Here is a 55,728-nt window from a genome sequence, read left to right as displayed (position 1 = left end):
AGAAGGATCTCTCTTATTTTTTAAAAGTCAATGATTCCAAACAAGAACAGTGTAAAGGATTGAGTATAAAATAATTCGGTAAAACAAATGTATTGAATTATAATTGTAGAAGAGAAAATTATAATGCATTTTTAATTTTTTTTGTTTTTTGAAAGGATTACAAATGTAATTATATAAAAGACTTGGAAAAAAAAAAAGAAAAAGAAAAAGAAAAAGAAAAAGAAAAAGAAAAAAAAGATCACTGGAGCTGGAAAAAACGCTGCTTAGCCGGAGACCAAAGAGAAGAGAGAGAAAAAAAAACGAGAGCGGATTCATCACTCAAACACTTCCTTAGAAATCATCGATTATTTCCCCAATTCAATTGCTAAAAATGATTGTTTCTCTTCATCAATTTCTGGATTTTAGCTAATTTTTTTCGGAATTTATCATTGAATTTTCGATTTTGGGTGGTGTGGTGGTGGATTTCGGGGAGGGTTTTAGGAAGAATTTTAAAACCCTAGATTCCCGAAGAAAATTCAATTGAAGATGGAAAATGGTGGATTGGCTGATAAATTTGGCGGATTGAATATTGATAACGCTAAAGAAAGCAGCCTTTTTCAAGTTATGAAAGCTGTTGAAGCTGCTGAAACTACAATTCGTCATCAGGTTCATATTCTTCTTTCTCTCTTGTTGTTGTTGTAAGATTTCGAAACATGGCAATTGATTTTGTATCCCTTAAACTGTTTTAGAAGTTGCTCAATTTGTTATGTTTTATTTGAAGATTTGTGGGTGGTGGGAAATGATTGAAAGAAGGGTGAATTTAATGGAATCGTAATCGGAGTACTCGATTTTGGTGTTATTATTGATGGATATTATATGTTGAAGTGTAATTTTAGGCTATCAAACAATTTAAGGAAGCTTGTTAGTTTGATGTTTTTGTTGAGAAAATTATGATCACTGATGATGGGTGTGGTTTAAGTGTCGAGGTTGCATTTGGTATGGTTAGTGGAAACAAAAATGGAATGGAATCAAATGAGATAGGGAAAAGGTAATGATAATCATTACTTTTATGGATTGTTTGGTATTTCAATGGAATGGGATCAAATGAGAAAGGGAGGAGAAAATTTGAGAAGGGTAACGTGAATTGTAACCGTTGGATTGCGAAGGGTAAAAAGATGGCGGAATCAATTGTGCTCATATAAAGGAAACTATTACCTTACCCCTAAACCAAACAATCTATGATGGGTGTACTTTAGTGATTCTGAGTTCAGCCCTAAAAAATCTTCATACCAAACATACATTGAGCAACGGTGTAATGGAATCAGAGATTTTTCTTGTTTTGATAGTTTTGGAATCTCTTATTCATATGAATGAATTGTGAAAAGAAAATAGAAGATGGCTAGACCAGAAGTTTTATCTATTGTGGGTCTGTAACTCGTGATCATATGAGAAATTTTACTTTAAAATCTTCTTATAATGTAGTGGTTGGTCAAATTGTTTCCATTTTGGCCTTTTAGTTTTGTCTATCGTGGGTCTGCAACTCATGAGCATATGAGAACTTATAGTTTAATATTTCTTGCCATTTTGGCCTAGACCAGAAGTTTTGTCTATCGTGGGTTGAAGGACCTTACCTATAAGTTGTGGGAATAACTAAGTATTTAAAAATTAGTGGGTCCTTGCCAAAAAAGGGGGCAAACTAAATTGGTACAAACATAAAAGGAAAGTAGGCAAACTAAACTAGGATAGAGGGAGTAGTAATTGACTAATGTAAATGTAGATGATCTTACTGATGAGCCAAACGGGATCCAAATCTAAGCTAATATTTGTTTGAGAATTATCATTGTCATTGATTACGTATAAAATTATAAATGATATGCCTCCCTATAATGCTTCCTAATCATTAATTGGGAGTGTATGTGATTCAATGTCCTTAGTCATTATATAAGGAAATGAATTTATGAAGTACAAATGCTATGACAAAACCCTTAAGGAAGAGAGGCAGAAAGTACGAAGTGCAATAATCAACCAAACTAGTAGAACACTAGTAGAAGAGCCTTAATTGTACAATAAATATGTTTGATCTTCAGAATGTTACAAAATTTCTTGGGTTTTATCTGCTTCTTACTCCTTGTCTTCTTGAAATACTTTCGGTTCTCATATTTCTGCAAATCCCAAGTCTTTAATTTTTTTTTCTTAATCTATGTATCTTGGAAAACTTTTTAAACCCAGAAAGCCTCTCTTGTGTTATAAAATCTTTCTTTTCCTTGGATATCTGGTTCAAAGACGATGTTTCGAAGTAATAAAGACCAGTTATTAACAGATGCAATCGGACTGCTCATGGCCCTCGGTGCAATGGGGTCTCATATTTTATCTTACTTATTTTGATGTATTTGAAGTGCCTGAAATTTAGAATCATACCCTGGGCACGTTGTAGTGGTAGTGTGTTGGCTGTAGTGAACATCAGTGGTTTCCAAAGGTTCATGATTCGTCTCCTAAAATGCCTGTTGATCCTATGTCTTGAAAATTTCAAAGTACTCTGTAATCTTTCTGGAAAACAATTTTCATCCTAGTTTTCTACTTTTTGGGCTTCATTAGAGTTATAGAGGAGTACGTTATGTTTTCATTTTGCTTTTGTCCTATTAATTTGACTTAATAGATAAATTAATAAAACAATTGCTAATAGAAGTTAATACAGCCTTTTTATATTATTTTTGTATTTGTTCTGTATGTGCATATGAATACTCCTCATTTGTGATAAATAGAAGATTCAGATGATCTCCTGTATCAACTAGTAGTAAATGAGTAAGTTATCGTGTCATCCATTTCTAAATGAGTTGGATAGATCTCCTTCCTATCAATCCTCACAAAAAAAAAAAAAAAAGCATTGATTAAAAATGGGCCTGTCTTAATAACTTGCCTTTGATAACGAATCGTTATGGATGGAATTCACACACGTGACAACGATGATGTATCAATTATTGAGGGCCCTATATTATCATTTCCGTAGCGCCTCCATACTTATTGAGACAGCCCTAAAAGTAGTGGGTGAGTGTTTCCTTGTTCGGTCACTTCAGTGTAAGAATCTGTACCAAGATTTCTGTTTCTCATTAGTCATGGATTGGCTTCAAGGAAAAGTAAATTTCTTGAGGGAGAACTTATTAATTATCCCTGTAAGAAGATGCTGTTCTTGGGCATTAACTGAAAATTTACTATGATGCTTCGTGTGGGGATTTAGTTGCAACTTTCAAAATCAGATTTAAACCTCCTGATCGCTGAGAATTGTTCCAAACCTCTGTCTTGTTCAAAGCTGTTTATGTTAAAATTGACAAATTAGTCCAAGTTCGATTATGCGTAGATAAACATTAGAAGCATGTTTAAGGTTTTCTGGCCATCCTTTCCCGTCTTTTGTAACTTATATCAGTTATATGTTCCAGAAGCTATTTCTCAAACACATTTTATGGAAGGCTTGAACTTATGAATTAAAATTTCTAATCCACCTTTAATGGGGATGTTAACATTTCTGTTATTGGCCATTAGCAAGATGAACTTCGGCACTTCCAGAAACAGTGCTGATATTTATCTCCCTGAATTGCTTGATGCCTGTGAATTTTTTTATGCCTGTTTTCAGGAGTCATGGATGTTTACATGAATTTCCTAGCAGGTTGAAGAGAACAATAGGTTAAGGGAAGAGCTTCTGAAGAAAGATCGGGAACTTGAAAATCTTGTAAGTGGTTCCAGCTACATAATTATGTTTGTGTAGTTAATCGTGAATATGCCCTGCTTCTTTGTTTTTGTAGATTGCCCGATTTATAACCTTTTTAAGTAGGATTCGAATATGCCTGTGAAGCATGCATGGTGATCTGTCATGTTTCTGAAACGGTCTGACTTGATTGCATTCCTGATTTCCTTCCTTCCCCCATGTAATCATTGGCAGAAACTTGATAAGCCAACAGCTCAGGGGTCTTATTCAGTTGATCCATCTGGTGAACACATGCAGGGAATAATAAATAGGGTCCATCAAGTACCTCAAATGTTTGATACATCAGGTATTGTCTCTCCTTCCAGAATTTAAGCAAAAATCAGAGTATGAAGAGTAATGTACTTAGTCTCACTTCCAGGTGGCCAGACTGCAGAGAACGCCAACAACCTCCAGCCTGCATCACCTACAGTACACTCTACGGGCAGACATCTCATGTATGCTTACAGGCTGAACTTATGATTTCGGGTCATAGATTCTTTCCTTTTGTGGTTACAATTGCCAATGAGGGATACTCAAATTTCACATGCTGTAAATTTTCTTCCTTTTTTTAAGGTTGCAAAAGAATGGCGAGTACGATCCCAACAATGTTCATGTAGAAAGATTGATGCCAGTTACTGAATCAAATAATCATAGCAACCTTTGGCAGCAGGTTCTTTTCTAAGAGCTTCCCTCCTTTTCTGCTATGATGCTTATGGGATTGAATTTCACTTACCCAAATTTTTTTGTCCCAAAGATCAGGGAGCGTGAAGAAGAAATCATGCAGCTTCGTAAGCATCTAAATGACTATTCCATAAAGGTAAGTAAATGTCTTTCCTCAAGACCTTGAATCTGATTCCATACTAAAATACGTTAATTCTGTATTGGTTTATTTGATTGTCCTTTTACTGTTTCAGGAAGCCCAAATTCGTAATGAAAAATATGTTCTAGAGAAGCGCATTGCTCATATGCGAATGGTTAAAACAACTTCAAACTTCAAATTAATTTTGTTTCTGATATGAATTTGTCATTGGATATAACTGAATGCCATAAGCTTCATTGATTGTTTAATGTAGGCATTTGATCAACAACAACAAGATCTAATTGATGCAGCATCCAAATCTCTTTCTTATCGGCAAGATATAATTGAAGAAAATGTGCGCTTAACTTATGCTTTACAGGTAAATCGTTGGTTTGATTAAATATTTGCATTTGATATTTGTTTTCTTTGTGTAAGTTATTGGTTCATGTCTGAACTCATCCTTTTGGGGTTAAGGCTTTGGTTTGTTAAACTGATTTTTTAATGCTTTATGTAGTGGTCGATATGACGATACACATAGTTGAGCCTGTCTTGTATATAAAGCTATGTTTGGCTCTATTAAAGACCTTAAATGTGTCTCATTGGATGCCTCATGTTCTGGATTTTAATATTTGTGCTTGATCCTCCCATTTTAGAGTTGATTTTACATATTAAATGTTTTTATTTTATTATTTTATATTGAAGAATTCTGTCAGTCTTGGAAGGTGACATTATTGTAGTAATTGTGACCAGATTTTTTTTCTTTTCTTTTTTTTTTTATCCAATCCTGCATTCCTACTTACATGTATGAAGTTTAACACCATACGCTGAAGTATTACAATGGAACAATGGCAGTAATTGTATGCAAGATATGTTTGTTTAAACCAATCCTAATTATGTGTGAGGTTTGACACCATTGCTTTTTCAGGATGTGCAGCAAGAGAGGACAACTTTTGTGTCATCTTTATTGCCTCTTCTTGCAGAATATTCTCTTCAGCCACAAGTATCAGATGCCCAGTCTATTGTTAGTAACGTCAAGGTATGTGTTTCCTGTAAATTCAAGTTTCTGTCTCTTTCAAAGCATTGCTGATTATTGGATAGTGGGATCAAGTTATGAATTTTAAAGTGAAGGAAAATCATATTTGTAAAGCTGTTCATTCAACTTTTGATATATGAAACCATGTTTGGGAGATGAGTGAGGTGTTTAATAGAGATAAAATCTTCCTAGAATTGGCTTGTGGCAGTATTGTCAGCGTTACATAATTAGGGATGAGTTGAAGGAGTATAAAGTATGATGGCTTGAACATGTCTACCACTAACATTTGATTGGTCCGATCCAGAGAAAAGAGACTGGAAATCATGGTATAAAGGACATGTGGTCTTTGGACTGTATAGTATTGGATAGGGATGAGTGGACTGTTATAGAACGATCCCTGTGATCAATTTATGAGGATGGCATCTTGGTCCGTGACTGATTTATTTTCAAAAAGGAATCAAAATGATTGGATGTCACCATTACTAAAATTTACTTTCCAACTGATTTGAGATGATTTGATTTTTATTTTGACAGTTTTGTATTCAGGAGATGGTTGTTGAACCTGAAGATGGTGACTTGATGGTTTTGCTGCATGTTGATTTCTGTTTCTTTCAAGAGCATTTTCTGTTTTTGTGGCTAGCGCTAGTATGATTTTAGTGGGGTGGGGGGTAGGGAAGAATCATTCGCATTGGTAACCTGTATCAGCAAAAGCTTGAATAACAGACCTATCTGTATGCTGACCATCGTGATTGGCATCACCTTGTCAAGGTCTTATGAAGTAAAGTGAGCTTGTTTTAGCTCTTGCTGTGTGTTTCCTTTTTGTTTTTAAGCCTTGAAGGAGTTTGGGGATAGCAGATCTAAGTTGGCATGTCTTCCCTTTTGCTTTATACTAATAGTGCCCTCCTTCATCGGTGGTTTGCAGGTGCTATTTAAACATCTGCAGGAAAAGTTAATCATCACTGAGGTAACCTATAACTGTTTTCCCTCCATCCAGTATAAGTAATTTGAGATTATGCCTTTGTTTTCTTTCCTTCCTTCTCTAAGGCAGTATATAGCATATGTTTAGTTTCAATTTTGTCAATGCAGGATTTAGTAGTTTTTGCTGATGGTGTTCTGTGTCTTTGTCTTCTTGTGCTGACAGGCAAGATTGAAAGAGTCTCAGTATCAATTGACACCATGGCGCTCTGGTGGAACTAGTCCTAACTTTGCTGCACATTCCCCTGCACATTCCAGTGGCGCAGCACCTACTTCAGTATGATCACATGTCTACAAGTCACTTATTTTCGTAGTTTCATGATCTTTTTTTAATATCATGCATTTTCTGTCAGAGCAAAAATGGGCTAGAACTTGTGCCTCGTCCTTCATATTCTCCTGCAAACATGGCAAACTCTGATGGTCAGATTGCTGCAGATTGGAATTCTAGGGGCCAGCACACCATTCAAGCTGATGCAAGCGCTCCTTTTTCACAAAATGCAGAGTTAAGCAATATGGGGAGGTATTCACCTCTTGCAAGCAGGTGAGCCTGCTCAAATGAAGATTGCCACTGAACTGTGAACAATTACAACCATCTCTTTAGTTGGTGGGTCCTGTTTTCATTTGAAATTCTGTTGGTTGATTTCAGGGCATCTCAGAAGTAAAATGTTACAGTCCTTATAGCCATTAAATAAACAATAAATAATTTTGTTTTGTGTTTGCTATTGGAAAGGCGAGGATTTTATTTTGGAGTTTTATATAAGTAGATTGTTATCATTCGTAAAGTTATTGTACTGCTGTTTGTTTTTCTTTTCTCGTTCATATTTTCTAGATTAATAATAGAAACTTCTCATGTTTGCATGTGCAAATGCTATTGACTTTTATTTGTTTTCTTTTTTCTTTTTCTTTTTTTTTTTCTTGAATAACATAGACATTGACACCATTAATTTTTATTTAAATTTTGGGGTTTTCCTCATGTCTGCAACAACTTCTACTTTTTGTGCGTGAGGAGCATTTGGATCTGCTTTTTTAGATATGTTTCTTCCTTGATGAGTGTCCACTTAGTACTTTTAATACATTATTATTGGTGTTTTCTACATTTACTTTTATTATTTTACCCTTACCATGCTTTATATGTGGAAATTTTATCCTGGGGTAGCTGTCTCTTCATCCATTAACGGTGGAACGGGACTTGGCTACTTCTTAAGGGAGAGAGTGCATTGATTAGGATCTAAGGGATGAGGCTGTGTAGACCTGGACATCTCCATGCTTCATAAGGATCAATGTGGAGTTGTTATTGTTGTTGATATCAAAATTTTGTATGTTTAGATTATATTATATTCTTTATATGTCCGTGTGTGCTTGAAATATCTTGTATGGTTTCTTAAGAATTTAGGTTGGTGATCGCATCTTTCTCTCAAGTATTGGCATAGTTTGGTTAATTTTTTGCCTCCTATTTGACTTTAGGGATCTAGATACCCATGATGCACCAACGCAAGTTGCTGTCAGCCGTGATGAATATCATGCTACGCCTAGACAGGTCAAATTTAAGGATCCAGTGAGTAGTTCTGAGGTATACGGAGCTGCTGCAGAGGGGCAATATCATGAAAATGAAGATGCATTGACTTGGAATACAGGGACCTCTCCTTATTCCAACACAATTGAGGATCCTAGTTCTTCCTTTCCTTATCTTCAACCAGTTCCTGAAGAACCTTCATCTTCTTTCTCTGAGGGTAAACTTTTTGTGGTTTCTATGTTTGATTCATGTTCAACAAGTATGATGGCTTATGGATATTGTTTGTCATTTTGGAATCTGCAGCTGCTGATGATGATCCATTACCAGCAATAGAGGATCTTCAAATATCAGGTGAACCTTATCCCGGGCGAGAGATCCAAGCGTGTGGCTTTTCTACAAACGGAACAACCAGCTGTAACTTTGAGGTCGTTCTTGAGACCTTTATTTTTTGAGATATAATTGTTAGAATTTGTAAAAAGTTACTTTTTTGGTATTGAGCAGTGGGTGCGTCATTTGGAAGATGGATCTGTGAAATACATAGATGGTATTTCTGCCTTATCTCTGCATTTTGTTTTGTCTTCTATTTTTCATTTGTACTCAGAAATTTGCAGATTTGGCAACTCATGAACTTTTAAATATCAGGGGCAAAACAACCGGTCTACCTTGTCACAGCTGATGACGTGGAGACGTATCTGGCCATTGAAGTTCAGCCTTTGGATGACAGAAAAAGAAAGGTAACTTTTTTTTCCATGGATGTTACAGCTGATGGTTGTGTTAACCTTGTATAGATTGGTACTTTATGCCTTTTATGGTTAGAATTTTCATTTTCCTGCTGTACTATCGGACATTTATATTTTATTTACTTTCTATTTATTTAATTCTTTGTTTAAACTGCAGGGGGAGCTTGTAAAGGTTTTTGCTAATGAGCACAGAAAAATCACTTGTGGTAAGATAGTAAAAGTTGTTACTTTAATGGGATTAAATCAATTAGTCTTGTGAATTTGTGATTGCCTCTTTGTTTTTCTATTCTGTTGCGTGCTGATATGACTCTATCTCTAATATCTTTAGTTTAGAGGTAATTTTATATAAGAAAAAAGGGGTTTTGGTTTTTGGAAGAAGAGGGGGGAGGGGGGGGGGGGGGGGGGGACACCGTGCACACCTGTTACTGGTGTATGCTAAAAGGGTAGAATAGGACCCTTCTTCAGCCGATCTTTATGTACCACTAAGGTTTTAAAATAGTATTTTGCTAAATTGGACGCTACAACTGGATTAATTCTGTTGAGCTGGACTGATATTTGCTGAATCTAACCGATTTTTATTGAATGTATTTATTTGAATGTTCTGTTGCCTTTTTAATTTGTATTGTTGATTGTGGGTAGCTGCATTACCTATTAATCTTTTTATAGCTAGCTAAAAACTTCTTTATTGATACAGATCCTGCTATGCAAAGTCACATAGAACAGAACTGGCGGAATGGTCAGGCCTCTTATAAAGTATCAGTATCGGTATGGCCGCCTTCATTTATTACCTCTCAGTTTTTTATTTGGTTGTTAATTTGTTATGGATTCACTTTCGTCTTCAGCAAAGTTATATACTTCGTACTAAGATTGTGGGTTATATTGGTGCAGACAGGTTACCTTGACATATGGGAGCCAGCTACTTTGACTATTAAGCGTGAGGGTTATAGTATCAAGGGAAGTGGATCCAGCAGTCTTGCTGTCAATGAGAAGTTTTTACCTGGAACCACTGTATGTTTTTTATTTTTTTTTTATTATTTTTTTTTTTAAAACTTGTTTTTAATCTGGTTTTTTTCTCTCATCGTCTTTATGCATGTGCTCCATATTTAAAATAAATTTTGGATAATGTTTGTAGACTTTTTTCATGAACCACTGTTGTTTTGCAAGCCATTTGCTTTTGAAGTTTTCAAATAGCTTCAATTAATGCTTTAACAAGAGATAGGTGCCCATTTTTGTGTGAAGTTGTGAGACTACAAAATTGCTATCATCAAAATCTTTCTTCAGGCGTGTGATTTTTATGTGTTGTGAGAATCATTTGATGGTCCTGAAATGATGGATTCGAGATAGAGTAAATGAGTAAAATACTCTGAATTAGTTGTTTCACTCTGAATTGACTTGTTTGCTAACTTACAAATTTGTCCATTATCTTTAATTATAAATTAGTAAAAATCATAAAAAGTTTATATCTCAAATTTATTACTGAGACAAATCCAATTACACTCAGTCAAATTTGTTTTAATAGATTGTTATCGAGTAATGCTAAAGGTCAAAGTGGAACAGCTCTAAAAAAAGGAAGTATATGGAAGAATTGTGGGGAATAGCCTTTATATATATTACATTTACATTGTTTGAGTTATAGTTCGGACAACTTTTTTTCTTTGATAAATGTTAATTCTGAGTTGGGAGTTAGGTTGGAGGAAGATTCTTTTACCCCTTGTATCTCGTCAAAATATAATAGCCATTGATAAGTGAGATGAATGAGCGCATAAGAGCGTTATTTTTTTTTTATCTATGCACTTCAAATATATGATATTTGTGGGAGATAAGTTTAGCTTTTCCATTTCTTGTAATTATTACTTAAGAGGGATCAACTTTATCTTAGACGTCAAGAAGGCGACTATATGAGTAAATGACTTTACCACAGTAGGAGTACTGGAGTGTAGTGCTTGGTACTAGCCTCCTGTTGTGACTAAGGGCCTGTTCTCATCAGTTCAATTTCAGTTCAGTTCAGCTCTAATAAATTCAGTTCAGTTCAATTTATGTCTAATGATATTGCTAATGATGTAAAGCCAAATTTCATATTTTTAAGCTTTTATTACAACAACGACAATAATAATAATAATACGGTTTTACCATATTTCACTTAATGACTATTATACCATATTTCATTATTTGACGAGCTAGGAGTAAAAATAGTATCGGGTTAGTTTTAAAATAAGACCGGCCCAACTCTTTTTTTTTTTTTTTTTTTTTTTTTTTTTTCATTTTGAGAATTTTTTAATAAGTGTTTTGTGTTCTTTTGTCATTTTAATATTTTATTTTTTAATTATATAGTATATTTTTGTAAAATGTTTTGGGGTTTCATGTTTTTAATATATTTTTCATAAATATTTTAATTATATAGTATATTTTTCTTAAATATTTTAATATGTATATTTGTATATACACATATTTATAATAATAAATAATCAAAGATCATTAATCCGTAGTTAAAAATCACTAATTAATAAGTTCAGTTTAGCTCAGCTCTAATAAGTTCAGTTCAGTTCAGCTCATTTCAGTCAATGAGAACAGGCCCTAACAATTGATACTTTGTTTTCCATATTAAAAATAGAACAGCTATTCATGTCAGTTTTTTGTTAAGCAACTCAAGCAAGGCTTTGCAATTTTTGTGTGAATGTGTCGTGTTTCCATGAGATGAGCGTTATTTCATCTATTAATTGTCAAATCCTTGAGGGACTTACGGAATACCTTTATCATTCAATCCCTCGTACATATGTAGTATAACAAAAATGTTATCCTTTTTTTTTTTTTTTTTTTTTAATTAATAAAATGTTAAAATAACAAAAATTTGCTTGCTTACACAGAACAACATATATGTGGTGCTCCATATTATTTGTTTATGAAATTTTATAAATTTCTGTAAGATGGAAACTTTGAGCCTACTGTTGGCTTTCTTATGTGTTTGCATATGTATTTATAAGATCAAGACCCCCAACCAAACACCCCTTCCCCTAGTTTTCCTCTTCTTCTGCATCCATATTTCCTGATGAGTACTTTATGCAGGTAACCATTACCCATGGACACCTTCTCGAGTTTTCTATATTTAGTCACAGTGATGTTGAGCATCTCATGCGAGCTGAGACTACCATAACAGACATTGCTAGGTATTGCCCCAGTTCCTGTCTTCTCAATAGCTCCAAAAAAAAGAGTTATTGACTTGTTTGGGTGAATAAAGAAGCATAAATGAATACCTCCATCCCCAATTTGGCTTGAAGTAAGATAAAATTCAGGAGGGGAACTTCAGTTTGTATAAAAATGTTCTGAATTCAAGCTGGAAGTGAGATACACTAAAGTGGACTTACATATATCCAAATGTTGCCAGAATTATATAAATTTACAATTTTGTTGGAGCTATTTTGCATACTTATGTGGCAAAGTAACTTATTATTAAATAACCATAAGGTACCCCTCCTCCCCAAACATGCACACAGTGAAACACATGCATGAAAAATTGTACTGTTAACTTGTTAAATTTTAGGCTTTATTAATATATTAAGCTTTATTACTTTTGGTTTTGCAGTATGAGAGATACAATCGTCCTCACGCTGAGATTATTCATCATGAAGGTGTGCTCTCCCTTGTAATTTGGATATGACTTCTTTAAAAGTTAATTTATACTTCATCATATAGTTAGTTGCACAATTGTATAAACCTGAGACACATCATCACTTTGTATTATCATGTTAAAGGTCTGAATAGATTAATTCTGAAGCCATATTTGGTGAGAGGTGACTATAGTAAGCCACTGCTACGTGATTAGGGTTAGTGTTGCTTGCATGTTTCTTCTGCTTAGTGGTGTTGTCCTGCATGTTTCCTGTTCCTAGATTGCTGTCTTTTGATGATGGCTATCACCTTTCCATACTTAGCTTTAGTAAGGCTCACTCTAAAGTACGAAGATAAATCTCATCTGTATGAATAAATAATTTCTAATTTATAGTAAATTCAAAGCTCAGCAAAACTGGTTTCAGACAGTTCAGCTTCTTGAATTTTGCAGTCAAATTTGACCACAGAAGATGGATATTCAATTGATTATCCAACAAAAACAGCGTTCCTGCACTGGCAAGCATAAGGCTGAAAAAATTTGACCCCCGGACCATGCCATAGGTGGACCATTGTTCATTGGACGGGTGATTAGATTTGAAATTTTTAACTTACGACAATTGTGAATCTTCTTTGTGCATCATCGATATATTTCTGCTTGCACTCTTTGAAGCTTAATTACTAAAGAATATGTATATATTATTTTTCATTGAGGCCCTCTATGCAATTGAAAGTGTTGACTATGTTTGAGCTTCTTCAACAGGCTATGCAAAAAGGGAAAGGAAAGAGGAGGAGGATGTTCTTTAGCAAGTGAATGATTTTTTGTATGGGAGGCTCTCTCTCCCTTTTTTTGGGGTGTAAAACAAAGGAAATGGGGTTTAAAAAAGAGTACTGTATTTACTTCAGGGTAGCAGGAGGCTTTTGTGTATCGCAGTGAGACTGTAGTGAACATGTAAAGGTTGAGTAATGTAAGTTATAGGCTATTCAGAAATGTAATCAATCCATTCTTAACAATTTGGTGAATATTTGTGTTATTGGAGGTCCTTGAGTGACGACTAAAATCTAGTTTTCGTTCATAGCGCAAATCCTATAGTAGAAAGCTCAGTATTTAGGGGAAATGTGACCTCTAAACACCCAACTAAATCATAATTCCCACTCCGATCTAAGTAGTTGAAATTCGCTTTAGTTATCACAGGAGAAATATAATGAAGCTGGGTTATACTCCATCTCCACCTCATTGTTGCAACTTTACATGATTACACCGTCACCCCAACCGAGTTTCCTAACCAAGAGCCACTACAACGAGCCCCAAAACTGCATTAGCATCCCCTTCCTACCACCCAAAAAACCCTCCTAATTCCCCCTCCCCCTCGCCCCGCCCTCTCTCTCCCTGTTGGAAACTACACAAAGTGCCCCTTTTGTCTATTGAATTGGGGGGGGGGGGGGGGGGGGTTACCCAAAGCTTGATATCGAATTCATTTTATAAAATATTTGCAGTATTATTGAAACTACTACTAAGAATGAAAAATTGAATACAATACACAATTATCATGGAGCTATTGGCGTATAATAATTCTGGTCTTAATATTATTTCCATCAACATTAACTCGTAATAATGTTTATTATTTATACTATATATGCATTGTCAATAATCTCAAATTTTCAACGGTGTAATGTTCGTAACTCATTGGTACGTCGCTATTCTCGATCACCATCAATGATTCAATGGAGTTACAAAATAATACTACCTTTAAGAGTTTGCATAATTTAAACCATCCTTAAAAATCAAGAATAAAGATATATCTATATTAGCATCTCTTTTGCCGCTCTCTTCTTCGAACGAGTTGTGGCTTCCTACTTGCATCATAAACCATCTACACCCTTTGTATCTACTCCTTTCATCATGAAAAACATAACATATTTTTGGTCATTTACACTTACCGGACTGTCAACATAATTTATACGCCATCCTAGTCCAAACCATCATCGTGACACGAACTACGGTGAGGTACAAGTGAACATAGGAGATAGGGAGGGAAGCGAAGGGGGTGTTGTGAAGCCGGGGTTGGTGGTTGCTTTGCTCGGGAAGTTAGAGGGTGTTGTTGATTGAGGGTGTTGCATGAGTTATTTTAGTAACTCTTCTAGTAGTGTATATTTAGATGAGATAAGGGGAACATGATATGTTTACAATGAAGATGAACTTGTATCACGACTTTCAAACAATGACCATGAATTTTCATTTAATGAACTTCAATTTTGTCACGACCTTTTGTCATTCGCCAATTATTTATTTGTAGCAAAGTTTTTCACGTGAAATGAACACATACATTCTTATAAGGCTTCATTTCTTTTATTTTTCTTAACAAAATAGAATAAAATAAAATTGTCACTTAATAATGTTATACAAAGTAAAAAATAAAGAGAAGTCGCGTTGTCATAACTCATACGCAACCTTCAATTAAAAACACAAGACGTATGTTTCCTCTATTTCTTATTAATTTATGCGCTTCTTTTTCAATGAAAAACCAAAAAATTTAAATAATATTAGTTGTGAAAAAAGTGATAGGTCCCATTTACAAAATACTACCTCCAATTCTTATAATTTATAACAAATTAAAGAGGTATTATTTGTGATACATTAAAAATTCATTCGTTGTAAATAATAGAAAATGGAGGTAGTAGAAAGAAATAAGCATGTAAATTAAAAAGAAACATTAAAAAAAAAAGTGAGTAATGTTTAATAGTTACACTTTACCTTTCATCACAACTAAAGAAGTAATAATTAGGGTGGACTATGTGGATCCACTCTAATTATATTAATTTATACTTTAGACTATAACTTAAAATTATACTTTTTATTTGTTGAATATTTTAAAAATATGCATAAAATTCTTTGGTTACCCTTTCTTAAGAAAAACATACCGAGTACATTATATATGATTATCCTATACTTATAAGAATTTCACAACAGGCACAACATAACATAAATCACGATAAAATAAGTGAATATTATTTGACTTAAATTAAACACAACACAATGACACATGCGTGATCATCTTGGATACATAAAGTCATGGACTACATCTAACCAGGCCCAAGGGAGGCGGACACGACACGAGCCATGAATTGACATAATTCACAATCATCTTTACACTTCCCTCTATCTAACATGATAGATCAAACCTAGGCTAAGCCTTAATTAGAATTCAGAATTCGTTACATCTATACCTTCTTATTGATACCTAAGCAACCACTATATATGCCATAAGCTAGCTTATTAACTAGATTGGATTAATACCCATAATATTGATCTATTAGAGGACTAACTCAACTAAAAACTTATTAACTTGCCTGTTGGGTATATACCTAAGCAACCATTATGCGTCTATGTCATAAGCTTATTAATTGTAAGTTGTTGCATTGTTATTAATTTGTTAGATGACCAATTCAACCAAAAGTTTAAGTTGATAGTTGGCCGAAATTGGTTTATATACGCTATCATATCTCCTCCCCTAGCAAGGAGCCAAGTTAATTGTGTTACAAATAAAAATGTGTAAAGAAGATGAAAAACAAGGCACGACATGCATGACATGGAGAAAGATCAGGCCTTGTGGATCGTTCTCTTAATAACATATATGCGTAAATAATATTGATCCCACGGTAAATTACGTGAGACCACTTTAATATTTCAATCCAAGTTATGCAGCATTTAATTCAACTATATCAGGAAGCTTTGTTACACCCTAGCTTGGATGTACCTACCTAAATATGGAAATTTACTCTATCTATTATTAATATGATACGAGGATTCCTCTTTATTTATTTATTTATTTATTTATTTATTTTAATGAATTAGATTTTGCTTGTCCTGTGTTTAATTTTCTAGTTTGTCAGTGAAGTAATAGGCCTTCACTGCATCAAATCTTAGCTTTCCGAATTGGAATAAATTACGTATACTAATCAGAATACGAAGTACTTCATAGTCATGTTGTTTTAGAATTGATGATATCCGGAAAAAGTTATTACATTAGTTGAGCAATATGCCAATATATATGTATATTGACTAGCTAATAAGCTAGTTACCGGTTGAAATATATATATGATGAAAGGATTTTTACATCAAATCTCTAACAATGACATTCGATGCTTTTATTATTATCATTAGAGAAGGCCATAGTTTGTACAAATTATGGTGTTTATAATTTCCATTTTCCATGTCAATAGCTCATAATGCCAAGATTGAAGAAAGAAACAAATTTTTTATTTCCATGTTTATTTTTAATCTATTATTTTAGCGGCAAATACAAGTTTATCTGCCACATAAACGAATTATCTGATGATATTTCTGTAAATATATTGAAAAAGCATGGTAATATATTTAGTACTTTTGGTGAGTTGTCCAATTACTGTTTACAACTTACATTTACTGTTTGGTGAGGAAATTACACATGTATCTCTCAAGTAGTTTATGAAAAGACGCATGCATCCCTCCACTGATACTTGAAAAGACGATTATACCCCTAATAAACAAAATATTTTGTTTATCTGGGGAATTAATTGGGCACAACTCTTATTTTAGTTGATCACTGAAAGTGTGTCTAAGCTAGCTCTTCTTGTAAAAGTGGCCTTAACTCAAAACTAATTTATTTGAGAGCAACACAGAATAACTTTAAAGCATGAATTGCATTATCGATCAAGAATATTTTGATGCATTAGTTAATCTATAATTGCTTACTCAATATTGAATTTTTACTATTATAAAATCAATTCAACACAAATCTCATAGGCAATGCTCAAAAAAAAAAAAAAAAAAAAAAAAGCATAAAAATTAGTAATACTAAGGCCTTGTTTAGTTCACCTTATTTTTACTTATTTCAGAAAAAATAAGTTCAGATTAGATCATCGTTTTATGTACAGTTTTTTATCGCTAAATATCTTCTAACATAGTTCTAAACTTCCAACATTTGAGGACAGAATAAGTTAGCTTTTGGAACTCAATTATTAGATTGTACGTACATCTTAGAGAAGGATGTGCATCATAACCCTTAAATAAAAACATAAGTTCCAAATTAATTTAAAAGAACGTAAAATTGTAATACAAGAACATGACATGCGTTGTGATAAATGAACATGAAATATATGAAACATGAAACATGATAATGGGATATGTTTATTTATTAACGTAATGTTTCTTTATTTTGAACAATGTGTTATTTAGAGAATATAAGATGCGCCTCATACCCTCGCATTTGGGATTTAGGGCCTGTTTACATTTACTTAATTTCGGTTTAGTTCAATTCAGCTCCAATCAGTCAGTTCAGTTCAGCTCCAATCAGTTCAGTTCAGCTCCTAATTTCCCTCTCTCATAAAATATTTATTTCAGCTCAATTCAGTTCAGCTCAGTTCAGTAAATGTGAACAGGCCCTTAATTTGCACTTTGACAAAAAGTCAAAAAGAGAATGGTTGAAAAAAAATGAGGTTGTTTGAGTACTATATATAATGCACTGATTCAAATTAAATTACTCGTCACATTAGACTGTACGAGTACAAAATACAGGGAATAATGTAAAGTATTCTCAATGATATATTTTTTTTCTCCAATTTGCAATCTTCAAATCTTTAATGTAAAAATAGCCATTCTAATAAGTCTCTCTACCCAAAAAAACTTAATCTATAGTGTCATACTATTTTATTGATGGCAAATTAAATATAACCTAATCTTTTATATATATATATATATTTTTTTTATCCGAACCTAATCTTTTATATAATAGTTAAAACAATCACAAATAATATGATGGTCCAATAATATCCGGTAGGTAGGTTTGCCTGTTATGTGTATATATCCCTTTCTAACACGTCTCTTTCGTCCTCCCTTCGTTCTTCACTTCATTCCTCACTTAACATTACCTTATAAATATGGAAAACCCTTGTACGGCGGCTGAGCATATCAACCCAAGGAAATATCATCTTCGCCGTTGCCATCGAACCCCGAAAACTCACACCATGTCACACATCACAGTTGAAAGGAACAGAAGAAGGCAGATGAATGACCATCTCAAGGTTTTACGTTCCTTGACACCTTGCTTCTATATCAAGAAGGTATGTACATGTACCTCCTTTACATGTTTCACTTTCATTGATCAATCGAGAAATCAAAATAGTTTATTACCACTTTCATCGATACTGATTTGAATTAAACTATCAACGTGACAACTAGCTTTAATTTGGATGAATTTGTAGATGATGATATCATAGATAAACCAATCCTAGCTTACAAACTTTTGGTTGAGTTGATCCTTTAACCATTACATATTAGTAAATTTATTGATGATTCAAATCGATTTCCTAGCTAGGGCACAACTACATATATACTTTGAGGTGTTAGACATGATTTAGAGTTTCAATGTCGATCCCTTAGATCGCCCATAGCTTCCATCTAAGGACCAAGGTGACTAGGTGAGAACCTTCTATCTTAGTTTGCAAGTATTTATGACAAGCATATTACAAGTTCTAGCTACTTAATTTTTTGACCATATATAGTTAATTAAATAGCTAGTCTAAAGTGTCTGGGAACTATGTTTTTACTATATCACCTCAGCTCTTTTGGAAACTTGTGCTTATTCATTTCACCGTATAGTTACCGTGAAACATAGGCTTTTGACAAAACCATGTTTGACAACTGATTTGATAAGTTATGCACCACAAATTTTGAGCAAGATGGCGAGTTGAAACTAATGCTCAAAACTAGCCAATTAGAGATGTTATTTTATGTAAGGGACGTGATAGATTATTCATTTTATAGATAGATTAGTGGATCTTAGGATTCCCTTCTTAACTATAATCTTACATATTAGTGGACTATCCATTAGCTATTTATGGTGTTAATTGATGTGCGTTTTATTGCTAAAAGACTAGAGAAGTAGGGTTAGGTTCTATATGTATAAATTATTTTGATTAATTTGTTTGTTTACATTACTTAATCTCTTCTTCAAAGTGAGTAGATGTCATAAAGCAAGGTGTGTCGTAAATTAAAGAAAACAAAGGAAGTATAAGATATCAACAATAGAAGGGTAGCTAATCTAGGAGAGATCCAATTATAATCTCATTTTAGTGTCATGTTTGCATTGATGTATATGTAGTTGGTTAATTATTATGCTTTGAATAATGAGCATATAAACCTTATAATATATGCTTTGAAATATCAAGGGGGATCAAGCATCAATCATCGGTGGAGTAGTAGAGTTCATAAAGGAGTTACACCAAGTTCTTCAATCCTTGGAGTCACAAAAGAGGAGGAAAAGCCTAAGCCCTAGCCCCGGCCCAAGTCCGAAGCAACTACAGCCTAGTCCGCGACAACTAGCAAACGCCAACATTATCACGAATCACTCCTTTAAATTTGATTGTGGCAAGGAGCTAGTAGCATCATGCAATTCTCCGGTTGCTGATGTTGAAGCCAAGATTTCGGGTTCTAATGTTGTGTTGAGGGTAATCTCAAAGAGAACTCATGGACAATTACTTAAGATGATAAGTACACTAGAGAAGCTTTCGTTTGAGATCCTTCACTTGAATATTAGTAGCATGGATGACACTGTTCTCTATTATTTCGTCGTCAAGGTATATTCAAAACCCTTTATCATTACTTTCGCGATTTATGTCTTATACCTAAATTTTGCGAACCAGACTCCATTAGTAGGATCAATTAAAAAAAAAAAAAAAACAGCTAATTAAACATGAATTTATAAGAATGTGAGTTTTCATTTACTAGCTAGCTAGGTTTACCTTCAAATTAAAGGTGGCATATATAACACGTAAATTAAGGGTGATGACCTAATTTACATACTACACCCATTTCTAGTAAATTTATGTACTGATCCCAAAAATGTAAGATAATATGTTGCATGTGATTTTTAGACTATATATGTTCATCAGATCATTTTTTAAAGCTTTACATTGGAATTCTGGTCTTTTTTGAGAGATAAAAAATTCTAAACATAAAGATTAAAAAGTGACAGAACAAGAGAGTAAGTTTTGTGCTTAGTATGAAATTATGCTATAATCTACTTCTCGATCGGATTCTCCTATGGCTAATTTGTATGTTGTATGGAACAGATAGGGCTAGAATGTCAACTAAGCATGGAGGAACTAGCAACTGAAGTTCAGCGATGCTTTTGCACCAATGACACCATCAATAAGATTACTGAGATTTAGGGCATAATTAAGAAAAATAGAGGATGTTGTGACTTGTGACTTGGTTTTCAATCTTCACATATAGAACTATGATACAAAGTATAATTTTTATTTATTTATTCAGGTGGATGTGTGAGTTTTTTCTTTTTTTACAAAACTCGAGGGAGCTTCTGTTACGGCCGTACTCGATCAACTTTCAAGAATAACAATCCTTTCTTTCTAATTGAGAGGGTCGGAAATAGTCAAATCTATTGCTTATGTAATACTTGTATGAGAAGTAATGAAGTCGTCTTCAATCCAAATTCCTTGTTTAGACGGCGTATGTAACAAGATTCAACAATACATGTCTCTTTGTTTAATTGTGTACCTAGCAAAGATCAAATGTCAATATGGAAAGAAGTATAAGTTAAAAACACACATATAAAGTGGTTTTGTACTCACTCTATTTCAGAATAATTTACTCAATTTGAATTTTTATACTATTCATATAATAACTTTAATTATAGTTTTTTTTTTTTTTTTTTTTTTTTTTTTTTTTTTTTTTTTTTTTTTTTTTTTTTGTTGCCAATTTACTACAAACAAATGTTTTCCATATAAAAGGTTGTTAAATGGGTGTAAAATGTCATATTATAAACTTTTCCATAATTTTTACTCCATTTTTATTTGTGAGACATAAAATATTCCCCTTTATTGTGCATAATAAGAAACGAAAGTAGTACTTATATTAATGGTCAAATTAATGAGTTGACAAGTGTGTCAAGTTGGAACCGGCCTGTCAGTTATTATGGAACAGGGATGTATTAATTATTGTTTGAGAAAAGAAAACAAGGAAAGCACTAATTTGACTATTTGAGAATTGAGACAAGAATTGGAAAAAGGGTGAGGGTGACCACTTGACCATTAAATAGTACGAAGTATTTGGTATTTGGTAGGCACTAGTGAAGAACTTTCACGATATTTGAAAATTACATTTATATATTTCATTAATGAGATTCATCTACAGTAACTAAGGTGGTTAATGCCCGCGATACGCGCCATACAGATCTAATCATGTCTGCTATTTTTTGTTAAGATCAATGATGAGAATTATATAAACAAATATTTTTAGGAATATAAGTATAATCACTTTAAAATAGATAGGCAATTAACATTAATGAGGACAAATAACTAAATAAACTTTTTAAAGGATATAATCGTTTAAATGCTATTATAAGAGTTAACTCAAATTTTTTAAAAGATAGGGATATAAAGTATTTTTTTTTTTTTTAAATGTATGGCAATACTGTGTAATGTTTGTCAGCCCTTGTTTGATAGCTGACGACATCAAATGCTAGTGTAAGATTATAAGCCTCTTTTACTAAGCTTCTGAATATGTGCTATATAAATAATCGTATAAAAGAACACAAGATAAAGATGCACAATCATCACAAATTAATAGTCCGTATTGAATAACAAGATCAAATTTATTGAATTTATCAAACTACCAACTTCGGCAGCGTATCTTAAAGCCTGAATCGAATTGCACAGAAAAATATTCAGTCTGGTTTCTCAAAAATTTATGGTTTTTACAAGTTTACAGCCAAAAAAAAAAATATATATATATATATATATATATATATATATATATAAAGAGAGAGAGAGAGAGAGAGAGAGAGAAAAAACCTATGATTATCATGGAGCGTTTAAGACTATTCTACATGATACATTGATATCACTTGCTATATTCGTCTTCGAGTTTTCAGAAATACACTAGCTGAGAGATACATTAACATCAACTGCTGAATCAGTTAATATGACGTCCCTCGAGTTCTCAGATTTTGGGGGGTTGATAATCTCAAATCTCAACTTTATGCGCAATGGTTTCACGAACATAAGCTCCCCCAAATCCCTGTTTAAATTTAACAATGAATGAACAAACACGTCTCTTGTAGTCTTTCCTGTTATATCCGGTTTCAAAATCTCTGCTATTGCAGCGGCCTTTTCTTGAGTGTCCTTGCAAGTCTTTAAGCTACTATGCAGTTTCAGGTAGAGTGGAGCCAAAATGAAAACCTGTAAAATATTGCAAACAAGATATCAATTTCTAGGCCTAACCAATCATGTCATAAAATATCACAAATAATTTCTAGTCTCCAGAATTCTGAAGTGACACGAGGCGAAACAAAGTTCAGCATCCGTGATATATTGATGTAAACATTAAAACATTTCTTTCCAAACTGGCTTAGCTTCTACTATAGCTCACCAGACATCAGTTGAACTAAGTGAAAAAGTATCATCCGACGTCTTCAATTTTATGCCATCCAAGACAATCTAGCGTTCAGTGTTAGAGTGGAATCATAAGACTTTTTATTTCCTTCCTTTTCAGGAGAGTGAGTGGGAAGGTGGGGGAAAGCACACGTACCTCACTTGTTCCAGGACTTGTATTGACAGCACAGTAGATGTGAATTTTGCCATCTTCCATGTCTATGCATGGAGTAATTTTTTCTTCTGAAGAGACTTCTGTTTCTTCTTCGAAAGCAAGATTATCCAACTCATCATACCACTGCTGAGCAACACCAACCTAATAGAAAATAAAGATACATCTAGTAAACCTTTACATACTGGATCCCTTTCATGAGAATCAAAGGGATATAAAATAGAGCAAAAGATTTTTACATAAAAGTAGCAAGCTGCTAGTTTATTGGGAAAAATAAAAGTGATAGGATAATACCTTCTCTGCTGTTGCAGCAGTGTTATTCATTCCCAATACTTCAATAGCAGCCCCTCTTACTTGATGCCATACACAAGATTCTTCCAGAGGTTCTACCAGTTCTGCAGTCCCAGGAATATCTATGGCACAATGCACAGCTATTTTTCCTATATTCGACACAGGAAATCAATTCTCATGAAGTTACCATTGCCAAAGATAAACCAAAGTCACCATGGCTATACTCAGAAAGAAACTTTAGTGGACAAAAAATGAAGTACTCCACTATTCACAATAGATTACCTGGTAGCAATGTGAAAGTCTGAAAATGATCAATATGAGCTTCCTCATAAACATCGCCCCTGTAATGTTTGAAGTATTAAAAATATACATCTTCAAAGTCTTAAATAAGGTGACAGATTTGCATGCACTTACGTGGTAAAAGCTCTCTCCAAAGGAAAAGATAGCCAATAAGGCTGGGCAAGAATTCCAAGATTTGAGAATTCAAAGCTTGAAGAAGAATCAGCTTGTTTATTCATCATCAAAATCCTCTGAGCAACTTCAGAAACCATTTCAAGCTTAAACGTAAATATGAATTGAAGGTCATAACAATGAGAAAGTAATGTTGAAATAAAAATACTCTTACCTGTATCACAGATAAGCAAACGGTCTCCCAAAGCAACAAATGAGGAGACAAACCCAGAATATGGGATGCCGCCTAATGAGTAACTACAATAAACCAGCTGCTGAAGAAAATCAGGAGAAACATCTTTTAAGTGTGAAACTTTTTCAATGATCTGCTCGCCACATAGCTCCATTATAGCTGCATGCCCTATAGGAAGGTAAAATAAAAACATGAGAATAGAAAGCCATATCAGATATCACAGTTCAGCAGAAATTTTTTAATAAATCATACAGAAATATACAAAGCCATTTTATAATACCTTTGACTACATTGTGGATCATGCTGGAACTCGTATCCATGATCCACATACTGTTAAAACTGCACACAAACACATTTACATACAAATATGTCAAATTGATATCCACATGAAATCCAATCAATGAAAACTGGTCTCTTGGGCCTCATGGCTAAACACTTGTAATCGAATTTGATGTTGAACATAAAGAAGACAGTATTGCACTATAAATATAGTGTCACATAAAAAAGATAAGAGTACAAGCCTCGAGATGTCAAAAGATAATAACGTACGTTTTGTTAATGATTAAAAGATCATCATCTGCGGACTTTAGCAAATGCCAAGGAAATAACAGTGATTCTGAATCAAAATCTACAGACTTCATGCCAGCATCTCTTCTGAGCCCCAGCTTATCCAAGATCCATGACCACAATCCACTTTTTGCTTTGTCATCATTGCAGATTGGATACAGTGTTTCTAGTACTCGTCTACCAATATCAGCTCTTCGGATAGCATGATTCTACATAAATAAAGAGAGTAATTTCATAGAAGATCATCATGTGCATCCCTACCAAACAAATAAAAGAGGGGAAACAAAATGTAATAGGTTAAATACAGCCTCAATTCTTAACACTCGGAATTTGTACAGCCAGTTGACCAGAATTCAACTTTTTTATTCGATTAATGTTTTTTAATGTGAACAATCCAATGAGAGTATACTATTTGAGGAAAATGACATCATGTGAATTTAGTAAGCTATTAGAAAATATTTCACATTTTTGGGACAGTGTGACTATGGTCATCTATGTTATGGCAGAAGTACCACATTAGAACAGGAAAGGATGAACAAGAAATTATAAACTCCTACACAATGTCCTAACACAAACAAGGCTCAGTAAAATATTACTTCTGCTCATTAAAAACCACTTTTCCCAACTTAAATTCTTCCATTAGACTTTAACTTTCAGTGGACATATATACCTTAAGATTTGTTAGATTTGAAGATATTGCATCAACAGAAATACTCTCTGTGGCTCTGTCCCAATTACTTTTACACTAAGCTGTTTTATTTGTCCCACAGATACAACAACTTGACAACTTTGAACGCCTTTCTTTTTGTCAAGGTCCCACCAATTTTTAATCAATTCAAACCTTTTCCTTTAGTTAACTATCTTCTTTCACACCTATAATTCCATTGAAATAATGATATATATACCCCCACTAACTCTCATCATATCTACTTTATCATCAATATAACGATAACTCATTTACAACTTATCTCCTAATATTCACTAATAAGGGTTCAACGTTATGTGGATCTCAGGAAATAATTTTAACATACAGGCAAAATTTTACAATACAATTATTCATTTTTAAGGAAAAAACAGTATGTACCACCCAGCCACCCACCAAACAGAAAATTAGCATTTGGTAAATGAGAAAACAGAACACGAGGAAGTAATAAATGCAAACTAAATGTAAGATCCAAATAAATTCTACCTCTGAGTCCACTATGTACAGACAATCCTCTGAAGTATGATAATAGGAAGCTGCAGGCCTCATTAGTTTGGCAGTTTCAAAGTCTCCATCCTCAAAACCTGGGGAAGAACCGATCTGACATATAAAAGCTGTAAGTTTGAACTTAGACTCTATCTCAGCAGTAGAATTTTGTATCATATCCCAAAAATAGTTTATTAATGATCAAAAAGCAGACTTTTCAAAAAAAAAAAAAAAAAAAAAAAAAAAAAAAATAGAGCCTTAATAAAAAAAAAATTAAAAAAAAAAAAAAAAAAAAAAAAAAAACCTCTTTCACCACATACACGAAGGAAATGTAAAATTGAAAATAAATTTTAGAGCTATGAAGAACTCCAGTGGTTCTAAACTCTAATACAATCATCCAACACTAAATATTGTGGGGTTGATGTATAGAAAGTGCAGGCCAGTCCAGTCCTAGAGCATTTGCAGAAACATGCTCATATGGTAAACAATTAACAGTGATAAAATCTAGATAAGACATCTAGTCAAATAAGCAACAACCCAAATTGAAGTATGTGACCAAACATTCTCTAATCACCAGCTCACAATCAAATATGAAAAATGGCAGTTAAGTAATTAATAAAAAAAAATGTAAAATTTAGTAACAAATTATTCAATTCATACATACCACGTCCAAAATTGTCCCATTGCAGTCAGATACAATTACTCGATGATGATTGGTATCAGAAAGGAATAATCTACTGCCAGAACCATCAGCTGAAATGCAAGCTGCAATTGAGAGATTATTTCAGAATAACAATTTTGCAAAATACCGAAAAGGGTCTAAAAGCAACTAGAAACACGGATTTGGCTTTAGAATTTAGCATCTTAGTAAATAACTACAAGCCTGATTCAAACCATATAACAAAAGTGTTGGTTTCTGTTTTCCAGGAAATAAGAATAGAAAGGGTAAAACTTAGCATCCTGAGAAAACTTCTGCAACTACAGGTAATACATATTTAGTGAGAACAGTTATTACAATATGAAATAAAGGCAGAGTATCAATATATTTCACCCTAGAAACTTTTGGCTAAGGGGGGCATGCATGTTTAAATTAGGCAGGGAACAGGAGTACTTAAAGGAAGCTATTCGATTGTCGATTTCCAGTGATCTAGAGATACGATTTTGAATAAAAAAAACAAATAAATTTTTATGTACAGAAAAGAGAGGAATCCATTATAATCGATTCCCAAATGCTTACCTGGAAAATAAAGAAACAAATTCTGCAGTGAAGAACAAGCACGAGGTTCCTTGAAGCCCTCACGAAGTTTAGACCAAGTACTGTTCAACTTACTGGCATTATTAGTGTTCTTGGCAAGCAGCTCACTCAAGTCTTCGATAACTGCATATAAGGTACAAAAGGTTGAAAACTTTAGACTGCCAAGTTCACAAGGGAAAACTAAATGCTGGATTAAATAGACCAAAAATGCTACTTCTAGAAGGAGCAGTGATAGTAGTTACAATACTTCTGGTGGTACCATGATCAACAGGTATCTAATTAGTACTACTAATACATGTTTGCAATTGTGCACAGATAAGACTGATCAACCTAGTGTCAAGGGATGTCCAAAGCATATACTTGTACAACCAGAGTCCAAACCATATACTTATAGTTCAATGATCTATCAGCTTATCAAGGTAGTACTTGATAACTGTTTTAAACTTTTAGTGTGGTGATATTTTAGGCACCACGCATTATGCTCATGTGGGAAAAATAGGGAAAAAAGGTAGTCTTCTGATTCCTTTTGCTTTAGGTTGGGCGAATTCATCCCATCTCTACATCATGTCCTCCAAGGCCATCACAACCTAAATCTACCAGTTCTGCCACTGCCCCATCATTTTTCAAAATTATAAATGTTATAAGTCAAAGCAGGAAAAGGGTGAAAAGAAGAAAGAAGATGAAAAGAGGAATTTGGTGGTGGCTGACCTAAATGGTTGTACAAATTATATCAATATAAGAAGAAAATTGAGCTCTCCTATCCATGCCAATTTGCAGGAACCATATACTGCATTCCAGAATAGTCAACAGAGAGAAAAAGGCAATGAAGAAAAGGGAATGCATGCAAATATGCCAATCCCCAACCAGCAAGGATTGCAAGGAAGTTCAAGCACACTATGTCCAGGGAAACCCAAAGCAAAACACTAGCAACTTTAAAGAAAATCAAAACAGATGTCCAGTGTCCTCTTAAGCATTATCATAATAAAAATCTTAATATTTATTCAACCTCAGGAATATCTCACTAATCAGATAACAAGATAAACAGAAGGCCATAATATTTTTTTACATGGTTCAATCAAATTAAAATGTAATAGAATACTGCAATGAAATGAAACACATACCTGCATTCAGTATATTCAAATCAATGTCCCTTTCATGATATAATGGGAGATCTTTGAGACCTTTCAATAGCATACAGCAAGAACTAGCAGCCACCTAGAAAAGAAGAAAAAAAAGTAGCAAGGATAAATAAAAGCCAGAATGAACAAGATAGAACCAACATCTTGGTTGCTTTAAGAAGAAAATTCTGCATTATAACAATCATGAAAGTTAAACCTAGTATGCATATCAATCATTTTCAACAATCCAATAATGGTCTACAAGTTTGCAGTATATGGTTCCGGGAACAAACAGTTGGATGACTACAAGTTTGCGAAGACTGTAGAATATTTTAATAAAGAAAATGCACTTCAGAATAATTTGGAGTAGAGGAATTGAGACGATGCAGCATAATCAACTCTTATACAGATGGTGTTAGTGTCTGGAATGCAAACATCATGTTCTCGCAATGGAGAGCAATAGGGTAAGGAATGGATCAAGACGATTCTTCAGGCTAATTGGAGTGGTGAACAACCCTTCAATATTCCCAATTAATCAATTCTCAGTTTTCAGCTCTTTCAAGTTTCAAAGGTGACATCCCTTGAAGATACTACAGTACAGTGGACAAGGTGATGTCATGGAATGATTCTCAAATGTATTTTAACCTGTTCTTCTCTAGACCAATCAGTAACTGGAAAGCGGAAACAATTTGCTATTTAATACTTGTATTATCATAAAGCCCCATAAGGAAAAATTTATAGTATGGCTGCATGTTGCAAGAAGCTAGTTATCTGCTCCTTTTGTACTAACTAATAGATGCAGACTGCTAGAGCCTGAAAGGAAGTCTGCACATAGAACTTAAAAGCTGACATAGCACAGAACCCACCAAAAGGTGCCATGTCATCTTTTCAAAAGAGTATAAGACACTCGGAAAAGACTTTTACACTCTTTTCAAAATAATAAAAAAGTTGAAGCTCAAATTGGGCTGTATCAAAACCTTCTACAGATTTCTTTCATCAGGATAGATTGACAATTTTAAGGCAGATACCGATACCCTGTAGAATTCTCAAAGGGGGTTGAAAGAAGGGAGTTGAACGAACATATGAGAAGATCAAACAGGAGAGGTAGATTGTCTCTCGGTCAGATATTCTGTATGACACAGAAACATTAAGTTCATGATAGGGTGAATGATTGGCTCAACTATTGAGGGAGCCACAAAAAGATTTCGATTTAAATAAAAGCTGTTCAGAAACCTATGAGGACCTCCACCTACACTATAACTAGCTATGCTAAGCAGTACCGTAGAAATTTAGACTTATGTTTACAGCTTTATAAGGCCCATACTATAGACCATATTTTCAGCTTTTTAGCACTACTCTACTGTGGAATATTGTGTACTCATAAGTCATGAACTTCAAAATATTCCATAAATGTTAGATATGAAAACCTCAATACAGCATCAAAGAATTGAACCAAACCTCGGGGAATATCTTATTGCACAATAAAATTGGGAAAGTAATGTATTCTTCCATGATAACATTGATAAGGTGATCATAATCAGCAGTGGAACACATTGAAGAGCAAGACTGGAAACCAAAAACATGGAGCCATGGGTACCTGACATGATGAGAGGAAGATATAGAATAGGTAAGATGATGATTTTTTAATATTTAACTCGAGGAGAAAAAAATAAATAAATAAAATAAAAGAGGGAGTTTCACCCAATAACTTCTCATTTTCACATTGATATAGAATTACACTGCCAGTACCAAAACTAGAAGTAACTTAAGGATAACAAAACAAATCAACAAAACCATGACTAAGGGCCTGTTCTCTTCAGTTTAATTTCAGTTCAGTTCAGTTCTTAATTTCCCTCTCTCATAAACAATTCAGTTCATGTTGAATTTTTTTCAGTGGCCCTAAGTGAGCTTTTATCACTTAGAGTACCCTTTACATTAATGAGGAATCAAAAAGAGAACAGTAGGAATAAGATGTAAGCAATCGTTTCCTGATAAATCAAGGAAGATACAGCATAATACTATGCAATCAATGGGCGTGTACACGGTACATCATCATCATAAATTTTACCTGAAGAGTCCTTTTTCAAAAAATAACTCCTACCCCAAAACTATTCAATCAAGCTATATTCTCTTCACCTCATATAAGGTATTCATATCTAAATTATTTAAAGTCCATTCTGAATTCTAGTCTGGTCTGATTTGATCTCATGGTTTGACTTAAATTTGACTTTATTTACACACACCAACATATTTATATATAATAAAAATTTTAAAAATTATTAAAAAAAAAAAAGAAGTGGGATATTATCAGATTCCTATTGATAATTATTTTAAAATATCTAATTTTTATGTATACAAAATTAAAGATATTTGACCAAAAAAAAAAACAGAAACAGACTTAGAATATTATGATCTATTGATTCTATTCTGAAAGAAAATTTTCTAGTCTGATTTGACGTTGTCTAAATAAGAATATAAGTTTTCAAAATAAGAACATAGCCTGTCTCTAACTTTACACTCCATTCTATTATTACTGTTTTCGTATTTTGAGTTCCTTTATTATATTTATAGTTACTACATAAATTTTGGTATTTAAAATTCCATCCCATCCTCTTAAATTGTAATTTTGCTTCAACTAACATGCGCAAAATTTCTTATTTGACAAGTTACTCTACAAATTACAATCCTTCCCCCATCTCACCAAGGGTGAAGTACCCATGATGCCAAAAATAAATCCTAGTCTAAACATCCCCAGTCCATTAATTACAGCATCTATACAATTAATAGCGAAAGGCCAACATCTTTTTGTGTTTCTTTTCCTACAGTGGTACAAAACTTTAGACTTTAATATAGTAGATAGTCCCTTGACATGCTTAAAATAGAGACCCTGAAATCCATATGCATAATAATGTTATACATAGAAATTGGCATATTATGAATGTCATGATTTTAGGTTGTAGTGTTATAGAAAAATTAATAAGCAACACCAGCAATTAATTGCAGAATTACAGCAAACTACATAGCATAGGGTAGCTGCAAGGTGCAAAATAAGTCACCCACCCACCTCACCCCCCCCCCCCCCCCAATTTGATATTGATATGGAAATTTTCGATAAAATGATCAAATATAAGCTCACAGAACTACTATATGCTCCTACCTCTGCTGAAGTAACTTCACTTTTTCAAGCATATGAATCCGATCACCTTGAGATCCCGGAGGATCATCCAAAAATCCTCCAGCAACAAGCAGAAAGGCGCCATCTTTGTTAAAGAACTCCGTGCTTTTATTAGATATATTTAACCAACAATGAGAAGGGCCTGATTGACAATAAGGTTAAATAGTAATCAAGAGTAACAAGCACTAATCTCACACAGAAATTAAAAATCAAAACTCCATATGTTAAGTAAAAAACTTGTAAGAATATTTTGGCCAACAGGAGATTACTTGACAGGATACCATACAGAGATTTTGTACAAGGACTGAAAAGATTCGCAACCACTTTATAATGTAAGGTAAACACCAAATAGAAAATACACTGAACATGCTTTATAAGCAAATGCATGGAGCAGAAAGAATTATCACGCATGTACGTGACATGGATTTTGCATACCAAAGCAACCATAGCTGTTAGGGCCATGGTTAAGCAACAAATATATTTCCATAACACTAATATCTTCAAAAATTATAAACAATTATCATTAAGTTGTATTACTAGATGTTTTAAACTATTTTAAGCACCTCATGGCTACAGTTAGCAAAAACCTTCAAGAAAAATGCTCACCTTTCAGCAAAAAAATAGCAATGCCAACATACAATTTATTAGAACTGTCTACGCAAAGTTTAAAGGTAAAGCTATAATGAAAATAGACTTCAGTCAAAGTATAGGAAGCACTGGAAGGAGTGAAGCTGTTGATAACTAATTAATGTGATTATTGATGAAGGATTTACATGCTACGTGAATCTCCCATGTTAAGCATCGATTAAAATCAGAAATTAAGTGTTGAAGAATAATATGTAAGTGCTCTAATTTCAGCAATAGAAAATACCAAGTAGATCAGACATTTCATTGTCATCTATCAACAAACTTAACAAGTCAAGAAAGAAAAAGTCCAGAAACAAGATCTCAAAACAATGAAGATATCAAATACAAACCTTCCATATGATCAAAGGTCGACCTAATATATGCAGTTAGATCCACTTCATGAGGAACCTCCTTTGATATCCCCGCTACAGTTGATAACCTGAAAATAACTGCCACTGGTCATTTAGGACGGTTAGCAAATTAACATATTGTACTTGAAAAAGATAGCCAAATGAAATAAATGTTCTTTGACCTGTTTAATACAACCATTTAACAACAAACACAACCTCAAACACACACAAATATCCTCCAATCAGGCAACCATTCGACCCGAAGCTCATCAGTTTTATAAGGAAAAGAAAATTCCACATCACAACAATGCAATCACTTTACCAAAGAGTTGCACAAAGGAGGATAACAAAAAGAAATAAAATAATTAAAAAAAAAATAAATTAAATAAAACAATAGCTGAAACATGATTGTTCAATCATCCACTTTGAATAAAAGCTAATACACCTCTCACATGCCCTGGCCCTTGGTGTCACAGAAATGAAATAAGAAGAGAAGAAAAACACAGATAGAGGAGAAAAAAGGGAGCATGAGTATCCACCTTGAGACTTGCGCACTTCTCCATTCACCAATTGTATCTAATTTTTCCAATTTATGTGCCAATGAAATTGAACGAGAAGCTATATTAGTTGCATCTCCACAATGTTGACATCGTTGGCCTGATGAGAGTAGAAAATGTCAATCACCAACTTTGTCCATACATAGTTTCAGTAGCGAAGTAAAACAATGCAGCAATGACACACAATATGTCCCTTGATAGGACATTCCAACTAATTCTTCTTTTTCTAATCTGATAATTGGAAGCATTTTCAGCTCGAGAAAACAAAAACGAAACATAAAGAAAAAAAGTTCACAAGATTTTTTAGCCCCCATTTCTAAAATACGGAATTCAACTTCATTCATCTTTACCTCCTCATAAACAACTCAATCTTAGTGAATCAATAATATATCAACCTCTTACCAAGATTAAAAGTAGTTGAATGGAATCCGATATAGATTTGTGTACCAAATGATACTAAACGAAAAGGCCAACAATACTAGAGCATCATACAGAATTTCCCTTAAACAATAAGCTTCTGCATATTAAATACAGCTTCAAGTTAACCAAATAATTACTCCTTTGCCTAGGCAGAAATATACATGATCAAAAAGCTCAAATAATATCAACAAGTCCTCATCACATAATTTAAATATTGACAAACCTAATACTTGAAGGTGAAACAAAGTTGCAATAAAATGGAATTGTTATACTAATCATTTATATGCTCCACTAGAACTTCAGCATCACATGTTGGCGAAATTTGGTCCCAAATCAAATCACTATGCAAAAATATCACATTACGCCATACCCCAAGCTCTATTGATACATTTGAGCAGTATAAATGGAAGTACATTAGCATTACAAGTGTACAAGTACATACTAAACAAATTTCCAAGGACGTACATTAGCATTACAAGTTTACAACTCCATACTAAACAAATTTCCATTACTTGACTCTTTTTTTTTTTTTTTTTTTTTGAACAAAGCAGGACAAACTTTATTGAATCTCATTGAGATCAACAACACATTCATACAAATTCGCTCCGAATTAACATTGATATCTCACCTAGCAATTAAGTGAGCTGCCGTGTTACAATTAAGAAATAACATAATTTCCACTACTTGATTAACCTCAACCATTATGATATAACAATATTTGTTTAATTTGATAAATAAAATGAAACAACCTAAAATATGAGCAACAATTAAAAGTGAAACATTTGGTAACATTGTTAACAAAAATTAGCAATCAAACTGAATAACTTCTTCTTCAACTAATATCAAACACTAATTTAGCTAACATTCAGCTGCTAACTACGAAGTACTAAAAATGAAAACAAATTCTTACAAAAAGCTCAAAGTTCAATCAAACTAACACTACAAAAAAAAACATGAACAAATTACGAAAATTAGTTTTGTGAATTCGAAGTAAGTAATTCAAATTGACCTGAGAAGAGTCGTGGCAAGATGGTAGAAACTCGCCGGAGGTTTCGATATCGAAACGCCATTGCCGCGCAACAAGAGGCGGAGGAGGCGACGGAGAGAAAGAGGGAGTGTGCAGAGAGATGGAATGGCGTTGGGCTGGACAATTGAATTGAAATGGGGGTTATGGTCCAAACCCTAAAAATAAGATTCAATAGTAATAAATATTTATGTATGGTCTAGCCCATTGTAGACCCAAAAATTACATAATGTTTTACAAGTTAGTAGTCTTATCATTAAGGGTTTGTTTCGATTTATAGAAAAAAAATTGAAATGAACTGATTGGGGTTAAACTGATCACAATAGAGCTGAAATGAATTATTTATGAGAGAAGGAAATTAGGAACTGAACTGAAGTAATTGAAGTTGAACTGAACTAAACTGAAATTAAGCTGAACAGAACATGCCCTAAGTTTGCTTTTTGATTATTTGGTGATTAATTAGCAATAAGGGTCCTTTAATCATCAAAATAGGAAAAAAAAAAGTATCTTTGAATGCACCGTATATCCGGGTGTATAACAACTTTTGTTTTTTTGGTGCTAAGCATTAATCTCTCTTTGAATGTGTATTGTTGCATTTTAGGTTACACACTCGTGCGAAAAGGCTAATGTAACTTTTTATCGTTTATTATAATCTTTTATGTTTCAAAATATTATGAATTCATATACTCAAATGAAGTAATAAAATTAACAAAAAATGTGTTTACCAGCCTTGATAACATTGGTTGATAACATTTTCTTTGAATATATATTTGTAAAAATAAGCGATTATTGAAATAGATGAAGTTAAATAACATGTTTTATAGTGACGTAGACTAGCTATTAATTAAAAATTCCCATGAGGTATTTTGTTTTTTGTAAGATTGCATTATTATTGATTGGTATGTTGTCAGTGGATAGTGGTGATCCACCATGCGTAAAATCATAGATCCGCCATTGCTTATAACTTCAAATAAAATCTAGCATTATTGTGTTATGTTTGAATTCTGGTGTACCGATTATATTCATTCACCTGTACCATTATTAACTTATTATATTTTAATTAGTGTTAATTGTAGTAGGTTAGAATTAGTTTTACTGAATTGCTGTTAACTTATTATATTTTAATCTAATTGATATCCTACATATTAGTGTTCTTAGTCATAAAGGTGCTCCCAATATTCTCAACATTACAAAATTAAAAAAAACATGGTGTCGAGAAATAGGACAATTAGACTAATTACATCATAATATGAACAGTAATCAAGCTATTAATCATTGTGTGTTTGAAGATTGAAAGAAGATATATTAGCCATGAGCCCATGATTGCCCATAAAAATATACGAATAATATCATATAATATAATGTTTTAAATTAATTTCTCTACAAATTTGAGATAATAATACATGCACCAACTATGTAATATCAATATGAAAAATAGTCAAATAGTGTTCAAATTTAACTACAATAAAACCATAGAGAATTGGATCTGGTAAACATTTGTGCTCAACTTAACAATGTTTAAACACTAATCATGAACAATAAACTTATCCATTAGGTGAAAATAATAGCGTTATCCTTTGTGACACTATACATCTGCACGCATGCAATAGCTTCGCGAAATCAATTACCATGGCATATATATCTACAAATGCAGTAAAACTTGGCAGAAGCTTAGCTTGATCTTGAAGCCGTGCATTGAAGGCATTGGTGGCGTGCATTTGACAGAGCTTGCTCGGTTGCTCCTAGAGCCTCATGATAGAGTATAAAACATATTTGTGGGCCTTAACCATCAACTTAAGCTTTTGGTTGAGTTGGTCCTCTAACACAGTATCGGTTCCAGCGTGACACAAAGGTCACGGGTTCAAATTTCATCTACCCCCACTCTCAAGTGGAATATTAAGCGCTGGGTAACGTCTCGATGACACTACAATTAGTTACCATCTTAGGCACAAGGTCGAAGCTAGGTACGTATATGAGAAACAATTCCTTGACCGACTTACCCGCATTTTATAACACGCTAAATCCCTTATGTGTCATCTTTCGCTTTAAGATTGATGTATATTCTCTATAGTAAAAATCACACAGTTGAAATAATCTAACAGAAAATAGATAGGGAAGAGCATGGTGTGTTTGATGATGCGCGGACAGTCTGCTCCAATACTGAACTAACCAAGGAACATGTTTTACTATATGACCTTTCATTTTATGGGGAACACGTCTATATAAGTTGGCGATATTATTGATATCACATATATATATTAGTATGTTAGATTAAGATATATTTTCAACATAATCACCAATATCTAATATTACCTCCGGTTCTTATTACTCACAACAAAGGGTTTTATTTGTAAAACATAAAATATTCCTTTGTTATAACATTTATACTTTTACTATATATTAAATTTAATTGAAAATGATATTTCCTCTACCCCGAATAAGTAGCAGGAAATATATATACTATGAAATTATGGAGTAGCATATATTTTGACTTGTCGTAAATAATTGTCAGTTTCTGTATTTAGTAAGTTAAACTTTATACGAAGTACTATCCCAAAAATGCATATCTTTATTCTTTAATAAAATCAATAATTAGGCCGTAAGAGATAATATGAGCTACTTATGGTATATAATGCAATTTATGCAATATGTTTAAAACCCTGATGAACATTACTTATAGATTTCTTAAATTGATCCATTCCTTAATGTAGGGCTAGTCTATTATTCCTTTCTATAAGCCAACTTCTAAGGAGTTTCGTGCTCAGGCCACTTAACGTACTTATAACCTCTTTACTTCTTTCATACTTTAATACAAGTATATATTAGTTGTCAACCTCAACGTACTTGTTTTATGCATGAAATATAAAGCATACATCGTGTATATTTAGATTCACTTTAAATACGTATGGAGCATTAGACCAATAAAACCAAAGCGTTTCTAAGCCCCCGGCCCCTCTCCTCCTCTCTAAAAATAAAGCATTCACATCTAACCCTCAAGCTCAATAAGAAAAGGAGCAAAGATGACTGAATGGAATCCATACCAACCAATTTAAGCATCTAAAATGCTGGCAAAATTAAGTCCGCTCCCCTGAAAAAAGATGGTCTTACTAAAGTTATTGTGTTTGATTGATAGCCCATATTTATGATTCTTATGAGCATAAAAATCTTATACTATACTAGTTGTGCACATCTTTATTGTCCTTTGTGTCAACTCACACTGCTAAAATTCCCAAAATCTAATCTTACCTTAGTCTTCATATAAAGATGTTATAATTCTTAGTAATTTGACAAAAAAGCTAACTATATGTACTTCTTTTAATACCTTTATTTATATACTTTTTTATTTGCTTCTGTTTTTTTCTTGGCTTTTGAGACATCATCATATTGAAATAAAGCACATAGAAAACATACAAATTAATTTGTTCATTTTTTATACAGCAAATATATTGTTCAACACTAGAGTAACAGTAAAAACGCACAATTGTAAATTCATTCATTCATTTATTCCCACTAATATGAAAACTTTAATTTATACATGTAACTTTTTTGTCCATTAATTTGGACTATAGTTTAGTCGTTATTCTAATTTATCCAATTTGCTGTCTCTAATACTAGATTAATTGAACTTTTTAAAGACATGCTTTATTTGTCACATGAATATATAGGTCATTTGTTGAAATAGTTATATTATTGGAACAAATAGAATGTTAATAAACACATAGAATTTGTCACATGATTAATTATTCTTTAGCATAGGAATTTCCCTATTTTTTTTCATAAAATTCCTAGACACATAATTGAGACTTTTGTGTTGAGAAATGAATCACAAATCATTACTTTATTTAAGTGAAAAATGACTTCTTTTATTCCCAAACAACAAAACACGATATGAGTGAAGCCTTTTTCCAAAAATAGTATTTGGTGTTGTCAATAATACTACTAAGAAATTATATATTGCTAACAAGAACAATTTTCTTGATTGTACGGAATGCAATAGATATTGCTTTGTAAAAATGTTCATTCAATAATACCCATATGTCACTATTATTATCGAACGGAAATAAAAAAAAAGGCACTCTTATTGTCTTATCCCTCCCTTTTCTATCATAGATATATTTAATTATGTATTTATAAAAATTGTGAAAAAGATCTATACTTTAAAATACACATTAAGACGAATCTAATTTAGAAAATCTTACATGATAATGTTTTTATTTTTATAAAAATCTATATTGGATAAAAAATTATTATTTTGTTCACATTAATTATAGGTGAGTTCGTCAAACAAAGAGAGACAAAGGTGGCACTAACATTATATAATGCGTGATTCCTTATTTCTGCGTTGGTTTCTTACCCTAATTCCCAGTTCTTTGGGTGAGCATGTCAGTGTTCAAACCATTTACATAGTCACAATTTGATTTATACCCTTGAAATAGAGTTGAAACAATATATAATACCTTAACATGTATTTTAACCTTTAATTAGTTAGTTAAAGAAAAATTAAACCTACAATTTGTTGTTAATGTTACCCTCTCAATAACATGACAATAATACAAAGTACATGTCAAAAAGGATGTGATCAATAAGTATTTTCCATACAACATACACTACCACCACATGTTAATGTTACCCTTTCACATGTTCTTTGATTAAATTTCGATGTAATTAATATCATATGTATCACGGTACATTAAAAAAACACTACTCACTCAATCTTAGCTTTTTAGTATAATCCAAATGTGAGAAAGGTGAATTCTCAATTTCTAATAAAGAAGAATAAGAAAACACACAAGAATACAAACAAAAATTTTTGGTAGGAAATGATTCAACTATTATATGATTTGGCATTTTTTATATAAATAAAAACAATACCATAGACAAAACGGTGAGGTTAATAATAATAATTGCTAAATCATGCTAAAGATTATAACATGACACATGAAAATTGTATGCAATCAGTTGGTCACTCATTGGAATGCGTGCATGAAGGTGACAAAAGAAAACAATGGAAATAAAGAGAATCCAAAATACATGTAAATAATGAAAATTTTAGAGTGCAAAAACAAAGCTAAACAAAAGGGGTCCTCTTTCACTATTGTACACATATATTTCTGACATTTTCTGTTCTAAGCCTCAGATTCCCTTCTTATCTACCATTTCCACTTCCCTTAGCTTTGAATTCCACCATCTTATGCACTAATTCTAATTAATTATATCCATAAATTAGTTTATTTATTTAGTTTAATCAATTTACTTAGTAAAGATTGTACGATAACTAGGTTTATTCTACATTATGATCACTTATAGTATTGATTATTGTTGATTATTGTTACGTAGTTCGAATTTGATAATTAGTCATCATCTTAGTAATATCTTACTAGAGATGTTTTTTAAATTTAGATTATAATTAAATCAAATCTAATTATATAATTCAAATAAACAAAGGTAGTACGGAGTAAACTTATATTTTTCTAAAATAAAAATGCTATTCTAGAGCAACATGTGATTTTCACCAAAATTATATTTAGATCTTTCATTTTAGGAACTAGTAAATGCTTAACTGTTAGTAATTTAAATCCTAAGAAAGAAAGATTTGGAAAGTAATTAAATCAAATTTCATGAAAGATCGAGATCATCATAATCATTGCAATTTATGCATTCTAGATGCAAGCCAAACAAAAATATAAAAGAGAAAAAAGAAACAAAAAATTGAAAAAAAAAAAAAAAAAAAAAAAACAAGAAGAATTATTATCCAAAAATATCTTATTAATTATCTATATCATGCACATAATAGAATAAAAATAATAGTGAAAAAATATAGAAGAATAGTATTGAACCCCCACTCTCTTTCTCTCTCTCAAAGAGTAACTATATTTACTACAAAAACCAATACCAGCCATGAGCTATATAGGCAAGATATAGATGAGTTCATACAAATAGTAGTATCTTTGCTATACATCTTTAAAAAGCTCAAAGGAGAAATTTAACAAAAAAAAAAAAAAAAAAAAAAAAAAAAAAAAAAAAAAAAAAAAGAAACAACATATTAAGTAGTAAAAAAAAATGAAAAACTAAATGGAGTGGCAATAAGCCTAGCTAGCTCTCACCATGCAACCAGAATGAAGCCATGAAAAATCACAAACCCTTGTGATATGAAGAGGCAATCTTTAGAAATATAACTAGTTATTAAGGCTCACCGGTTCGAAATAGGGTTCGGTCCGCTTGGTACTTCATGCTCACTTGCTTCAAATTGTTTAGAAGGCAAGGATTTCTCATGATGAGCCTTCTTATTAGGTCGTAGGGTTGATGTTGTCGTCGTTGCAGTGGATGATGATGATGATGTAGAAGCAGTCGAGGCAGGTAGGGTTTGGTTGTCTGGCTCCAATACCATGTTAGAATGTCTTATCTGATCAGCAGGGCGAGCAAGGAGGAGGAATATGAAAAGGAAGGAGAGAAGTAGTATAAAAGGGTGAGATTTGTTGTAGTTATTTTCTCTTAGTGATGATGATGGTGGTGTTTTATTAGTTTTAGCCATGCAAATTGAAGATAAAAACCTACACCCCCCAAGAACCCACAAGGGATCAATATCCATTAACCAATTAAGCCTCTCCAAGGCTAATTAGGAAAAGTAAGAGAAAGATAGAGAGAGAAATTAAAGAAGGTATGTAATTGAAGAAAATAAAGAGAGAAAGAGAGAGAAAGAGGAAAGGAAGAAGTAAGAAGAAGGTTCAACAAAAGTAGGTAATATTAGAAAGGAGGATTTGAAATTCGATGCACAATTAGTTTGTCAAGAAGGTTTAAATATGCATATTAATAAGGAGGTATACAAAAGCTTAAAGTTCAATGAACTATGTATAGTTTAATGACATAAATGCCCTTCATTTTGATTATGTAACATAATACGTGGATGTAAGTAAGCATGTTTGAACGTAAATGAAAAATCTATATTGACTATATTATAAAAATTAAAGTCTCCGAATCAAACATGCAATAAGGATCTATATCTCTAAAATTCTAAATTGTTCCTAGAAAAAAAAATGTTTTTGAATCTCCTTGTACTTAATAGCTTAGGAATACTTATATGTGCTTATACATAGGGTAAATTGTGTTTCGAATAAGAATGCAAAAAAAAAAAAAAAAAAACACAACTTTTAGAGGTTATTATTTTCATAATTTTATAGACTATACTCCGTATGTGTATATTGACATTTCATTCATATAAGAAGTCACTTAAAATTTAATGAAATTTGGATAATATCATATTTTAGTTGTTTTAATTTAAGGTTGTGAAAATAAAATACATTTATAATATTCTCCTACGCAATTAGTACTGATTTAGAAAGTTATGGCAAAATCATGCATCGATAGATGTATTTATTTGTTAGATATAGTTCAATTTTACATCTCTTTTATGTAACCCTAATAGTTGTATTGTATAAATCACTTTCCTTAAAATTTGCATACTCTTATTGTATAATAAGTGGTAGAAGTTGTTATTGGTTAATTAAAATGTCTAGTAAAATAACAATGCAATATCAATTTTTCATTCGCAAATAATGCTTATTTAATATGATACTTTAGTAAACACGATGGCAATCAATAAATGAATTAACATTTTTACTATTTATAATGTTTTTCATGGTAATGAATTATTCTTGTAACATTAACATTGCAATTTATAAAATAATTTCCCTAAACTTATCGCCATAAAAATAAATAATCAAAATGCTTTAGATAGTTGCATAGTCAAACCATTGAGGGAAGAGAGCACTTGTGATCAAGGGCATATTAGTCAAAATTGAAAAATAAAGCCACAAGATTAGCATATTAATTGGGCCATGTGGTAAATAAAAAGAAAAAGGCACCTAAAAAAGGTAAAGAGAGAATGACACAAGAGAAAAAAGAATGGAGGGGATGACAGTGGCTTTATTAATTTTCTGTTTTCTCCCTTTTATTTATTTTTATTTAAAATAAAATTTATTAACTTTAATTTGGCCGGTTTCCCAAAAAATTTCTAATTTATAAATTTTTCTTCTTTGACTGATTGAAGAGCCCCAGCCACAGGGCACATAGAAAAATGGTGATTTTTTAGAGTTGTTCAACCTTTTATGAGGATATGTCTCTTTCACTCTTTCACCCCGGTTGATGGGGGCCTTACTATTTGCCCCTCACCCTCTTATATGGATTGGATTGCATAATTTTATACTCGATACACTTTGAAATATCATGGGATACTTTTTCTGTCCAAAATTAATTAATACGGCTTAAAATTGTACTTGTACTCCTTACCATTTAAGTGTGAACTAATGTAAACCTAAGAGGTGATTTTAAATGTTTGGTGTGTGATCACATGAACATTCTTTTGCTATTAATAAGGAATTATTGTATATAGCCACTTCAAAGGTCAAACACGTATTAATAAAATCATATGTGAAATTCATTTAAGTGGTGTTGAGTATTGACTTGCACACCTTTTTTATGCGCTAAAATGTCAAAGTATGAGTTGAAACAACCTCATCACATTAAATTTCTAAGTCTATGTTGTGAAGGTATTCTTATATAATCTCTCAAAAAGGTCTTTAATAAAGATGGTGATTAGGGTTTAGTGGAGGATGCATGGTAAAAAGAGGAATAAAGTGTGAAATACTTTCGTATATGGTAGTAAGGGGATAGAGCGGATGAGAGTGTTAATTTAAGGGACGATGTTGGAAATTAATGAAAGAAAATAAAAGTAATAATATTTGATGATATTTAGTGTGAGCGATTCTTAACAACTTTACATACGGTGTAAAAGACATGCGAGTAGTATTGAATAACTATGCTTACATGTAAACGGGCATTCATTATTCATAAAAATTGTATCTGACAATGTGGCACACAAACCTCAACTCGACTATCATGCATAAGTTCAATTATTATGTTATTAACTCAATTAAATAAAAAGTAGTAAATGATTTGCATGTTCTAGCTACTCCGTAATAGATGTTTGCATATATTACTCCGTATCATATTACGTGTAGTGGATTTGATCGGGGAGACAAAGTTCAATGATTTGAATTAATTATGATAGGTATATCTTTGTAACAATCTAAACAAAATCATTATAAAACACCGTACCAATTCATTTTACAATCGATTTCTAAGATCTCACGGTTGTACCTCATTAATTAATTAACTTAATTCATATAGTTCCATACTAACTTACATAGTTAATTACATTACTTACATACAAAAATTTAAATTTGCACCAAACACCAAAGATATAAAATAACGTGTGGGGTCAAAATAAACATGGACAAGAAATCAACAAAATATGAATAGAAGCTAAGAAAGCTGTAAATGAAAGAAAGAAAGAAAGAACCAAAGCAAAGCAATAACACAATAAGCATCGTATTCGATAGATCAATAATCCATGACTTGTTTCTCTCTCTAGATTCTCTTTCTCTCTCTAAAGTTGAGAAGAGCCAGTAGAGACTTGTCTCCATGATGGGAATTCGTGGGCCCCATTTTTAGCCCTAGTAACCTAGCTTTCAAAGATAGAGATGGTACGTCAAGGGTATTATGGTAAATTCATACTTCATGGTTAAGTGGACCCTACCCTTTTTTAAAAAATGAAAAATTTACCTATTGCTGATTTCACAAGTGGGGTCTACCTTTAATGAGTGCCTCATGATATTGCAATAGAAGTTAAAGATCCTGAAATCAAAGTAGATAATGAAAGCTAGAGACTAAATTTAGGAAGAATGCAAATTAGGTGAGCTTAATTTGAAAGTAATTCAAGGTAAGGAAATTTAGGGTTCTTATCCTAGCTAGGGAAAATTTTAGGTAAAGAAAGTGTATGTGAATTTAGCCAATAAGATTAGTGTAAAGTTCTTATTTGTTGTAACAAATAAAATTTGCTTCCAAGCTTTTACTATTTTTATTTTTATTTTATTATGATAATAATTGACCACATATTCTGAAATATATACCAAATTACAAAAAATAAATAGTTAAAGTTACAAAAAGATGCTTATATTTTTCATGTACGTTTTGTAAAGTTATTATAAGTTACTCAGCTCTGTATATAATAAAAAAGGAAACTAAAGATATATTTTCTAATAAATAATATTCAATTTTATATTATTTGATTGGTAACTTCTTCTAAAAATAGGTTATATCAATTACCTTTTCACCCGTTTCTATTCTATCGAATTTTCTTTTCATTTTTCACCTTACTATTCACACAATAATTGCTCCATCATCATACAGTTCTAATAATCAACCCTTCAAATTTTTGAAATTGAATCTATAAATCTGTAGCTCGACATTGTAATGACGTCTCAACAACTTCTCCGACAACAATCAACATAATATATCATGTCAAAACTATTTGAAATATACATATATCATAAAATTAATCAGGTAAAACATTTACAGGTTGGGTATATAGTTTCCTTAGAAATTAAGTAGCTTATTCTCTAGAAATAGTGGGACTGTGAATATATATTTAAAAGATCTATCAATAATACGAGATGATGAATGATAAGTACATAGTTAATTTTTTAAAAGTGTCTTTCTAATTATCGCAATCATTCATCACCAAGCCCCACAATGATACATAAAATTTTGAAATTTAACTAAAAAAAAACATAGTTGATGTTAATTATATGATGACACAAAGTAAATCAAAGTTTTTCATTTAATTTGATTTTTTTTTTTCAATTTTCTTCTTGATTAGAGATAAAAAAATTAATAAGTGAAGTCTTTATTTGAATATCCAAAATAGTAAATTATAAGATAATGCACTATTATAACTTATAAATAATATATAGATCATATCAAAGATGATCGAACTACATTAAACTATTCGTGATTAAAATGTAGAAAGGATTTAATTAACTACAATACGAAGAAAAGTACTTCATATACATATAGTTATATTTCTATCATTTCTTATTTTATATCTTGCATTATATTGGTGGTATATGAACTTTATGTATTGCAAATTGATGAAGACAACACATTGAAAGCATGCATGATATTTTGAGAAAAGAAACACTCAATTTGTTTACCATACATACAATATATTCATGATCGAGTTGATAAAAAGGTACCCAATGCCCACGTTCAGTAACTCTCCAATAAAGTTTGAGGAGCTAATCTTATTAATTAGAATATTAATTATCAAATGATAATGATTGGTTAGTAGACAAGACAAAGTTTGGAAATCATAATTAACCTTGAGATGCAAAATTCATGATTCTCATCATATCTTTCTTTTAATAAAAGAGTTTGTTACAGATTTATATATTTTCAGTGAATTGTCTTACTCTAGTTGTTATGTGACATTGTGACATATCGGGCGTCCGTGCAGAACCATATGATCAAGTACATGCATGCAAACGAAGTATATATTATTTGGTGTTATTTTTTGAATCAAAATATATTTTTTGGTGTTATTGAGGGAACCATCTATACTTAGTATTTAAAAACACAAATCAAAATTGACACATGTCATCATTCTTTCTCACCTTTCTTTGTTCATTCTCCCTCCTTATGTTTTCAAAGAAATTCTCTCTTCATCTCCCCCTTTATTTCTCAATAACTTTTATATTTTGTAATCTTTATTTTAATTCAATAACAAATTAAATTTCCTAAACCTTCTCCTCTTCTCATTATTCCATCTATCAATTCAATTTATTCACATTCATAATTCATTTCTTTAATTTGACCCCTTATCTTCCCCCTCTTCTTATATAAATACAAATTTTCAATAAAGATTTTTTCACACTCATTAAGTTTCAAAAACTAAAAAATTAGAGAAACGTCTCTCAAAATTCTATGTGAAATTTCTACAACAATGAGGATGATGATTGAAAAGGAAAATATTAAGGTGGCAAGAATACTATGGAAATTCCATAGGATGACATTTTTTGCGTGTCATGGGGCTTTAATTTTGAAGATATTAAGCGCAATATAAGAGACATATATTGGTAAAGACTAAAGAAGAATATCATGCCTTCACATTTGATGTAAAAATTGTAAAATTATATTAAGTGTTTGGTATTTACAAAGTAGTTTTTTATACAAATTGTTGATTAATATATCATGCAATAGAGATATGATTTTACGATTTTAAGCCATTTTTTCTACAACTATTAGTCTATTACCACTAATTCATAAAATATTATAATATGTCAAAAGACGATAAAATAAATTCATTCAAATAATTTGTAAAGGGTTTTTTTTTTTTTTTTTTTGTGACAAGATAATTTGTAAAGTTTCAAATAAATTTATAATTTAAGCATAACCCGTGCGTAGAACGGGTCCAATAGCTAGTTACTTATAATTAATAATCCCATACTTGTTTTTTAGATTAATTTGTGTTTCATTAGTATTGTCATAAATTGGGATAGTTACATTCCAATTCAATGCAAGTAAATACAAGAAGATTAATTAGTAAAACTTGATTGAGAGATTCTTATCTTTTGTACGGAATATATATATAACTTTCATTTCCAAGGTGATAATTATTGAATCGACAATTCATTTTACCTTGCATTTTAGTCCAGAGAATTTAAAGTATGCATGACAAAATAATAAAGATAGATGTAGAAAATCATCAACGATAAGAAAAGGTAGAATGGATATCTAAAGTTATTGTAGTTGTCATGCTCGTACAACTAAAACGAGTGAAGCAAATTCTACACAATGAAAAATTCTTTTGCTGCTAGAGTAATTAATTAAATAAAAAAGTAATTTAAAATCAATAATAAATTTTTTAATGAAGAACGGTAGTTTACTGAATTTAGTACAAAAGCAGCTATACAAAACAAGACTAATTTATATTTCGACGGTCAAACGAAGATGTATTGATTACTTCAAATCAGGTTTATTCTTGGAAAAAGGCAAGGAAGTTTCTACCAACACTATAGGAGTAATAGTTAACATTATCAAAATCATTGACTTTATATACAAAATAACAATATTAATTTCAAAATTTTCAACATTTCATCACAATGACTCACAATTGGCATCATCTTTGTCTACAAAAATAGCAAACTATGAACCAACAAACAGAAAACAACAAGTATGTAATACCTTAGCTTATATAATCTATATTCATATGCATATTCTTGGCGTTTTTCTTAGGCTTCAAGTGATCACCAAAAAAAGGGGCTACAAAAGTCAAATAGAGTAGACATTAGAAAACATTATTTTTTGGTACAAACATTATAAAACAATATAATTAGACTTTAAAGTTTATGTTTGTTGGTAAACACCCCCTTTTCTCCCAAAAAATCAGGAATAGTTTGAGCAATTATTTATAATAACGTACCAAAAAATTAAACATTTGACAGCTTAGATGCCTAAAAAAGAGGGTTAATGGTATTAGGTAAGAAAAGAAATTATGATCAATCAGTTTAAAATATTGTATGCTTCAAAAAAAAAAAAAAAAAAGGAAAAAATCGAAAAGGACCCCACTTTTTAGAGGTTTAAATATTAAATGTGAATAATATAATCATTACCCGACCTTAGCTCAGTTGGCAGAGCGGAAGACTGTAGAGGGTGAAACCGTTAGAAATCTTTAGGTCGCTGGTTCGATTCCGGCAGGTCGGATTTTTTTTTTTCCCCTCTCATTAATTTTAATTTTATTTATACTTCTTCAATTCTTTTTTTTAATTACATCATGAGGGATTTTACGCTTGATAATACATTACTTAATCTGTAAATATCTTCAATTATACTTTTGTAAAAATTATAAAAAAGATTTATTTGAAAAGTAAATTTCAAGATGAATATAACTAGATCCTATACGATTATGTTTTTCTTAATGGATAAATCACAGATAATGGTCAAAGATGATTAAGTTAATAATTGTGTAAAAGTCCTTATGGTGCAATAAAAGAAAAACGGAGGAAGTACAAAGCTTTTTTTTTCCCGGGAAATTATTCTTATCATGGGGTTACTTTTGTTAATATTATAGGAGTTACTCGGTCAATGTTACAGGGGTTACTTCGTCAGTGTTATTATAGGAATTACTCAATTAGTTTTATATATGTTATTCGATCAGTGTTATCAAGAGTATTTTTACAAGCTATGTGGCTAGCCGCAAACAAAAATGCACTGATTTTTCCCCCCTAAAATAAAACTTCCTCCATCCCAAACTAAATGACTCATTAGACTTTTTTTTTCCCCTATTTATATACTTAACTTTGACTATAGTTTTAAACTAGGTTAAAATCCCATGCAAGTTGTTAAATATTTTTGACAATAATGTTAAAATATAAAGTATAAAAAAAATATTATAATTGTCAAAGTGAAAAGAAAATATTATAAGGTATAAATAATTTCTTAAAGATTTTGCAAAAAATAAGAAATAAAAAAAAATGACAGCAAGAAGCGAAGAAGGCGGAAATTTTTTTCATAAGATAATAACAAGTGTCATAGAATGATTTGCTTTTAGTATAGGTGAACAGATTAACATTATAGTTGTTCGATAGGTATTGAGACCACCTCCAATGGTGAGACTTGAAGGAGTTTTTTTTTAGGAGATGGAGAGTATTTTTTGCAAAGGATACCAATAAATTGAAATTTTAAACTTAGCAACTCCAAAAGAAAGTTGCTAAGTTTAGATATTCAATTTTGAGTCTCATTTGACAAAAAATGTGGACCCCTTATCAATATTATAAATTTATAATTTATTTGTAATTTATTTAAGTTTTATAATTTTTTTTTTTTTTTTTTTGAAAAACTTATATAATAGATTTGGTGAGCCATAAATTGAAAGTGACATTAGTATATTTTAGAGAGTCTCACCATTGGAAAATTAGACTTTATATGAGTTGTTAAATTGAGAAGTGGGTTGGGTATCACCATTAGAGGTAAAAAAACAACTCATTTTATATTTTAATATTCAAAATTGAGTCTCACCAATGGAGATAGTATGATATAAAGTATCAAAATATAAAATTTTTTTTATATAATTCTTATTAATATTTACTTATGTAAAGATTGCATCGGATGAAATTGAAAAATATTAAAACGAGAAGTAATTAATTATATTTATATAATTAAGTAAAATGATCATGGGACCATGTGTATTTAATAAGTTAAAATTAATCAAGCAATGTGTATTTGAACTTTTTTTTTTTTTTGGGAACCATTTTTTTAATTATATTTATTTTATGTATTTATCTATAGAAAATTTAATCGAATTAATTTATGAGATTAAGATGTTAAAACTTGACCCGTCACCTAGTCGTAGGAATCTTAAAAATCAACCACCTTTCTCATAGTATATATAAAATTAGCAGCAAGGGATTAGTGTTTAATGTCATTGTCAAATTAAAGACCTAAAAAATGACATAAAGAATTATAGACAACAAGATAATAAGTCAATAATATATGTTAAATCATACGGCGAAATGGAATAAATCAAGAGAGTGAATTTAACGGGTATTCTAATTTCATTTTACTTGGAGCAGCAACACCCTTTGCTAAAAAGGTAAAAAGCAAGCTAACGCCGCTTTGTAAGATCAACGGTTGAGTTTATCCCAAAACCATTTGACAAAATAAAATTAGCTCCTTGATCAAAGTAATGAGTTCCTTCGTCTTTTATTAACATGGGACATTCACATGTGTAGATAAGGGATAAAGCTATACAAATTCTAACAAAAGTAGTGCATTGTACTACTTCTTGCTTATTAAGGATAGGATCCATACATTGTACCACCACATAACAAAGTTGTGTATTAAATGTGTTTTATTAATATATAGTTAGACTATAAGCACGAGTGATACTCTACAAAGTAGACATTTATAACAGGTGCAGCCGACGCCCGTTTAACAACCACTCAATAAGAATGAGTTCAAACTAGCTATTGCCTATTGGTATAGTATTACATTGAGCACCAAATCGTCTTCCTGTTGTCACATGATTGAGTCTTCATTACCAATTGTTTTGCTAAAAGCAGTAGTGAGTTACATACGACAAGACTAGGAAAAATTGTTCAAAAACTCGAACTATAGGCTGAAAATTGACGGATATATCAACATCTGAAATTGATTAAAAAAGAAATAAAAGGGGAAAGGGGGGCGGATTTATCAAAATAAATAGGATGGTGCATGTGGCACAACTTAATTGCGCCACTATAACTTTATGGTGAAAAGACAAAGAGGCCATATCTCATGAATTTATGATTGAAGTACTTGGTCATTTAATAACCATTAAATAACACTACATTCGTGTATTTTTTTTTTTTATAAAATTAAAATTAAATCATATACGAAATAATAATCATATCATATCACTACTCCCTCCGTCCCTAAATTACATTCCTGTTTCTAGCATTTATTCCTCACATAATAGAGCGAAAGAGGAATGTAATTTAGGGACGGAGGGAGTAATATATAAAGCTAATCTTGTAGCCAAGCCATGAGACAACGATACTTGGCATTTTAATTTTTTGCCAAGTATCGCGCTGCGTAGGCGAAAAATAGGTATTATTGTGACACATATGATGATAAAGTTAGCAAATTTTGGATAGATTTTTTTAAAGATAAAGATGTTGTATAGAGTTTTATTATCTATATAATTCTAATATTTCATAAATAAAAAATTAATTATGACTTTTAATAAATATCATATAAATCGGTTTTATATCTATCATAAAATTCGTTTCAAATTCTTTAAAATGATATCCATTTATAATATACTTAACTTAGTTAAAAAAAAAATAGAGAATCAGTAAAAATTAATTTTGGTTTGGTAAATAGAATTTCATTTCTGAAAAAATAATTTAAGTTCAATAACAATAATTTCAAGTCAATAATAACATACACATCTATTTACAATCAAAACTACATTAAGTACACTATTCTATAAAAACAAACATTTAAAAAAAAATCAGAAGTACAATAAATTATTGTACATCCACTATAAAGTTATCTTAAAATGATCAAAAGTTACCCTTAAATTTACCCATTATATATAAGTTACCCTGATATAAATAAAAGTATTTATGCTGTATTGATAAAAATTACTTTAAAAAGTCTAAAAGTTACCCTAAATTCAATAAAAGTTACCTACTGTATATCGGATGTATACAAAAGTTTTTATTTTATAAATAAGCGATGGGTTATCGTATGTCTAATATCCTGCATTATAAAAAAGTCAAAAAGTTTATCCAAAAATTTTACCAACCATACGGGCATCGCCCGACACAAAACTAGTATATTAAAAAGACGTTTATAAAAACGTTCATGTGCCACGTACATCCTTTTAAATTAAGCCACGTCATCTCACAAATAGTTCATGATGCCACATCACCTACCCAACATCTCTTTATGCCACATCATCACTAAATTAACCATAATCGTTACGCCACGTCACCCATATAAAAACATGGGGTTAATGGGATTCGAGCACCTAACCACTTATAACAAAGTTGGGTACTTAACCATCTTAACCCATTATCAAGTATGTTATATATATGAAAAAGAAATGTACATAAGTGTAAACAACATGAGTTAATTATTAAAAAAAAAAAAAAAAAAAAAAAACACATTCAATAATGTCGATTTCAGTTTTCAAAATCCTTTCATAAAGTATAAAACATATTCATGGGCCTTAACAATTAGTTTAAACTTTTGGTTAAGTTGGTCTTCTAACGTGGTATCAGAGCCAGTGTGACACAAAGGTCACGGGTTCGAATATCATCCACCCCCCACTTTCAAGTGGAATATTAAGCGGTGAGTATGAGAAGGGCTCATGCTGCATCCACACTTCAGCCTAAACGGGCTCTCGTGTGAGAGGGCGTGATAGAGTATAAAACATATTCCTGGGTTTTAACCATCACTACAAAATTAAGTCAATATATCAACAACTAAAATTTGTTGTTAATCACCAAAAATCCATTGCTAACTCTAGTTAGCAACGAGTTAGAAACGAAAATTTGTTGTTGCTAAAAGGCTTGTTGCCATGGGATTTTGGCTACCAGTTGCAAAACAAATTTTGTTGCAATATTGCATGCATTTAAATAATATAGTTTCCATGATGGTTGATGTTCTTAGTGCATTCGTTGCCAATTTTGGCAACAGATGACCATTGGTTGTTTCTAAAAGTAGCAATAAATTATTAATGTTTGGTTCCTAAAAATAGCAACAAATTATTCATGTTGGTTTCTAAAAATAGCAACAAATTATTAATGTTGGTTCCTAAAAATAGCAACAAATCATTAATATTGGTTGTTATGAATACTACAAGACATCAACATGATCCTTCTTTGTAACACCCCCGATTTACTATTAATAATAAACAATAAATAAAAGAAAAATAGACAATCTTTGAATAAAATTGCGGAAGCATACACCTAAATCGGAGGTATCACCGCCACACTTAACAACTTGTCAAGTGTTAAGGCTTACAAAATCCCAATAATTACAACCCAATAATCTAAGTGAGCTATTTATACAACTCTATAAATTAAACTGGTTATAACAAATTAATCGAAACACTTGAGCTCCTTTAGCTACGATCATCTCTTGATCAACCTGTTACAATCTTGACTGCTCACCATTAAGGACAAATTCCAAAATAGATCGTCGCAGGGCCACCATAAGAAAAAGACATGGCCGCAAACACAAGTAGCACAACAAAACAATACACACACGTCAGCAAAAAGCTGAGTAATCACCACACATCAGAATACAAATAATAATATAATAATTAATATTACTAGATCAATTAAACAATGTAGTTTGAAACTACATTACACATTGTACTCTGAAAAAAAAAAACCTTTATCAACTCAACTTCGAATAATAATACAATCCTTCACTCAATTAACTCATAACCAATAAGTGTGTCATGCTCTTTGTTCTACACCTAGTCTTGGACAAGGGTAATTCGAATAAATAAACCAACAAGTATAAAAACTTGAATACTCTCAATAACCAGAAAATACCTTGAACCAGACCACATACGGGTCAATTTCCACTGTAGGGGACCATAGAAAAATAAATAATAAAGATTATACCTCATTCTTAACTCATGATCATTATCTCATTACCAACATGCCAAGAACCAAGGTATATAACGCTGAGCCTCATACCAAGAATAAAATAATAATCTCAACCTTTTTGATCTCATACATTGATCAAATAATTATTCACAAACTAATACATAGTATCTCAATAATGGCACGAGTTCCCAAATTACATGATAATTCGATTCATAATATCTCAACTCTTAAAAAAAAACACTAATAACCCAAATATAATCAAATCTCAACCCAAAAATAATAATCTGCATTAACAACCCAAAAACCTCAATAAAACAATACTCTCTGTAGCAACAACATTAAAACCCTAGAAATACTCAATCAATGCGACAATTAAATCATATAATACCACACACTAATCATATACATATAAATCATGATCATAAATAATTCACAAATTATAAAACTTACACATAACAATACGGAGTACAATTAATACTAACAATTTATAATCAAACAAATAAAAAAAAATTAATTAAGGTCGTGTGATTACCATTCTAGAATTGACACCCAGATATTATAACTATACGCAAAACCAGAGCAACACCATCTCCGATCCACTCAAAACATGAGAAATCATGATGGGTTTGTAAAGTAATGATAATATATATAAGTATGAGATTGATCATCAAAGAATTACATTGGGAAATTGGGTTTGGTTATGATGCGATGGTGTATCAGTGATGAGAAATTGATATTGGCTAAAAAACAAGATCTTCTTTGCTTGCTAGGAATAAAGGATGGAAATCACGGCTATTATACATAAGAAAGAATAATAATTAAGCTAGGTTAACAAGTATTTATAGTTTTGTAAACAAAAGTTCTATTAGATATAAAATAAGGTTTTAAACTTTCCAAAAATAAACTATGTATATAAGGAAGGTTACTTAACATTTAAAATAACTCAATTTATCAATAAAATATCATACGTATAATATCATAAAATATTCGAGTATTACAATCTTTGTAACACCCCAATAATACAAGTGTAATAAATACTCCAATTACACGATTACAAAAGTAGCAACTCAGGGCAACGCCCGAGCTACGTACTCACTAGTTTATTTATTTATTTGTTGCAATCATATATCAATTATATTATTAAGAGTTTAACCACATACAAAGTGAAGGAAGTTTTATCCTTGAATTAACCCATCAACAAAGTAACGCATTTAGGCCCTGTTCTTTTGAGCTTCTAGGCAGAGCAGAGCAGATTTCAGCAAAGCAGAGCAGAGCAGAGCAGATTTCAGCAAAGCAGAGCAGAGCAGAGCAGAGCAGATTGAAGCAGAGCCGAGCAGAGCAGATTTCATTATTATTATTATTATTATTATTATTATTATTTTTATTATCATTATCATTATTATTATTATTACTAATATTGTTATTATTACTATTATTATTATTATTATTACAATTATTATTACTACTACTACTAATACTATAATAATAATTGTAATGCTTTATTATTGTTATTAAATATTAAATATTATTATTATTATTATTATGATTATTATTATTATTACTACTACTACTACTACTAATACTACTACTACTACTATTATTACTATTATTATAATCATTAAATTTTATTATTAAAAATTAATTATTATTAATAATATTAATATTATTAAAAATTAATTATATTATTATTAATATATTATTATTAAATATTAATTATATTAATATTAATATTATTATTATTAAATATTAATTATATTATTATTATTATTAATATTATTATTATTATTAAATATTAATTATTATTATTATTAAATATTAATTATATTATTATTATTAAATATTAATTATATACTTCCTCCGTTTTCTTTTACTTGGAACACACCTTTTAAGCACGCAGTTTTAGGAGATGATTAGTGAGGGTAAACGAGCGATTTTATCAATATAATTTTTACACGAAAATTAGAATAGAGTTAAGTATCATTTGTAAAAATTATAATGAAAAATTTGTCCATTTACATTACATAAACCAGAGCTCAAAACACGTGCCACAAGGCTGTGTTGCAAGTAAAAGAAAACGGAGGAAGTATTATTATTAATAAATATTAATTATTATTAATAAATATTATTTATTTATTTATTATTATTAAATATTAATTATTATTATCATTAAGTATTAACTATTTATTATTATTTTTATTAAATATACATTATTATTATAATAATTCAATATTAAGTATTAATTTTAAGCAGAGCAGGGCAGGGCAGAGCAGAGCAGAGTAGAGCAAATTTCAGCAGAGTAGAGCAGAGCAAAGCAGATTTCAGCAGAGCAAAGTAGAGCAGAGCAGAGCAGAGCAGAGCAGCTCTAAAGAACGGGGCCTTAAAATCCTAAATATATACTTTATTCTTATCATTTCTTCCCTCATATGGATTTTTTTCCCTTAATTAATATGAAGATACGAAGTATCTTCATTTTTTAAAAACTTTACGGATTTTTTTTAAAAAAAATCAATTGTACCTCGCTCTTTCT

General features: G+C 31.5%; 3 protein-coding genes and 1 non-coding gene across 6 annotated transcripts; 3 read left to right on the top strand and 1 right to left on the bottom strand.

Annotated features, from left to right (window-relative positions):
- The first annotated feature begins 209 nt into the window (after nt 1-209).
- LOC145570343 (uncharacterized) lies at nt 210-13,463 on the top strand. Of its 2 annotated transcripts, XR_014096453.1 has the most exons (23): nt 210-645; nt 3,641-3,703; nt 3,914-4,025; nt 4,098-4,173; nt 4,292-4,388; nt 4,473-4,535; nt 4,633-4,692; nt 4,792-4,896; nt 5,443-5,553; nt 6,473-6,514; nt 6,692-6,802; nt 6,879-7,066; nt 7,990-8,255; nt 8,342-8,463; nt 8,540-8,582; nt 8,681-8,772; nt 8,936-8,984; nt 9,473-9,543; nt 9,667-9,786; nt 11,842-11,942; nt 12,359-12,404; nt 12,833-12,965; nt 13,142-13,463. XR_014096453.1 is itself a non-coding variant. In XM_081629391.1 (22 exons), the coding sequence occupies exons 1-22, from the start codon at nt 526-528 to the stop codon at nt 13,190-13,192; spliced, it is 2,109 nt and encodes a 702-aa protein (XP_081485517.1). In that variant the 5' UTR covers nt 210-525; the 3' UTR covers nt 13,193-13,463. The 2 variants fall into 2 exon arrangements, 1 of the variants encoding a protein (XP_081485517.1); XM_081629391.1 differs by lacking the exon at nt 12,833-12,965.
- Nucleotides 13,464-18,283: 4,820 nt separating this feature from the next.
- LOC145572012 (transcription factor MUTE-like) lies at nt 18,284-20,812 on the top strand. Its single transcript, XM_081631035.1, has 3 exons — nt 18,284-18,480; nt 19,588-19,995; nt 20,491-20,812. The coding sequence occupies exons 1-3, from the start codon at nt 18,298-18,300 to the stop codon at nt 20,587-20,589; spliced, it is 690 nt and encodes a 229-aa protein (XP_081487161.1). The 5' UTR covers nt 18,284-18,297; the 3' UTR covers nt 20,590-20,812.
- A 1,282-nt stretch (nt 20,813-22,094) lies between these two features.
- LOC145572011 (uncharacterized) lies at nt 22,095-34,333 on the bottom strand. Of its 2 annotated transcripts, XM_081631033.1 has the most exons (17): nt 34,183-34,333; nt 32,736-32,853; nt 32,197-32,285; nt 31,202-31,361; nt 29,503-29,641; nt 28,048-28,141; nt 26,909-27,049; nt 26,336-26,436; nt 25,672-25,785; nt 24,465-24,691; nt 24,196-24,254; nt 23,898-24,083; nt 23,687-23,810; nt 23,555-23,613; nt 23,276-23,421; nt 22,967-23,125; nt 22,095-22,617 (listed from the first exon to the last, which is right to left on the bottom strand). In XM_081631033.1, exons 1-17 carry the CDS (start codon nt 34,241-34,243, stop codon nt 22,318-22,320), a joined length of 2,277 nt encoding a protein of 758 aa, XP_081487159.1. In that variant the 5' UTR covers nt 34,244-34,333; the 3' UTR covers nt 22,095-22,317. The 2 variants fall into 2 exon arrangements, with proteins under 2 accessions (XP_081487159.1, XP_081487160.1); XM_081631034.1 differs by lacking the exon at nt 34,183-34,333 and having other exon boundaries at nt 22,096-22,617; nt 32,197-32,301; nt 32,736-32,857.
- Nucleotides 34,334-47,705: 13,372 nt separating this feature from the next.
- TRNAY-GUA (transfer RNA tyrosine (anticodon GUA)) lies at nt 47,706-47,796 on the top strand. The gene is given in 2 exon segments: nt 47,706-47,742; nt 47,761-47,796. It is a non-coding gene; the product is annotated as a tRNA-Tyr (tRNA).
- Nucleotides 47,797-55,728: the final 7,932 nt, after the last annotated feature.

This window comes from Chenopodium album, chromosome 12, assembly GCF_948465745.1.
Source record: "Chenopodium album chromosome 12, dcCheAlbu1.1, whole genome shotgun sequence".
Lineage (NCBI taxonomy): Eukaryota > Viridiplantae > Streptophyta > Magnoliopsida > Caryophyllales > Amaranthaceae > Chenopodium > Chenopodium album.
This window is presented reverse-complemented; position numbering and strand designations above follow the sequence as displayed.

Bases quoted from the DNA above. Each gene is read 5' to 3' on its own strand.
- LOC145572011 (XM_081631033.1), bottom strand. From the start codon at position 34,243: ATGGCGTTTCGATATCGAAACCTCCGGCGAGTTTCTACCATCTTGCCA. The intron at 24,692-25,671 runs GTAGAATTTATT...TTATTTATGTAG, and splicing joins TGTACATAGTGGACTCAGAG to AATCATGCTATCCGAAGAGC. The intron at 22,618-22,966 runs GTACGTGTGCTT...AATATTTTACAG, and splicing joins CAAGTCCTGGAACAAGTGAG to GTTTTCATTTTGGCTCCACT.
- LOC145572012 (XM_081631035.1), top strand. From the start codon at position 18,298: ATGGAAAACCCTTGTACGGCGGCTGAGCATATCAACCCAAGGAAATAT. The intron at 18,481-19,587 runs GTATGTACATGT...TGAAATATCAAG, and splicing joins CTTGCTTCTATATCAAGAAG to GGGGATCAAGCATCAATCAT. The intron at 19,996-20,490 runs GTATATTCAAAA...TGTATGGAACAG, and splicing joins TCTATTATTTCGTCGTCAAG to ATAGGGCTAGAATGTCAACT.
- LOC145570343 (XM_081629391.1), top strand. From the start codon at position 526: ATGGAAAATGGTGGATTGGCTGATAAATTTGGCGGATTGAATATTGAT. The intron at 8,256-8,341 runs GTAAACTTTTTG...TGGAATCTGCAG, and splicing joins TTCATCTTCTTTCTCTGAGG to CTGCTGATGATGATCCATTA. The intron at 9,787-11,841 runs GTATGTTTTTTA...TACTTTATGCAG, and splicing joins AGTTTTTACCTGGAACCACT to GTAACCATTACCCATGGACA.